Below are 72,089 nucleotides of genomic sequence, written 5' to 3' on the forward strand. Positions count from 1 at the left end.
TCCAAGCGACCCTATTTTGATAAGAGAAGTTATATACATTCTCATGTGTACATGACCTCCCCTTATATAACTAAACCGAGGGTTAAGTTCTCAAATTGTGAGTTATATTGACAAATTCTTTGGCCTATATTCAGGCCTAATAAAATTTATAGAGTCCGCGTAGTGCTAATGTATCAGATTATTGAATCAGCATTGAGTACCATCAGCCATGCATGACCGGACATAAGCCTATTAATAATATGCTGGGCACCGTAGATTAAGGAAAAGTAATGCACATCCATATTTGGTGTTCTATCAATCCATGTGAATGAGATATGGGGCCAAATTAGCTTAAGGATATATCTCCATATGCCTAGATCAATCCGCATCTACTGCTTAAACAGTTGGTATTGATCATAAAAGATTTAGAGGATCATCACACACAAACCCCCACTGGCCAAGAGAATCATAAATTTTTCACAAGACGAGCTCACCTCTCTTCAGCAGCACGACATTGACCTTGAGGTCCAGACCACCCTTGTTTTGTGAGAGTTTATGGTTCCCACCCCTCTCGTTCGAATGGCTTCTAGTAGCTCTCCCCTTTGGAGCTGATTGTGCACTTTCAGGATACTCGTTTGCTTGGTCAAGGCTTCTTCCAGGTGGACTTTCATTATTTAGAAGCTACTTCTCAGGCTTTGGCTCGCAGCCCCTTCCCTCTTGGTCCTAAGGAAGATTTTCTTCTTTCAGTACCATGTGGGCTTTGATCCAATGGTGGCGGAGGATCAGCGCCTTACCTCAGTCTCACTATGGTTCCCTGATCTTCCTCGGTCCTATTGGACACTTTTAGCTTCCATAGGGGCATCCTTTGGCCAAGTTCTAGAGGTACCAGTCCTTCCGAGCTCTCTCGCCTCAACTCTTTCGGGCCATTACCGCCACTCTTGATGGTGTACCCCGGGTCTTTGTGCTTGTTCCTGATCCATCAATTACTGATGATCATGTTATGCTTCAGAGACTTGACGGATCTCATTTCTACCAAAGGATGGAGATTGCAGGTAGACATGACTAGTGTCGGATTTTATCGTCGAACAGGGTCACATTGCTAGAGATTGTTATAGATCGAGGGGCCATGCTAGGAGGCAGCGTAGTCCTGCCCATCAAAGGCCTTCTGCAGATGCCAAGACTCCAGTTGCTCCTTTGCCACAATAGACCACACAACGTTGGGTTATAGTTAGGGATGGCAGGCACCCTCAGACCCCCATACCTGCCCCTTCACCCACACCCCTTGTGGAGCACCCTAACCCTTATGCAGCTCTTGCCTCATAGGATGTTGATCCTTCTTTGGAGGATGAGGCTTTGCAGGCACATGATCTGGATCCTTTACAAGAGGATGCTGCATTACAGTTACATGATGATTGTACCCTTGAGGATGATGTTGTGCATTCGCATTATCATGGTACCTCTCCAGTTCTAAGGACTAGCCCTGGATTTTCCCTAGAGTGGGAGAGAGAGGTAAGGTTTACATCGTCAGATTTTCCCTCCCTTACCTATGCGAGACGTACTTCCACCTCTACGAGATCTAGTCGTTCCTACTTTGAGTCCTTATGAGGATTGTCTCTTGCAACATTCAGGGTCTTGGGGGTTTTTTTCCGCGTCGACGAAAACAAATTGTAAAAACCCAGCTTCATTGTGCAGTCAGAGGTGGACCTATGGATGTATTTCTCTTGCAAGAGATAAACTAGATGCTAGCCAGTGTGGGAGATCAGGCAAGCTTCTCTTGGGACACACCTTTTGGTCATCGGCCGTTGGTACCAAGGGTGGTGTCTATATCTTTGTTTCAGCTTTGATCTTGCCTTACATCATTGGACATGGTGTCATTTTGCTTGCGAGAGCGCAGTGGATCCTTCTTATGCAAGGTACTACACGCATTGGTATTCTCAACCTCTATGCTCCTAACCATAGAGGTGACCATAGAGGTGAGAGGATTGCCTTTTGGAAATCTCTCACTACACTGATGCCTCTTGCCGACCATTGGATTATTGGTGGGGATTTTAACATGGTTGAGATGCGCGGATAAAAGAGGTGGACATGAGGGCTTGGTGCATCCTCTTGAAAGAGCGTCTTGGGAGAGGTTTATACTCTCCGTTCATGGTAGAGATTGTTGGCATGAGGATGACATTTTGAGGAGTCCATCCACTCTTCTTTATTCATGATCTAATAGGAGAAGAGATGCAGGATGTATCTATACACGGTTAGACAGATTTTATGTGGATGATTGGGTGCTTGACAGAGGTGGGCATACTTTTGTTGTTTGCTAAAGGCACCTCTAAATCGGATCATTACCCAATGGTTTTATGTATTACAGATCTGAATTGCCATGGATCAGTACCCCATGTACACATCCCTGATCATTTGTTTTCAGATGCTAAGCTATCGCATCGTATGCTTGATATTTGGAGATCTCATGATTTCTTACAGGCCTCTCGAAGCCTGGCCTCTACTCTCTGTGATATTAGTGACTTTTATCACTCATGTGATATTAGTGACTAAGAGGCGAGAGGCCTTGGATTTAGAAAGGGCTATTAGACGTAGATTGGCTGCCTTGTAGAAAGAGCACGAGAAACATCCTCATGCTCTTGCTTCTCTGCTCTTCCTTATGCTTGTGTAGCTACCATGGGTGTGAAAGCGAGGAATATGTGACTACCCAGGAGAATAAAACCGAGAAAGTGTGACAATGGATCGTAGGAGTATGATGACATAGAGCTCTCCGAAGAAGAGAGGGTTGTATCCATTGTAGCATATTAGAAAGCTCCTACACATGTTTTACTTATTCTTATTTTCTTCATGAATGAGAGAGACTAGAGAGTTATGGATGTTGGATGAGAGAGAAGATACTATGCACACTCACATAGACACACACGCGCACACAGCCAAATTGAGCTTTGAGAGAGAGAGAGAGAGAGAGAGAGAGAGAGAGAGAGAGAGAGAGCAAAAGCGAAGTTGGAAAGTACTCGATGATAATGATAAGGAATGAATGGAGTACAAGAGTATAAATAGCCCTAGCCCTAGGGCTAATATGGCTAACACACAAGAGTGTGTTCACATGGGGAAAAAACCCTTGCCACCAGTACAAGGTAAAAAGTGCCCGTGTGTAGGGGCTGTTCACACCAGGGACTTCTAAGTTAAAAAATGCCCCCTGAAGTAAATGGTGTGAATGTGTACAAAGTGTAGCAGAAACTGGGTAGACCCATCTGCCACACTGGCACAGAAATCAAGGCAATCTGCTTCACATGAAATCCTTCCCAACATTATAAAATGCACCTAAACGTGCTATGTCCGCATATAAAATTCCAAAATCCGCGTGACTGGGTATTCGTTTTGACTGTCATGAAAAATGACGGTATTAGAAGATTGTCTAATACCAAGAGCTGCCAATAGACGATGGAGCCAACATATGCCTTAATAGCTATGAAAGTTTCTGTACTTAGATTCACAACCTAAAGAAGTGGCTCTGATGTCAAAAACAGTTACCACTGCGTGACACCTTAGTGTCAAATCATCATGTCGAGTGACTGTGAGGCAAACAAGCTTAAACAAGACTGAGTGCTTCACTTCTTGCCAATGCCAAGTACTAGGGCAATGCTAAAGTATGTTCAACTGACACACTACATGCTGAAAAAAAAAAGATAATTATTATAGAAGGCATCCAATCAGTGTGCTATTAAGGGGCAACATCAAAAGCCAATACAGTAGGATCCCCCCCTCAATTAGTATGACTGAATACCTAAATAGTGCAAAAGCCCAATGTCTGAAACATCAAATGCATGCTATAATGTCACGAGCAAATGAATTGCTGAATCTGTTGGATGGTCAGTAAGTAACTGAAAACTGAACGCATGGCTAGAACCCAATTATCAACTCCTAAAGCAACAAAAGGAGGAAATGACTCTTGAGGTAATGCGAAAGCAACAAGGGCTATATCAACCAAACGAGATGCATGTCCAGAGGCAGTGCATGTCTGACTGGCTGTCATCAAGAAATCACAATGGCTGCATGCTCTATAATGCATGACCCATGGCAGTAGATCAAGATGGGAAATTAAGGCTGTTGAATCTAACTGACTGTCAGCAGGCTGGCAAAGGACTAATTCAGAGCCAAAATAGGCTTAGCTGAGTCAGCCAATAAATAGAGAACACGAGCACTATGAACAACAACAATGTATAAACTGTCAAGGTCCACTCAATGCCAATTAATCTGAAAAATAACTTGTGTCAATGGACAAGCCGACAAGGTGGAATCAGCAATGGAAATCAGCAATGGAAATGGGTTGATTTCGTAAACCCAATAAAAAATGTTGATCTAACAATCTGTTAATTTGGGGCAGCAGGGCATATGTCTAGCCAGAACATGAGAGTACAAAGCAACCTCTCAGTATGGAAAAATAAAGAAGCTATGTAATCCCACACAAATTGAGGTAGAGGAACCCTGAATTATGCATAGTGTCAAGGCAACCAAGCTGAAGACAATGTAATAGTTTGACTCCATTAGCATCCTTGTCAATGAGCTACAAAGGTGAGGGCAACTCAAACAAGGAGCTCGTTTAGCATAAGTAATACATCTCAACAAGTAAAACATCGCTGCATATAGGTATGTCTCCAAGACATAGCATAGTTGAGGGGTCAAATGCATAAGTGACCACATACATCACCAACAGCAATACACAGCTTGTGTCTCCCCTCAAATGTAACTGCCATAGAGGCAACTTAGGTGACAAGTGCTAGAAGGCATAATTGTTTGAGAACTGATCTCATCACCATGATCAATGTAAGGAAGAGCACCAACTGACAATCTTGATTTAGATTCAAGGTATCAACAATCAACATTTGATAAGGGTAGAGGCAAATCACTGCATGTGACTATTAAAGCATAGTCATCATGTGCGAAATTGGCTTCCTCTACATTGTTAGTTGTGGTGGAAGCAAGAACTTGCTAATTATTTTTCTCCTCTCTTTTTTTGCAGAGAAGTCCTCAATGACATGACCAAGTTTTCGACAATATTTGCATCTCTTCTTCTCAAATTTATCCCCTTTGAAATCAGAAGATTCGGAATGGGCTAGTGCCTTACCCTCACGTTTAGCACTAGAAAGCAGCCCGAAATTTCCCTTTGACATAGTGGTAGGCAGCAAAGACTTGATCGGAAGCAAGCATGTTATTCCGATTGGAACAAGACTTGATCAGAAGCAAGCATGTTATTCCGATTGGAACAAGACTTATCTTCTTGTAATAAATAGGAGAGCTACCAAAGGTATACAAATCTGCATTCCTCTTTGTAAGGAGGCAGAGAGTGGTAGCAAATCCTTGATATGATTCAGGTAGGCCATTGTAAACTATAGAGACAAGAGAACTATCAGGAAGAATGATTTCATCAATATTGATCAATTGCTCTCTTAGATCCTTGACACAGGTAAAAAATGCATCCATAGATTCACCCTCAGTCAGATGCTCCAAGTCAAGCTTTTTTCAAAGATAGGAAACTCAAGCTTTATTATAGATTTGATATAAAGAGGCAAGTATATCCCATGCACCCTTAGCATCTTTATCATCCATTCATGTACTTCTACAGAAGTACATGAACGGATGTGAGGAATATTCCATGACTAGAATGTATAGCAGCCAGAAAGAAAGTTGACCAATGTATAGAGGAGGCAGAAACCCCCTAGATCTATGGAAAGTGAGAAGTGCAAGAGCTTACCTAGGAGCTATGCGATGGTGAAGATGAAAGCATGTACGGTGGCAAAACTAAAGAAGGCCACCAATGTACACATGTTTCACCACTTCAAAGACTAATAGGGAGGAGCTATTGGCTCTATGACCAACCTTAGAAACCAGCTCTAAAAAACGCAACAGGAGCTAATGCTAACAAAAGGAAAGGCATCAAGGCCAATGACAAGAAGTCAAGGGGAGCAAGTGCGAAGGACAATGGCAGGGGTCGATGGTTGAATACGAACGTAGGCTCCAAAACCAAGACACTGAACTTGGCTCTGATACTAATGTTGGATGAGGGAGAAGATGCTCTGCACGCTTACACAAACACACACGCACACATGTCGAATCGAGCTCGAAGAACGAGAGAGATAGAGAGAGACACCAAAAGCGAACCTGGAAAGTACTCGATGATAATGATAAGTAATGAATGGAGTACAAGAGTACAAATAGCCCTAGCCCTAGGGATGATGTAGCTAACACACAAGAGTGTGTTCACGTGGGGAAAAAACCCTTGCCAACACAAGGTAAAATGTTCTCATGTGTAGGGTTGTCTGTTCACGACAAGGACTTCTAGGCTAACAATGGAGAGAGCTGGAGTGGGCCATAATAATAAAAATGTAATTATTCTATGTCATTAATCCCTCACATTACGCATGTTGTGTTTGGCTACTTACATCATCAAGCCTTTGATCAAAGAGACCCTCATTAACACCTATGTGATGATCAAAGAGACCCTCTCTAAGTTGTGATACTTTGCATTAATCTAACCAAGTTGTGACATTATGCATATGTTTTTATTCTATGTCATTAATCCCTCACATTACGCATGTTGTGTTTGGCTACTTACATCATCAAGCCTTTGATCAAAGAGACCCTCATTAACACCTATGTGATGATCAAAGAGACCCTCTCTAAGTTGTGATACTTTGCATTAATCTAACCAAGTTGTGACATTATGCATATGTTTTTAAGTGTAGCTTCTATTAAGGAAGGCATAAAGCCACCCATTCTTATACCATGCCCATCAACAATCCACCAATGACTTTTAGGTCTAGCCTTTGCTATTCAACTCCCCTATTTTTGTTTGCATTTTTTATTTGACGCCCCCATTTAACATCCATTCTTACATCATGGCCATCAACAATCCTTCAATTACTTTTAGGTCTAGCCTTTGATTTAACTACCTCACTTACATTTATGTTTTTCTTACATGATAATGATAATTTCTTTTATGTTTTTTTTGGCTTAATGTTTTTAATGTGTTCTCGTATCTTTATTGCTTGATAACAAAAATTAATCATTCTATGCCATTGTCTTTTTCTCACACAAGGTGAGAGTTTTGATATTGCCATTATGTTTTTCACACAAGGTAATATTTTTACTATTGCCTTGTTTTTCTTAATGCTTTGAGCCTATTTCTTGATTAATGTTTATCACTATTGGAATTAGGGTTGCAGGAAAGCACACAAAGCTTGGAGAAGAAGAAGCAAGAATGCACACAACACACAGTGTATTAGATTGTGTCAATGTACAAACGATAAGTTAGCCGGGCGTATATACAAGCCGGGGGAAAAAACCTCCTAAAGAGGGAAAAAGTGCCCCAGCGGTCCTAAGTGTGTTCACACACATCACTGTCTATATATATGGCAACAAATCCCCCTTGGGAGTGATGGTGTGAACGAGAGCTGGCACTCATGTATAGGGAAGTGCCATGCCCGAAGTAGATCAGTCCACAAAGGGGACCAAGCCCAAAGCTTTGTGGAAAGCTTCAAACTTCTCACGAGGAAGCGCCTTTGTGAAAAGATCGGCGAGATTGTCCTGTGTTGGCACATATGCCAAGCTGATCTCTCCTGCTGCTGAGAGTCTCTCCTTGACATAGTGATAATGCACCTCAATGTGCTTTGTGCGAGCATGAAAAATTGGGTTTCTCGCAACTGCAATGTGCTCTGACTGTCAGTGTAGATAGAGGTGGCAGACTCTTGTCCAACACCCAAGTCAGCCACCATAAGCCGTTTGAGCCACACACACTCAACCGTAGCTGTGAAAGCTGCCCTGTACTCAGCTTCGCAACTAGAAGTGGCCACAGTAGGTTGCTTCTTGCTCAACCAAGATATGCATGAGCTACCGAGCATGAAACAAAAACCACTTGTGGACACTCTTGTGTCATAGCAACCAGCCCAATCTGAGTCTGAAAAAGCATGTAAATCTGGCGGCAACGATCCCCCCTTGGGATAAAACAACCCAAGATGTATGGTGCTACTCAAGTAGCGAAAGATGCGTTTAACTGCCTTCCAATGCTGAGACCCTGGGCTATGCATAAACCTACTCACTTATGAGACTGCAAACTGAATGTCCGGCCTCGTAATGCATACATAAATGAGGCAACCAATAGCTGTCTGATAGAGTGTGACATCAAAGTGATCTCCAGCATCATGAAGACTCAACTTCAAACCTGTCTCCATTGGAGTAGCAATAGGCTTGCAGTCTTCAAGGCCAAATCTCCACCACAATGTTTCAATATACTTTGTCTGACACAAAACAATACCTCCATCACACTGCTTAAATTGTATCCCCAAATAATGATGCAAATGTCCCAAATCTGACATCTCAAAAGAGGCATTCAAATCAGCCTTAAAATCAGCAATATGACTCTCATTTGGTCCTGTGAGCAGCATGTCATCGACATAGAGAGCAATGATTAGATGTACATCATCCACACGTTTAACATACAAAGTGCTTTCTGTTGGACTATTTTGAAAACCATGTGCAGTCAAATATGCATGTATCTTTTCATACCAAGCTCGTGGAGCTTGCTTTAAACCATATAAAGCCTTTTTCAACTTGCACACTTTGTTTTCCTGCCCTCTTTGAACAAAACCATGAGGCTGCGATATATACACCTCCTCATGCAAATTTCCATTCAAGAACGCAGTCTTTATGTCCAACTGATGTACATTCCAACCATTATGAGCTGCCAATGCACAAATGCTACGAATGGTAGTCATACGACAAGTGGGAGCAAAGGTCTCATCAAAATCAATGCCCTTTTCTTGAGCATAACCCTTTGCAACAAGTCTAGCCTTATAGCGATCAACACTGCCATCTGGCTTTCGTTTCAACTTAAAAACACACTTACATCCAATGACCTTTTTACCAATAGGCAAATCACACAAAGACCACGTACCATTCTTCATTATAGCATCATATTCACTTTGCATTGCAGCCAACCAATTTTCTGATTTTTGTGCCTCATCAAATGAAAGAGGTTCTTCCTCTTCACACATACTAGACATAGCCAAAGCATAACAATCTGATGCATAAGAGGCATGCTGAAAACCTGAACGAGTATGACTAGACATAGGTGCATCAATTTTACTATCACACAAGGTTTGTACCAGCCATTTAGGCATACCTCTAGCCTGCTCATTTTCAGTCCTATCCTCATAAATTACATCCTGTAAATCTGCATCAGAAATAGGCTGATCTATGATGTCATTTGAAATCTGCATAAGCTGAATATTTGCCTCATTAGGACTGACATTTGAATTCCCACATGTAAACAAAGGCAACAACGTATCCAATACATCCCGTGAGCTCACACCTGTCTCTTTGGTACATGATAACAAAGGCTGCACACAGCATCTTCCACAAAAACAACATCTCGACTAATCAAGATACGCTTTGACTGCTGTGCGGATGATACAATCTGTAACCCTTGCTCTCAGCACTGTAACCAACAAAAATACATTTGACAGCCTTATCATCCAATTTTCTACGTTGTTGCACAGGCACTAAAGCATAGGCTAAGCAACCAAAGACACGCAAGTGACCAATAGAAGGCTTCCTGCCATGCCAAGCTTCGTATGGAGTAACAAACTGCAAGGCCTTAGTGGGATACCTGTTGAGTACATATGCAGCACACATGATAGCCTCAAGCCAAAACGCATGTGGCAAAGCTTGGCTCTTGACCATACATCGTGCCATCTCTATAAGTGACCTGTTTTTCCTCTCAGCAACACCATATTGCTGAGGGGGGGTATACGGAATTGTACATTGGTGTTTTATCCCATGACTAGCCAGAAATGCATCAAACTCTTTAGACATGTACTCCTCCCCTCGATCAGAACGGAGGGTGCCCACAGTACAATTGGATACGTTTTCAACCCCATAAGCAAAAACTGTTTGAAGCACAAAAACACTTCGGACTTTGCCTTCAGTGGATATACCCATGCATGCCTTGAGTAATCATCAATGAAAGTCACAAAGTACAAGTGTTTACCAAATGACGGAGTTTGCATAGGCCCACATACATCACCATGTACAAGTCGCAATTTGCGAGTGGCCCGCACAGAACCATCCTTTGGAAACGCAGAACGCTGCATTTTGCCCAAAATACAACCTTCACAAACATGTTTCAATGGTGCCTCAAGAGGGGGCAATGAAGCAACCATATCAAATTTCTACAAATGCAGCAAACTAGCAAAGTTCAGATGACCAAAACGAGCATGCCATAGTTTTGCATCTGAAACTGCCTTTTCATTAGAAACTGCATTTGCTGAATCTTCCACACACTTGTCATAAGAATTGAGCCTATACAGCCCACAAAACAAGGTGCCAGATACAATAATCGTATCACTAGAAGTCAAATCATGAACAGTACATCTGTCATCCACAAATTTGACTACAAGTCCAAGTCTAGCAAGCGCAGAGACATACAATAGATTCTTCTTTATCCTTGGCACATACAAAGCATCTGAAAGTGTGAAAGCGCTGCCATTTGTAGCAATAAGCATAATTTTACCAACGCCCTTCACTGGGTAAGAAGCATTATTGACACATGTGACAGTATTCCCATTAGGAACAACATCAAGACAAGTGAACATATCACGATGCGAGGTAATGTGCTTTGTAGCACCACTGTCAAAATACCATACATCAGAGTCAACAAAAACCGCCAAACATGCATCATGTACAGATGGGTCATACTGGCAATACACGCTAAATGCCCATTCTGTATCCTGCACAACATTTGCAGAATCTGCATTTGTAGAAGCATTCACTATTGTGGCTGCATTTGACTCTTTCTTCTTTGCCTCTTTAGTCTTTAGCTTAGGGCAATTCTTAATGACATGATCAGTTGCCTTACAATAGTTGCACCTGACCTACTAATAGGAGAAGAAACAGTGGAAGGGGCTGCCTTACCACTTCTTCTCTGCTGGGCAGCAACAAATGCCTAATCAACTGCACGCTGCCTAGCCCTGTTTTGCCTGGACTGCACTTCTTGTTGCAAGAGCTTGTTGACTAAACTATCATACTTGACAACATCAAGTATGTTCTCAGTAACAAGTCTCCACGTGGAAGCAAAAGTCTAATATGACTCAGGTAAAGCATCAAGAACAGTCTGCACAAGAGAATGATCAGGAATAATCTCACCTGTAGAAATCAACTGTTCCTTGAGATCTTTAATCTTAGCAAGAAAAACATTCATGTCATCATCTTCCTGCATAATCTTCGATTCTAGCTCTTTACGTAGGTAAGAGATTTTTGCCTCGTTACGACCTGCATACAAACCAGCTAGAATATCCCAAGCCTGTTTTGCTATTTTAGCTGAACGAATATGTGGAGTGATGTTACGTTTGATAGATAGTGCAATCAAGGCATGAGCCTGCGCATCTTTACCATCCTAACGAGCTTGTTCAGTAGTCGGTAAAACAGCAACAGCAGTAGAGCTGCTAGAACCTGCAACATCCTCAACAAATCCTACATCCACAGAACCTGGACGTACATCCATACCCTGCACAATGTTCCACACTCCTTTTGCAACCAAAACATGCTGCATCATGTATGCCCAAAGTGGATAGTTGCTGTCTCCATCCAAGCAGACAACATGCGAAATACATCATTGCTGTTATCAGCCATGGCCATTGACTGAAACTGATGCAAAAGCTACCTGTAATGAAGCAAGACTGAACAGAAAACAACTCGTGCTATGTAGCACGGTCCACAATAGAATACGTATGCCTGTTTTGCAAAAAATTGCACTGTCGAAATTTCTGCACAAAGTGACGAAAACACTTGTACATAACTTGTAATGCAAAAACGGAGCCCAAAATGACCTCAGATGCAATTTCTGAGAACGCATAGCCCTGCGGGCTGGTCTACAAAGTATAGGGACCTGCAAGCGCTCGTGAAAGCTCACCTCAATCAGAGAACGTGAGTCGAAGGGTGCTAGCGGCGTAGCCCTGGGAGCCGATGCCTGCTCAGATACCAATTGTTGGAATTAGGGTTGCAGGAAAGCACACAAAGCTTGGAGAAGAAGAAGCAAGAATGCACACAACACACAGTGTATTAGATTGTGTCAATGTACAAAAGATAAGTTAGCCCTAGAATAATGGGCGTATATACAAGCCGGGGGAAAAAACCTCCTAAAGAGAGAAAAAGTGCCCCGGCGGTCCTAAGTGTGTTCACACACATCACTGCCTATATATATGGCAACGATCACCTGTGTGCATACACATAAACAAACATATATCTACTTATAAATTTTCTTCTAATTTTCTTAGTTGCATTTTTTATAGTTTTCTTGTCTTATACCTTTCCATTTAACCATTAGCTAAAGGTCCTTTTTCACATTCTCGCCGTAAAGCTTATTTAACACTCTCATTTTAAATCTAATTTAACACTATGTTCTTCTTCTTCTTCTTCTTCTTCTTCTTCTTCTTCTTCTTCTCTCTCTCTCTCTCTCTCTCTCTCTCTCTCTCTCTCTCTCCCTCTCTTTCTCTCTCTTCCCTTCCCCCCATAATCTATATCTCTCTCTTCACTTCCCCCCTTCCCTTCTTCTTCTTCTTCTCTCTTTCTCTCTCTCTCTCTCACACACACACAAACACATTTCGTTCTAGTGACACTTTTTAAATATAATCTTTACACTTGCTTACTAACTTTTTTTCTTGCTTACTAATATAATCTTCTTCTTCGTATTCTCTCTCTCTCTCTCTCTCTCTCTCTCTCTCTCTCTCTCTCTCTCTCTCTCACACACACACACACACACACACACACACAAAATCACATTTCATTCTAGAAACACTTTTCAAATATAATCTTCATACACTTGCTTACTAACTTCTTTTCTTACCCCATTCTTGATTCTTTTGTTGAAGTAATTAACCATATTTTCTTTTTAGTACTTTTGTCATTTTGTTCAAGTACTTGTATGCTTTTAGGTTTTTTTATTCTAAAGTTTGAACTTTGAGTAATAGTGTAAGTTTAATCCATATTCACACTAAACATATGTAAATTTTATCCATACTCATGCTAAAGTTTATATTCACACAAGCTCACCTTCATAGACACACCTTTAGCTTTTTATGGCTAAACCATGCATGGTTCATGCAACTCTCTCAATAGACACACCCATGTACATATAAACTCTTATAGAACACACTGTTAGCTTTTAATGGCTAAACCATGCATGGTTCATGCAACTCTCTCAATGCTTATTTTCTTTAATGCTTATCAATTGTTTAATTTGCAAGGTTCCGTTGTGGAATCTCTTCAAGTTTATTTTGATAAGTTTCTTCTAAAGCTTCTTAGAGCTTAAAAGTTTAGAGTTAATGTTAAAATTCTAATCTCATTACTCATCATTGCCTATTTTTTTTGTTTTAATCTCTCAATATTTATTTTCTTTAATGCTTATTAATTGTTTAATTTGCAAGGGTTTGTTGGAATCTTTTCGACTTTATTTTGTAAATTTTCTTCTAAATCTCCTTATACTCGAAAATGTTAAAATTCAAAGCTCATTTCTCACTGCCTAATTTTTTTACTTCAATCTTACCTTTTTGCTATTCTTTTTTAAGGTTCAAAGATCCATTGTTTTATGACTCCATACTTTCTTTATTTTTTTTGGAAAAAGGGAAAATGAAGTATTCATAATAACCCATCCATAGAGAAGAGGGTATGTTATAATAAAGATTCAAATAATGAAGGGGACTTTCTAACAATGCTATAATTTCTTTGCTAAGTCTAAATAGATACTTCAGTTTCTCTTACATCTTTTCCAACTCCAAATTCTAAGCTTTAGTGACATGAATAATAAGTTTAGAGTCTTATTACACTGCCTTCCCACTTCTAATACATTTATTTGTTTGGTGTTGGATGGTGGCAGGCTATAGAGGCTCCACCTCTAAAGTTGATGCATGATCATTGTAGTTGCCCTACTCGACACCTTTCTTTGGATAATGAAACGGGAAAGTACACGGGACCTCGAGAAGCATCCCCACAAAAAAATATAGACGCAAGAGAAACACCAGATTGGGTCCCAACTGCCCCCCCAAGCATGTGCCAAAAGCATCCCTACTTGAGTATTTTAATAGTATTTTATTCCATCAAAAATAGATTACATGGCTATTTTAGCCCTAACCTTTCTTTTTATAAAAATTGGATATTAAAATATTTCATTAATCTCACTCGCATGATAGTCCTTCCAATTTAGGAGACAACCATCCTTAGTTGTAACTATCAACACACACGAGTGATCAAACATGTTAATCATTCCCACATTGGATTCACTAACAATGTCTTTTAAATAATTAATTGGATTCACTCCCAATGTCATCACATGTGTCGCACGTGTCTTAGAGTTGATCGGATTCACTTACAATCAAACTCCCAATGTCATCACATGTGTCGCACGTGTCTTAGAGTTGATCACTTACAATCAAACTCCCAATGTCATCACACGTGTCTTAGAGTTGACCGGATTCACTCACGATCATCAAACTCACATAATCTTTACACATGGGTCACATACATTTTTAGACTTGATCGGATTCACTTACAATCAAACTCCTACATTGGATTCACTCACACTGTTTTCATAAGTGTGGCATGACGTCTCACACATGTCACAGCTGGCTGGATTCACTCACAACCAACTAGGGTCACCCTTTAAAGAATCAGATTCACTCTCGATTCTTATACCACACTGGGTCACCCTCATCAAAAATTAATCAAAAGAGTTGATCGGATTCACTCACAATCAAACTCTCACATTCCTTACATGTGTCACACATGTCTGAGTTGGTCGGATTCACTCACAACCAACACTTAATTTTGATAAGTTATTCGTCTCACAGATAAATATCACCAAGTATCCATCACAGACATGTAAAAGAGACATTGCATCAAGGGCTTCTATGTGTAATAAATTCTAGTATCCCATACCATAAAAAATTATCCCACATAAATCTAGAGATAAGTATGCATCAGAATACCTCACATAGGATTAATCTCGTGTCCCATATTACAAGACTAATATATAGTGAAAAATTCATAAAGTAGAATTCAAGATGGATAGGCCAGTTCCTCCAAGAAGTTCTACTTTTAATGCATAAGAACTCTCCTTGAAATTTACAAAAAGTCTTAAATAAAATTTGTTGTAGAGATAATCAAGTGAATATGTTACCCTAAGAGTCACAGTAGTCGCCGTGGTAGTCTTAGTCTTTAGCATCATCGATCATATTAAATCCAAGTGAAATAACTTAAATAACAAATATTAAATAAGATTGATGATGCAAAATAAAATCCATAAGTAAGAGAGTTTTACCTTGATGTATTGTTGGCTACAAAATGAAAAAGTTAAGAGAAATAGAGAATTTAAAACAATTTGTGAATAATTGAAAACGTAATTATTTGGTAAAGATGAGGACTTATCTTGTGTAAGTCAAGATGATAATTGTTGGAAACTCAACATGGCTCCATGGTAAAGATCATCAGTATAACCTACACATCATGCTTACACCACACATAACAACATGCGTACACTCATGCATAAACTGAAGACTATTGTTTTCATGACTACGACATAAACTACTTAAGTAATGATCACAAAGCCTAGATTAATGTTAGTCCGGGTTAGGTGCATAATTTGAATCTACCCCTTTGTTATTGTCTCTTTAAGAGACATCCGTGAAGCGTGCTCTCTCTTGCCGTTGGGCGGGTCTGTGTGCCCTTGCTGGCTCGGGTACTTGTTGCCAGCGATGTTCATTGCAATAGGTAGTGTGGGGGTCTCCCGCTGGTGTTTTGTAGCCTTGGTCGTCTGGTGTGCTAGTGCCGTGTTCTGTCAGCGATGCGGCCTTGTCGTCGATGCACCGGTCACGTGCTTATTTATTGCTCTACCGTTACTACGTGGCCCATCCTCTTCGTTGTCGCTTTGACATGCTATCATCGCGCATTGGGCTTCGTGCCGTCGGTCTTCTTCACCTTCACACAAAGGACCTGATGGTCTAGAGCCGTGAGTGCCTCACACACACACACCTTTCTGACGGAGTCTACCTTGGGCTCTGATGCCATTGAAACAGGAAAGTACATGGGACCTTAAGAAGCATGCCCAGAGAAAAATACAGGCGTGAGAGAAACACCATATTGGGTCCCGACTGCCCCCCCAAGCGTGTGCCAAAAACATCCTCGCTTCTTGAGTATTTTTATAGTATTTTATTCCATCAAAAATAGATCACATGGCTATTTTAGCTCCAAGCTTGCTCTACAAGCTTTCTTTTTACAAAAATTGGATAATAAAATATTTCAAAAATCTCACTCCCGATAGATAATGTGAAATTACAGTTTTTACTATTATTTTTTTGTAGTGTTTCTTTAATCTCTCTCATGTTCCTTATCCCCCCTCCCTTCCCTGATTATTTTTTCATGGTTACTAGCAGGTTGTATTTTTGTTTTTACTAGTGGTTACTAGTTGGTAACATTTTTGTTACTGCTTTACTACTACTACTATGATTCACGCATGCAAGCACACACATGCACATATGCATGTATGTGCATGTGCACCCCCCCCACACACACAAAGCATGCCCTTCTAAACTGTTTCTTCCCTAGTGATGCTACCTTTCCATAGGATGTCAATTAAGTCATATAACCTTATTGAAAAGCACCCAAGAGGTAACGAGGGAGGTAACATCTGGTAGTGGCCCCAACAAAAATACTAAAAAAAGGGAAGGAATTTTACCTTTAAAAATCGTAAGTAACTTAACTAAGAGTTGAGATTCACCAAAAGAATGAGCACATTAATGCATTAGCACTACCTATTAACAATGCTAAAACATACATGGGTTTAGTTATTCATCTCATGAAGATAAAAAGGAGGCAAGCTTTATTTAGGATCAAAGGAATCATTATGCACCAACAACTAATTAAAGTTGGTATAATTACTTTATGATCAAATGATTATTTACTAAAATTTGCATACCATCCACCCAAAAATCTTTGTCGAGAGGCATGATTTAGTTATTTAACTCATGAAGATGAAAAAGAGGCAAGCTTTATTTAGGATGAAAGGAATCATTTTGTACCAATAAGTAATTAAAGCTGATATAATCACTTCATGAATAAACTAATTATTTACTAAAGTTTGCATACCATCCACCCCAAAATCTTTGTCAAAACAACTTTATGATGGAGATTTCTTAGTTGAATATGAACATGTGCGAGCACCATTGCATATCCATTTCCACAACCTATAAAATTTCATGCCTATAAATGCATTAACATTTTGGTTCTAAAGTTATTGCCATATGCTAATAACCTATTATTTCAACTTTCCTAATTTAGACACTAGCTCACCAACATTATTAATACTATGAAAATAATTATATTTTAATACCACACCTTTAGACTCAGTAATGCGATTAATTATAATACTAATTTAATACTAATTTCACATTGGAATTGGTTGGAGTAACAATTGTACTAAAAATTTCAAGTTTAAAATATAAGTTTTGTTCATGTTGACATGCGTGCAAATTTAAGGAAAGAATACTCTATAATTTTGGCTTGTCTACTCCTAGTAAACTAAAAAAAGTTAATGAATCGTTCATACTCCGTAGTATCCACAAATATGTACTGGAAAAATATTAATATTTTATGTGCAACAAAATAAACAAAACAAACCGTATTGATATAGATTGATCTTTGCAAAGCACAAAGGGCTTTTAGTATGTGTAGATTTCAAGTGATGCAAGAGAGAGAGAGAGAGAGAGAGAGAGAGAGAGAGAGAGAGAGAGAGATGCATGAAACAATAAAGAAGAAGAGGTGAAACCATTGAAGACATGGAACACATAGAGAGTATAACAGGGAGAGAGGAGAATAATAAATGTGGAAAGGCCCATTTTTGGAGACGTTGTCAGCAATATTACATATCACCTATGCATATAGCACTTATCTTGTTCGTAAAATGTTATAATTAGAAATTTACAAAGCCTACTAGCTTTGAAATTTTGTAGCTCTCCTAAACAGATTTGCCTCCATAGATATTTTTAATAGAACGTCAGAAATATTCATACGGAATTTTTAAAAATAGAACATGAGAAATATTCATATGGAAAAAATTACCATCTCCACCCTATTCAATTGCATTTGAGAGAGAGAGAGAGAGATTCCCTCTCGCTATGTACTAAAGTCCTTGATTGTGAGAGAAAGGTTAACTATATGTATGTATATTTAGTGCGAGAGTATACCCAGTGTGCCACTAGATATCATTGTTTTGCTTTTGCTAGAGTGAGAGCTACTTTCTATTAATTAGCGAGAGAGTTTATAGCAATAGCCTGATTATCATTTTGCGTCTTTGTGAATGTGATAGACGAAACTCAGTAGTTTTTATTGCTTGCAACAAACATTCCCAATATCATCTATTTCCTAGGGTTGAAAAAGCCTCAACACATTAGAGAAATCTATATAGCGACAAAAACTAATTAATGGATAACCATTTTTTTAACAAAGTTTTCATTTTAAACTAATTAATAGTTTAGTGTTTCATGGGGGGAGGGGAACTAGTTTGAATGTCACTGAAACAATGTATAAATGTTGTCATTTGTGCAAATCTGTATATTATATTAACAAGTTGAATGATGCTAACACTCTCCAGGCAATTCAATACCTTCAAGATGGAATCAGATGATCTGCAGTGCAGCAGACCTTGGTACATACTAGGAATTCCTAACATAAGATTGTATGCAAGTTTCCCTAACTGAGGAGGTGAAGATCAAGTTGCCCAAGTTACCAAAAGATGGTACCTAAAGGGAAAACATCCAATTTATACATTTGTGGCATTTGTGGAGAATCCCTTGGGAACTAGTCCTTTAATTAAGGTTTGGTCATGCAAATATGTGTTGGAAAAGCTCCCACCTAAGGGCTTCACCGCTGAGCCCATGATGATAGCTTGTATGCAGTTAGGTTATCATGTATCTTGGAGCCAATCTTCTTTTATTTGGGAGAATGAAAGATGGGATTTGCTCTACAATTTACTAAATTGTAATAAGTATGAGTTAGAGTAGCTTTGGGATCCAAGTACTTTTGGTGGAAGCTTTGTAAGAAAACTCTGTGCTGTAAATAGGAGCTTTCGTTATAATATAAATATTTTCCAAAAAAAGTAATTTTTATTTTAAACTATTTTTTAAAAATTCGCCTTAATGCCTCTACTCTCTGTAGACATTCATAACTCCCAGTCAATTAAAATGATCAGAAAAATGTATCCATAAATTATTATTATTTAAACATAAGGAAAAATTATATGGTACTACCCGTCCTCTGGACGGGGAGGGAGACGAAGATACGATGGAGGCGGCGGTTGGGGGTTCTCTTCGACAACGTGGTGGGCTTCGGAAGCAGCTCCGGCAAGACTCGAGTGTTGTATTGTTCCGAAACGGTGACAACAGGCCGGGCGAGTGCGACCGAGGCCCGAACAAAGGCGAACGCTCGAACAGTAACAGGAGAGAGGTCCATGTGCGCCATGTCTGCTTGCCCTTGTCGTCTGATATCCAACACAGTTGCTATAGACTCGCCACACAGCTGTCCACTCAGCTCGCCCACACAGAGTCACTAGCAATAGACTTCTTCTCTCTTTCATAGTCCCTCTCTGTCATTCTCACTCTCTGAGCTATTCGCCAATTGCCACTCAGATCGTTAGTCAGCAGTCAACCCCCACCAGCAACAATAGACTTCTTTCTCTTTCACAGTCTCTCTTTATATTCCGTCTCTCTGAGTTGTTGGCCCATAAACGTGCTCTTGCTGCACCCGAAGTCAACCTCCAGGCCTATCACGATGGGCTGCTCTGCAGATGCCATGCGGAAGACCTTTTGTGGCCTGTGTTGATTGTGCTGGCAGAGGGGGCTAGAGAACGAAGAAAGGAGGGACGACCCATAAAAACCTGGGCGTCAGGTTGGTGGAAGGAAAGCTGCGCATGCTAAGAAAGAAGGGTGAGCTTAGCATGCGCAGCAACACCTTTGGGATCTCTACTACAATGCCAACCTCCACCCGACCTTGAAACATCGTCGCCATCATTGGCCCTTGATAAGCCAGTTGCTATTGCCGACCAAAACGAGATGCCACCCGTCAAGCACGTTCTTTGGCACCCCATAGCCATCTTGCAAATAGTGGCCCCGCTCCCTTATCGCGTCCACGTGATTCAGCGTCGTTGCGCGAGCGCAAAGCCTCACCCCCGCTTTCAGATTCTTGTCCACCCGACCTCCACCGCTCCGCTCTCCAACCTCAACCTTAACGGCACCTCCTTTTGCTCTTGGCGGCAGCACAGCTATGCCATGCTTACTGTTGCACTACTCACTACCCTGACCTCCCCCATGGAGAGGCCTATGTCCGCCTTGTACATCATAGGGGCATCGTTGGTCCCATCACCCACAGCCACCACCTCCCCATGGACTGCAGGGTTTCCACTAGCAAAAAGTTTGTCGGTGGGCGACGCCCGCACTACCATTGCCAGTCTAGGCAACTTTTACCTTTGCTCGCATTCCGTCCAGCTCAAGGAGAGCCATTCCTGGCACTCGGAAAATGGGTGACAGTTTAGGCCGAGCGGCCCACAACCACCACCCCAATGTTGTTAGGATCGCCGGAGAAGTAGCCTATTGCATTTCGTTCCAAACGGCTCTCTCTCTCTCTCAAAACGGCATTTGAAAGTTGAAGAAGATGCAATTATATTCTCTGGTTTACTACCCCTGAGCCGTGACGATTATTGCCCTTGCGGCAGGGCTAAAAAACTGGCCACCTAAGAAGAAGGAAAAGTCAACTCTCTTCTTCTCCTGTTATATTATGTAAGATTGCACCATCGGGTACATAAAAACAAGCCGAAATGAAGAAGGACATGGATACCCCACCATAAATTCATAGCGTTCATATTGCAAAGTTGTTAAATACTATTTAGCTCATTATAATCAATTGCTTGAGTTATGTTATAGGGTTATTACAGTGACATCGATATTACTTCATATCCCTAATATACAGGACGAATAGTTCTTCTTGATCTTTCCTCTTCGTCGAGCCAGGCAGCATCAAGCAGAGCTTTGCCGGAGTCTCGGCAGTAAGCTGTGCAACAACGCTTGACAACGGTATCATTGAAATCTCTCTCTCTCTCTCTCTCTCTCTCTCTCTCTCTCTCTCTTTGGTCGTGAATGTGATCAATGATAAGTGCTAGGATGACTATCACCAGTTTCGTTCAGAAATCCCTCGCTTTTATAAAGATTAATCGTCTGCTAGATTTGTTCAATTCTTCTCGGATTTTGCTCATTTGAAGGTTACATTTCACCTAGTTTTGGTGTACTTAGGCTGTGGTTAAAGGCTCCTGCGGTTTCCAACTTCTCTTCTATGGCATCTGTGCAACACCCTCCTTTCAAATTTGGCGGAAAATTTCTTAATATAGTCTCTGCATTATATATAGCTTGTGCAATTGCTAGGACTTATTTCCAGCGCAATATCTGTTGTCACTTAGACAGGCAATCCAGGATCTTCATTCCGTTCTGAAAAAGCGTGTTTTGGAAATTTTGTCTTGTGTAAACTGCAAACTGGGGGTTGGAAGTAAAAAAAAAGGGGGGGGGGGGTATGTGAAAATTAAATTGGGAAATAGGGGCCATGGTTTCTTTAATTCGATAAGGTGAATACATAGGAACATTTAGCTGCGATGATGCCAACTGAGTAGAATCAGAGGAAGTCAGAGACTGGAGAATGAGGAGGAGTGGGAAAACTTTCCTTAAGTTTTTCTCGTTTCTACTGATTTTCTTTACGATTTATGGGTTTTTTAAATGCTAAACAGGTTTTGTAATTTTAGGGTTGTCAGTTTCGAATTTTAAGTGTTCACTGTGCCATGTTTGTTTCTACTTAGGTTATAAGGCTGTAGGAACTATTTGATGGAGTTTTGGTCTTATGGGAATTGCAATATTAAGTTTTTTTGGCCAAATGTAGGTTCTACCAGTGAAAGGGTGCTTCAAGTTAGACCAAAGTCCATATTCTTCAAAGGCAGCTTGCAAGCACTACCATAGTTGTAACAGCAAGTTGCGGTGAAGGCGAACATGATGAGAGATGCTCTCGCTCAGGGAAAAGAACATGCCACAGCTTAGCATAGCATGATACACTACTCCATCTGAAGGAGGTGGTGAGGGATTGTAGACGTGCTCATCAACCCTTGTATGCAAATTTTGAAGCTTTGTGGTTGGGGAGAAGCATACTGCTATCACAAATGGATTCTGTGGCACCAAGCAGGTAAAATAGTTTTGTAAATATGGATGGTCCTTCCATGAAAGTGTAATGGGAAAATGAAGGTGCTTGAAAAGCATAGAACTGACCCTGGTGAGGAGGACAAAAACACTAAATGGGAGGAAAATGTTGGACCAAATTTTTACATGATTGACAAGACAGGTCATGAAACCAGACGAATGAGGCCTACAAAACGAGTACCGGATGTGATCATAATTGAGGACGATGATGAAAGTGGTGAAGCTGAAAATCATGACACCTCCAATTTGGCTGGTTTTTGTGACAATGTTGATGATAGTTATGTTGGCTCTAGGAAGTTTCAGAGCTGCTCCAACAGGCCATCTGGGTGGCAAAGTGCTGATGGCTTCAGTGCAGGTCATTCAGAGTTTTCAGATAATTCTGATGAAGATGATTGCTTTGTTATGAATAAGGAGCCCATGGAGCCTGGGCCAAGTCGGTTGTCCTGGTGTTTGCATCAAAGGGTAACTAAGGGTGAGAAGAGGCCTGCTCATAACATGTTCAACCTAAACATAATGAGGAAATCTTCAAGCAGCTCTTCTGATTGTGAAATTATTGAGGATTTGGATGGAAAGGTTCGGCAAGATTGGGAGAAAGCTGCTCTTAAAAAGCGGCTGGGAGATGCATTCAATGGAGGTAGGTACAGAGCAGAAAGTGAAGAGAGCACAAGTGCTTCAAATCCAGCTGGTAATGCAGCAAGGCAAAGCTTATATGGGAAAACAAAAGGTCAAGCCCAACAGAATGAAATGAACAAACAAGCGCAGTCAGAGCTTCGACAGTCTGATCCTTCAAATTTGCTCTTTCCGAAGGAGAGGCCAGCTACTCTTTTTGACCACCAGGATTCGAATCATGATTGTCCTGATGCAAGATCAGAAGATGTCTCAGATTTAGCTGGTGAAGGGATTTCTGTATCAGAAACTGCATCTATCAGTTCAGGCAATGATGCAGTGTCTGTTGAGGAGAGGACAAGCAATTCACATCTAAGCACTGTCCCAATAGGATCTAGCGGTGATTATGTAAGTGGGCTGCTACCAACAGAGGAGGGTTTTCTTCTGTCGGAAAGGGGGGATGATTATCTTCAACAGCAACAAGTTGCAGCAGAAGCAGGCCTGAAATCATCATCTGATGATTTATTTGTTGACAGAGAGAGAATAAAAGAAACCAAAGAGTTTCGACATGCAGAGGAGGAAGAGTGGGCTCGGCGGCAGCAAGAACTGCAAAGACAGGTTTGATTTTGATAAGAGTTGTTAGCTGCACTTCAAATCTCGTTCTGTGTTTTTTTTTTGGTTGGGGGGGGGGGGGGGGGGAGAGGATGTTAGAAGTCATCTCCTGTCTATACATACACACCAGGGCCTCTATTGTGGGTGTGCCTGCCCGTATTAGGTGTTTTCTCATTTTTCCCCACTCTCCATATTTTTTCCCATTTTTCCCTATTTTTCCATGGCTTGGGTGTCTGCCCTATGATGGCAGCATGTCCCAGTAGCTGGCCGACTGCATGGGTTCACCCTCTGGAGCAGGCAGACTGATGTGATCTGGTCGTGGACCCCCGACTTCATTCTGCTGGCCGATTGGTGTTGCAGTTGGGTGCCTGCTGTCGGCTGTCCCTTCTACTGGCCGACTTCTCTCTTGGAGCCATATAAAATGGCCCCATAGCCCCCATGCCATTGTATCAGTTTGTATATAGAGTAGAGTTACGCGCCTCTCTCTCTCTCTCTCTCTCTCTCTCTTTTATTTTTTCTGCACTTGCTCTTGTGTTCTCAGATTTTGTCTGCATCTCCGCTGCATATTCTGACATAGTATCAGAGCTCTAGGCTCTTGATAGATCTTGGGAATTTTGTGAGCAAGAGGGGGACTGTTGTGTTGCTGATTGGTGGACTGTTCGGGAAGAAGAGAAGCAAGTGGAAGGCGGGCTGATTTGCTGGACAGCCACTTGCAGGTGTAAGTTTTTATTTCCAACCTAGCCACCCTTTTCAGTTACATCCCCGCAATGGCAGATTTACTTGAGATGGCCGAGAAGCATGTGAAGATCCCTACGCTCCCCACGTTCCCTGTAGACCGTTAGTTGGACGGGAACAATTATGGCATATGGAAGGTTATGATGGAATCTGTTTTGGAGTCATACGACCTTGCTGATTTCATCGTTGTTGGGGTTCCACGGCCGGAGGTAGAGGAAGGGGAGTTACCGTCGATTCGAAAGGACTGTGAGGCACAGGCATAGTTATGGGATCGTGTCAATGCCAGGGTCCGTTCATTTATCTTCCTCAACTGCACACTGTAAGTAATCAATCATATAAAGCATAGCCAGAGGTATATGGCAGCATTTGGCTTCTCTTTATAAGAGGGTATTGCCCATGAAGAGGATTTCCTTGGAAGTACAGATGCGGGTTATGAACCCTGCAAAGTCATCGACAATGCGGGAGCACATTAACAAGCTGCAGGCTCTTCAGCACGAAGTTCTTCAGGTTGGGAAGGAGATATCATCAGAGGATATGGCCATCACGTTTCTGTCACATTTGCCCTCTCAGTACTCAGCATTCTACTCGTCTTTGATTACCAGTGGCAGGCTCAGCACCATCACGTGGGAGGAGCTTGTGCCCAACGTCTTGGACCAAGAGGAAAGATTCACGAACCCTCCACAGGACGGAGGTTCGGAGGCCTTAATTGGCCAACGGTCGAAAGGCCGTAACAAGGTCAAAGGGATGGCTTCATCGGAGAAGTCTTCTGAGAAGAAGTCCGACTCAGACCGCGAGAAACTGAAGGCAGAGAGGACTTGTAATGATTGGACTTGTAATGATTGTGGCGAGAAAGGCCACTATTGGAGGCAGTGTCCCAAGCGGAACACCGAGAAGGGTGAAGAATTTTCAGCAGCAATCGTGAAGACTCCAGCATTTGTGCACTTGGAGGTGATGGACACCGATGTTTCATTTTTTTCGGGCAAGGAGGAGGTTGGAGTACTCACCGCTACGGATACTTGGCAGTGGATTCTAGACAATGGTGTTTCGAGGCACATGACTCCTTCCCGTTCAGATTTACAAGATCTCTGTAGGTATTCTGGTCACATTCTTACTGGGGATACATCCACTATCCTAGTTCACAGTGAGGGCAGGTTGGAGATAGTTCCTGATGGCAGAGGAGGGAAGCATTCCTCCCAGGTGTTGTATGTTCCATCAGTTGGTTTTCATCTGTTGTTAGTGCATCAGGTTTGCAAGACTGGCGTACGGGTGGAGTTTGATGAGCATTTTGTTGCTCTCCGGGACAAGGCAACAGGCCAGGTAGTTTGGGAAGGCGGAGTGGAGAATGGAGTTTACAAACTTTCAGCACTCTCTCTCGTAGGTCCTCAGTTTTGTGTTGAGTGGTAGTCTGGTAATGGCCACTTAAGTGTGGGTACGTTGCAAGTGCAGGCTTTCCGAGACCAGATGGAGGATAGCTTGCCAGTTGATGGCAGCAGTTGGCAGGAACTTTCTAGTACAGATGTCGGTAGTTCTTGTGTTTGTCAGTAGTCAGAGGAAACTTTACAAGTAACTTATGCTCTGATGTCTCGTAGTATTCGAGACAAAGAAACTCCTGTAGATGAGGAAGTTCTTTCCACGGGGACCTCTTGGAAAGCTAGGCAGGTGGCAGTTGATTACTTGCAGAAGGAGGTGGATGTTGCACATTCTCCAGGTTTTGTGGTTCCGGATTCAGAGGGGGTTGGTTACAGGTTTCCGAAGGCCTTGAGTGGTCTTCAGCAGGTTTCCAGGACTTGGCATCCCACCGTAATAGTTGTTGATCCTTGTGAGCAGTATGGTGTCTCTCTGACTTGGAAGCAGAATGGTTCAGTGATTTGGTTGATGTATATCAGATTGGACGGGAGCTTCCTGATGAGGCTGTTGAGCTCATGTTGGCAGATGACTCTTTGGGAGGCAGGATTGCATATCTTGTGGTTTCTGCAGCATGCGAAGGATCTTGGATTCTTTTACGCAGGAGGGGGGTTGACGGATGGAGTCCGACTCCACGGGTGGAGTGACTCAGATTGGGGACGAGATCCAGACACGAGGAGATCTACTTTAGGTGACAGTTTACCCTCGGCTCAGGAGCAGTTTTATGGAGTAGTAATAGGCAGCTATCTCTTGCCTTGTCGACAGAGGCAGAGTACCGGGCTGCTTGTGGTGCTGCTTGCTAGGTGGTGAAGTTGCAGAGGTTACTTGGCAGGATTGGGTTTTCACTGGTGGAATCCTTGGTCATCTAGAGGCACTTTGTTCGTGAAAAGATCGTTGCTGATGACATCTTGCTAGAGTTCTGTTCGACGGAGGACAGTGTGGTGGACCTTTTCACGAAGTTGCTATCTCGAGCGTTGCTCCGGCAGCACTCCAGCTCCCTGGGGATGGTTCCACAGCCCGGAGTTGAGAGGAGGTGTTAGAAGTCATCTCTAATGCGTGACTGTGTAATGCAAATATGGGAAAATGCCCAGCGTCGTGTGTGAGCGCAAGGTGCAAATGATTTATTAGACATATCAAAATTAGAAGATTTTGATCATATGCACAGAATCCGCACAATTCTTGGCAACATGCGCGTAGCCTACAGAGATTTGAAAGAGTCAGTGCCCTCTTCAGTGTTGAGATATCGAGCTCGTCTAGTGAGGCGGTGGACACTGATGACCCACCTGGGGGATAGGCCCCACACTTACACCACTGGCATGGTTGGTGAGATCTTGGGTGATATGCGGCCAGTGGGATGACAGGCTGTGTGACAGCCATTCTAGAGACTGGCATAGTTATAGCGCCAGCTCATTTAGTCGGGTTCACACTATAGAGAACTCGTGTATGTATTAGTTGAGTACCTTTCATATTATGTATACTCTTATTCTTGTATATGGTGTGTTGAGTGTTGAGTAGAGAAGAAGAAGATTTTCAGCCTCTCACCTTGTGTGTTCTTTATTAGGGTTTTGTGAGTGTGTGTGTGCTTGCAAGAGCTCAAGCTCTCTTCCCCCTACATCTTTTCATGGTATCAGAGCCTGGTTCGTGCTAAGGGCTGAGCTGCAAGCAAGAGAACCACAGGAAGCGGTACGAGGATAAGAGCTTCAACTACTCTTCCCTAGTTGTGTTGGTGACTACACCCTTGTCGGGAGCTCTACGGGAGGCACCGGCAACGATCTCTGATTGAGGAGCTTTCTTCGCGGGAGTAAAGCTATAGGGCAACTATATTGTCCTATCGGACTACGTTTTCAGGGCCGAAAACGCGTTTCGGGCACGTCTGGGCCTTCGTTTTTCAGAAAGCAAGCGATTTCGATCACTACGGGTAAGTCATCGATTCTCTGCAGAACTCTGTTTTAAAAACTGCAGGAAGACAGATTGACTGTGCAGACACTGGGTGCTGCAAAGAGGTCTACAGTTGCCATTGGGTGTATGTATGCATATTGAAGTCACTGGTTGTGACATTTGAGAGTACTATAGTACCGCTGTGCAGAAAATATAGCAATTTGTGCAGAAAAACCAGAGTGCAGTTTCTGGTAAAATTGCGTGTTTGGCAAGATGTCAAATGATGGGATAACTCAGATTGTGCTGAGAAGCTTGATAAGAATAACTTCCATGCTTGGAGGTTCAGGTTGACAAATTTCTTGATGGGAAAAGGCTATTGGGACTACATAGAAGGTGAGCATGAAGAGGCACCGGAGATACCGGATATAAATCCGACTGCTGCAGATGTGAAAGAGTTTAAAGACTGGAACCAAGGAGCCAGGAAGGTTATGTATTGGCTATCCATTAGTATACAGGACACCATGATTGGGCACATTCAGGATGCCAAGTCCCCCAAGGAAGCGTGGGACACCTTGGTAAAGCTCTATGAAACAAATACCAAGGCACGTAAGATACAGTTGAAGAATGAACTTCATACTGTGGAGAAAAAGAGCATGTCTGTGAATGACTATGCGCTGAAGATAGAGAGTATTGTGGAATCCCTTGCATCTATTGGTGTGTCAGTAGGTGATGATGACAAGGTGGAAGTCTGTCTACGTGGTCTCGGGCCACAATACAAGGCGTTCAAGACGTCCATTCAGACTCGGGAAAACATTCCCAACTTTACAGATTTGGTGTCTATGCTGATTATCGAAGAGAAGAGCTTGGGTGAAGACCAACAGTCTTCACAAAGCAAAAAGAGTTCAGAGCAACAGGCTTTCTACACGAGTTCAAGAAGAGGACGAGGTAGAGGAGGCCGTGGATGCGGTCAAGGAGGTGGCCGAACAGGTAATCAGAATTATGGTGGCCAGCAGCAGCAGCAGCAGCAACAACAATAGTCCTGGAATCAACAACAACAACAACACGCAGGTGGAAGAGGCAAATTCAGAGACAGGGGGAGTCAAAGAGGCCGTGGAAATTGGCAAAGGCAATATAATGATGCACGTGAATGCTATTATTGTGGTAAGCCTGGACATGTGCAGGCAGAATGTTGTAAGAAGCAGGCTGACATGCAAAATGGGAAAGTGCAGCAAAACAACTATGCATCCTCAAGCAGAAATAATGAGGATAATGAAAGGTTGTTTGTTATGCAGCATGTCGTGAATGCCATGTCTGAAAATGTTGATGCAGCACAAAAAGATAATGTATGGTATGTGGATTCAGGCGCTTCGAACCACATGACGAGTCATGGGGAGTGGTTCAAGGAGATGAAAAACCCGGAAAGACCAGGTTTTGTGGAAACAGGGGATGGCACTGCTCATCCATGTTGGAGATGTGTCATTGTCTATGTAGGATGGCAAAGTGAAGTACCTTGCAGATGTACTTCACGTTCCGAACATAACAAAGAATCTGGTTTCAGTTGGCCAGATGATTGAGCAGGGTTTGCAGGTTCGGTTTAACCGTGATGGGTGTTATGTTGAAGATTTTAAAGACAAGTGCAGGTTGGTTGCAAAAGGCAACAGAGTGGGCATAATGTTTACATTGAATGTAGACATGCCTGAAATGAGTGCTGCGATGTTTGCAAATGGTTCAGGAATTGTTGCAGACACAGACATTTGGCATAAAAGGATTGGACATGTAAATGTGCAGAGATTGAAGTCTATGCAGACAAAAGGAATTGTGACCGGGCTGCCAAAATTTAAAGTGGAAGGTATGCACAAAATATGTGAAGCATGCCAATTTGGGAAGCAAACAAAGCATGTGTTTCCACATAACAGATATGTGAGCAGAAATGCACTAGATGTTGTGCATTCAGATGTATGGGGTCCTACGAAGACCATATCTATGGGAGACTGCAGGTATTATGTGACTTTCATTGATGACCACACGAGGAAAGTGTGGGTATATTTCATGAAGGAGAAGAGTGAGGTGTTCACTCACTTTCAAAATTTCAGAGTTTTGGTTGAAAAGCTGCCCCTTCTACTGGCCGACTGCTCTCTTGGGGGGATATAAAAATGGCCCCATAGCCCCCATGCCATTGTATCAGTTTTCGAGATTTTCTTTGTGTATATAGAGCAGAGTTATACGCCTCTCTCTCTCTCTCTCCATTGCCATATTTTTTCTGCACTTGCTCTTGTGTTCTCAGATTTTGTCTTCATCTCCACTGCATATTCTGACAGAGGAGAGGATACAATGCCTAGGGTGTAGCATAAGCCAATAATACTTCAAGTCTTCAATCATGCTTGATATCTTTTGTTTTTGTTGCCTGATAAAGAACTCGAATTTAGTCCTTATTATGTCTTTAGATTATCTTCAACTGTTAATAAGGTTTGAATTACTTACCAGTGGGCTATGTTCACTCTGTTGCTGTCTTCTCAAGTATTTAACATTACACTCAAGTGTTTAACAAGTCTACCGTGGTTATCGACTATGTAAAGCCCTTTTTGCCTGGCTGCCTGGTGCCATTATGATCAGGCACAGGAAGCTCAACGCCAACGGAAGAAAAGGAAGGTTGAAGCTGAACGCAGAATGGAGATGGAGAGCAGGCAGAAACAGAGACTTGAGGAGATTAGGCAGATTCAACGGAAGGTAACTCTTTATGCCTCTGTACAGTTAGCTTTATTTTTCATGAGAATAGGTGTGCTTTGGTCTTGAACTTGAATGTCTTTTTTTCTGAAGAATGCAGTGACCTTTTGATGTCGAGCTTTTCCAAATTTTTTATCATTTACAATCCTTGAGATCACAAGGAGTTTGATTAAGAAGGTTAAGCTTTGCTCTACTTGGATGTTTGCTTATATCTTTGTTTGGGTTGTAAGTAGTTTTGTGCTTTTGTCAGAGTGATGCTGAGGGACAGCGGTAGGTTTTTTGGGTTGATCTGAGCAAGGCAGTGTGGCAGCATGGAGTCCTCTTGATTTCAAGAAGATGTTTTTGCTATTTGATGCATCATTAATGCATTTGTGGGGCCACTAATTCTTCTCTGAAAGTCTCTCTCTGAATGTTGCACGTTGTTGATGTGGTATATAACAATTTTCTTGCAATGGAGTTCATGTTCCTGTTGTTGTGATATTTTTTCCATGTCCGCATCACAGCTTACCATTGTACTAACTGTTGGCATTCTAAATCCTTTGGTATCAAGGTTCATAAGTGACTCCCTTGTGCAATGTATATTTTCTCCAATGCGAGTTTGTAAAGTTTGACCTTTTTTTGGGGGGGGGGGGGGGGGGGCTCTGGCTTGCTCAGGAGGAACAAAACCTTGGTTACAAAGAACATGTACGTGGTCGTATATGGTCTGAGCTGGAGGACGCTGCTGCTAGTTGCATAGATATGGCTACTTTGTTGCGGAACTTAGGGATCGAAGTTGATGGAGGAGTCTTTCCATCCATCCAACAGGTATTTCATCCTGCAACTGCTAATTTGAAAAGTTGCATTGTTTTCTTGGCTGTTTACTTCCTCTTCTCTCCTATGTTGAGTGGTTGTTATAACAATAGTATTTTCTTGTTTTCTGATGGAGGAAGTTTCACATAACAATTTAAATGGTGTTTCTAGCTATGTTTTTCTCTTTTGGTCCTGGTCAGACATACAATCTTGTTTTTTGTGGCTTCTTGTTTTGAAGTGGTGAGATTTCAGTTAGACTAATTAAATAGTGCATCATCACTTACTTCTGGCCCATTTGATACCTTTCGTCTGCATTTCACATGAGTTTGGTATGTTGAGAATTGCTTCTTGTGTAAGTGGGCACGTGTTCCATCCGCCGTTAGAAGTTATTTGTGAGGCATGGGCTATTTATGGCTCCTGGTTTATAGGAGGCCTATATAAGTGACTTTTGGAGTCATCTTGAGAGAGAGCTCCTTACTTGAGGCCTGGGAGACTACTCTGTGTGTACACTGGAGAGGTGTGTCCCGGTGGTATGGGATGCCAAGGCTTTGCACGTGCAGAGCCATGTCTCTGATGCTTGTAACCTCTGTGCTCGGGGGTGAGCCTGATTGGCTCTTTGGTTGGGCAGTGAGCTAGATGCCAGTTTCTTTATGTTTCCTTTGATTTGCTTAACTGCAGGTGTCTGCTAGATGAGGGTCTTACATCGGTATCAGAGCAAGACCTGCTAGTACACGAAGCAGGAGGAACTCTGAAAGGAGAGGAGAAAATCTGTCGCCAAGGTCTTTTGGATTCAGGCCAAGAGGCTTGCTTTCTAGTCTTGCAAGGTCTAAGGTGGTATGGGACACTAGGGCGGAGGGCGAAAAGGAACCTGGCATGAAAGGAGAGGTTGGCATGGTTGGGTATGCTGGAACAGAGCTCTACTGCTGCGTATCCATGAAAAAGCAGGTGCTTTTGCTGTGTACATGTTGAGTTTTCATGGTGCTTTTCATGTCTTTGATGCACGTAGATAAGGGAAGGATTTGAACCTGAGAAGGGGGTAGTGCTGTCCAAAAGAGTCCACAGAGGGCTGGTTTTGCCTATGGCAAGTTGAATTTGGTCTGCAACCTCCATGGGAGGGGCACACATTGAAGTTCAAATTTGCAAAGGCTATATTGCAGCCCATGCTGATTGTTTGCTGTGGAACAGCTGAACCATGCCTTTCAGGTCACAAATCGATTGGGAGAATGCAAGAATGAAGGTTTACACTCAAACTGGAGTACATGAAAGAAGGTTTACACTCAAATTTGCAAAGGCTATATTGCAGCCCATGCTGATTGTTTGCAGTGGAACAGCTGAACAATTCCTTTCAGGTGACAAATCGATTGGGAGAATGCAAGAAAGAAGGTTTGCACTCAAACCGGAGTGTACACGGTTGCACTTATCACATCACATGCACCATCTCATGAGGGAGAAGGTCACCATGAAAGCTTGTTTGAGCAAGGAGGTCATTAGTAAAATGATTAGTGATTATCAGTTATTGCCAATTAAGATTATAATTGTTTTATAATCTTGCCTCTTTTCAGACTTATTCTCTTGGCCCCCATACTTGGCCCGCCCTTGGCCCCTTTGGTCCATTATTTACAAGGCTTGACAACCTTTACAAGGCATGTGAATCCGCTACATTACAAACCATCCCCACTCAAAATGGTTTTGTCCTCAAAACCAAAATAGATGCCAAATCTAATCCAATGAGTGAGGTCTCTGTCAAGGATCCATATCATGCGTGATTCACCTCCAATAAGGAGGCTCAAATCTGGAATTTCGGCTCAAGAGTGCATACTTGAGCATTATAGCCTTAAATCCACATGTAATACCCTCAAATGAGCCTACCAATCATAGCACATGGCTTCCATGAAGTGTATATTCCAAATACACGCAAAATCGGCATCCCCAAGGCCTCATAATAGTAAATAACAAGAAATTACAGCAAGCATATCTAGTGTTATTCAACTCATGTAACCCCATCGAATGCATCCAAAAGGCCTTCAAAACCTTCCAACATGAAGGCGGGTTAAAGTGCAAGAGGCCTACACTCGATAGGCCAATAAAGATTGAAGGGATGTGAAGTTCGTGGAAGGAGATTGGGTATATCTTCAAGTAATGAAGCAACGGCTGAACAGGTGGGCAAGCGATGCCCAAAGTTATCTTTTAGAAGCTTCGGACCATTTCCTTTCTTGAGAAAGATCAATGAGGTGTCGATGAAGTTGAAGTTACCTCCGAGCTGGAACACATACCATGTGTTCCATGTCAGTTGGCTCAAACCATAGGAAGGCCCAATCCCTTTAGAGATTAAAGACAAAGCAGACATTATTGACGAATCTGAAGTGATGGTTCCTGAGTAAATCATTCTGCACTGCTTCAAGGTGAAGACAAAGATAGTTCCTCACAAAGTTTCAAGACCAAGGGACACATGAAGTAGTTTGTCTTGACAAAGAATTTTTCGATGACTATTTGCCGTATTGACGGACAATCTGGAGGCTATGCAACTTCCGTCAAGTTAAGCATAAGGGGATGTCATGCGCATCTTGCACTTGGATGCCACGTGGACACAGCAGGTGCAGGACTTGGAGTGGAAATTGGTCCCTTGTGAGCCCTAGTCCGAGACGAGTCAGCCAAGGTTCTGAAAGAGTGCACAGAGCGGAAGCAAGATGACCACTAGAGTGTGCTGAACTGAGAGTGCAAGGGAGAGAGAGAGAGATGAAGTTAATAAGCTGAATATACTGCGGTGAAAGCAATCCCGAGCAAGAGACTAACTTAGTCTCATAAGTGAAGGATACAAAAGGTGAGAGTGTGTCAACACATGAACCACACATCAATGATTGAAAGGGGAGAGGCCAGCCCACCTATAAAGATGTAAGATGAAGATGGGGCTGGCCGATTGGACCATATGAGGTGGTTGACTCGAGCAAGCTCACCCGACCTGGGAAAAAATCCAAGAAAAAGGGAAAAAATCGGAGAAAAATACGGGTGGCCAACCCACAACCAAGGGCCAAGGGGCTGCAAACTTGAAAATACAAGCCAACCAGCTTCCACACCTCTGTTGAAAAAACGCTGATGAGAAGATACCTTTAGGTTGAAAGCGATGAATCCTAGGTGAAGGTAGAGCAACCAGCAGCAATTGTCCAGAAAATGCAGAAACCAGAGGGCTGTGAATTTGAAAAACGCCGAGGTGAAGGGGCTGTAGACAGGTCATAATCTGGGGCACTGTTGGATTATATCATCTTCAGAGGGTCTACATCATCTTTTTCATGCTTGTATTGGCCATTTATGAGGCCCTGCATTGGCATATCTTAGCAGAGATTATTCAGCATTTTTCTACCATTTTTTTGGTATTTTTAGGCATTTTATGTAGCATTTAATGCTACAGCCATGCTGTCAGCCTGCTACAACTGTCCGACCAGCATCCTGAGGTAGTATATAAGGGTTGGCTCCCTTTCCCTTAGTCCATCTCATTTTTCAGCATTCAGTTGAGGTCATTAGTAGCTGCTACTGCTTCTCACCATTGTACAGCACCTACGGGCTTCCCTCGTGCTCAGATTTCAGCAATAAACATCAGTTTCCAGCATTTACAGGTCTTGTACCTGGGCCTACATCTTTGTTTTATATTTTTCACTTTCTTGCATGGTATCAGAGAAAAACGTTGACCTGTGAGAGAAAGAAAGCTGTGTTTTATGTTTGGGAGCAGAGGCTTCGACAGTTTGCTGCGTTTTCTACAGATTTTAGCGTAGAAGCAAAGATTGCTGAAGCCCTTTTCTAGGTGCTGAGGACAGGGAACTACATCTTGGAGAGATCTTCTTCCTCTCCTTTCAGTTTCCCACCCTCCCTCCCTTTCTTCTTGCTGTGTACAGCCTGAGAGGAGAACTTGTTGATTTTTTTTCATCCCCTTTCCTTCAGAGAAGGTTTCTTGTCAGAGGACATGGCTTCACGAGATTTCTCTACTGCTGCTCCCGTCACCAATTGGCCGACCATTTGGTCCATCTCCAGATTTGTGTCCAGGCCGGTGTCTCATGTAAAGGAGCCAGTATTTTGCATAACATGGACGGGAGCCAGACTGGTGCCATTCGTGTTAGTAGGATGGTGTCGTATGGATGGGAGCCAAACTGGTGCCACCCGTGTATGACCTGGACTGTGTTCTATCCATGGGATTGTCACGCCATGGAAGAGCGAGTATTTGTGCCGTGTCGTGCCTATGGGACTGTCACTCCATAGGGAGGCTCGTGCCTGGATCTGTCTCTTACTTATGGGACTGTCACTCCATAGGAAGACCGGGATTTATGTTTGCTGTCGTGCCGTCATTGTGCCCGAGAGAAATGTTTAGTACTTGTTCCATGAAACGGGAGATATGTCCATGATACTGTTTGCACATGCATTCATGTTTTGCATGCCTGGAACTGTCTTCGCGTGACTTGTATTCTTGTGTTTGCTTGTTTGACGTGCCACTTACTGAGCAGCGACGCCTGCCAGTGAGTCGTGAAGTTTGCTCTGTCTTGTGACGAGTTTTGTTATGTGTGAACAGGTGGTAAGTGTAATGCATTTGATTATTTTATAGCATTCTTTTTAACCTTTGTTTTTATAAGGTTGCAGGTTCACTCATTAATGAGTGGGCACCCTCCCAAATAATTCTTGGTGTCCTTGGTAGGGTGGGCACCCATTATGGGCACCCACGTATGGGTCATGGTGGGGAGGGAACCTCCTCTTGTTTATAGGCGGCTGTGCATGACCACCTTCGGTCATCTGTCCGCCAGGCGACCTCTCCAACGTTTACCCACAGACGGTTGCGCCTAGGCGATCCTCTTTTCTCTTGCTTTGCCACGTGACTGCGCCCAGACTGCGTCTCTTTCGCTTGCCCACAGGCGGTGGCTGCGTAGGCCTCTCTCTTTCGCTTGCCCTCAGGCGGCTGCACACAGTCAGTTGCACATAATAATTCTTTCTATTTGTTATGATTCTTGGTGCTAAGCTTCATTATGGCTGAGTCTGTCCTGTATATTCGGAGCTCTGACAGAAACTCAGTACACAGATGTTTGTATGAATGTATGCTGTGTGTGTGCGTGGGGGATGTGTCTGTGGGAGCATATATTGATACCAAGTTCTACACGCACTATTGAGCACTGATGATGTTAGTGGGGATGTCGTAGTATCTAGTCCATACTCTGCATGATGGAGTTGATGGTTTATTGTCTTGTGGATGACTACCATGAGGTTATAAATTGCACTTTCTTATAAGGTGAATTTGGGCATGTTCCTAGATTCATCTAGGTATATACACCTTTCTGATTACCCGAAATTTGTCCAAAGCCCCCGTAATCATTAAGTATGAGCTAGGGATTCCGAACTTTTCTCTCATAAGCCACATTCAGGCTAAACGAGAAATACGGAAATGCACAATGATTTATATCCAGACTGCCCAAACAGTGGTCAGTGCTTCCAAGAAGTATCAAGCTCCCAATGATTAGTTTATAAGATTTTCCTTCGGGACAATCTCCCTCCCCAGCCTCTCTCCGTCTAGATTGGAGGACCACAAGGTTGATCTCCTTCTAGGCTCGGATTCCCCCAGTAAGTTTCCATACCGCCTGGCTAGCTCCATCATCAATAAAAACTGTGACTCTAATACGTGCTAGTGTCACCATTTGCCACCCCGATCTTGTTTGTTAGGAAAAAGAATGGTTCTTCTCGATTGTGTGTGGATTATCGTGCACTCAATAAGCTAACAATAAAAAGTAAGTTCCTTATGCCTCGGTTGACTACATTTTAGAGAGGCTGAATGGAGCCAAGGTGTTCTTGAAATTAGATTTGAAAAGTGGGTACCACCAGGTTCGGATTGTTGAGGGGGACATTCCTAAGACAGCCTTTGTACGGAACGGGCCCACTATGAATTTGTGGTCACGTCTTTTGGCCTGACGAATGTCCGAGGCAAATTCAACCGCATGATGATGCGGATATTCAAGGACTTGATTGGCAAGTGTGTTCAAATTTTTGGACGACATACTTGTATTTTCAGCTACAGAAGAGTAGCATGATATTGATGTGGAGAAGGTTTTGAAGTTGTTGGAAAGCAACGAACTCTATGTTAATGAGAAGAAGTAGGAGTTTTATGTGTTCTAGGTTCACTACCTTAGATACATTATCAGTGCCGAGGGCATCCGACTTGACCTGGCCAAAGTGGTCGAGATAGTCAAGTGGGTGATATTGTAAATAGCTTATGATATTCGGTCGTTTGTGGACATTTGCCAGGCATATTTCATCCACGTTGACAAGTTCTTTGACCTCTCGGCAGATCTTATAGATCTACTGAAGGTGGGCAAGACTTTGAGGTTCACTCTGACCATCAGGAATTGCGTTGGATTGAGACAATGCCAAGTGTAGTGGAGTGATCGTCAGCACCGCTGGAGCCAAATTTTCGAGCAATTTGGTGGCATGATTGAGTGTCTTCGAGGAAAGACCAATCAAGGGGTCGATACTTTGAGCAGGAAGGGAATAATGACTACGGTTTAGACCACTAGACTAGATCTTGTTGGTACGGGACTAGATGATATGCACACGCACGTAGATTTCGAGGAATTTGGTACGTAATGGGAACATGCATTGGACGCCACATGACCATACCACTTTTTGATACGGGATGGTTGGCTTTTCTACAAAGCCCGCCTTTGTGTCATGAAGTTGTTCAGGGCAGCTTTCTCCATGATGTCCATGATGCCATCACCGGTGGTCATAGGGGCTTGATTGATTTTGGAGAAGATAGAAAGGCAATATTATTGGCCAAAGATGAGGGGAGACGTGTTCACTCATGTGCAAGAATGTGAGGTTTGTCAGAAAGTGAAAGCTTCTCGTGGAAAGAAGATAGGGTTGTTACAGCCTTTACCCATTCCCGAAGGACCTTTTCAAGACATTTCAATGGATTTTGTGACGAACTTGCCTCTTGGTCCGAGTAAGCATAATACTTAGTGTTTGACAATTGTTGATCGTTTTAGCAAATTTGTTATGCTTATTCCATGTAGGGCCAAAGTTACCACCGAGGACGTTGACCACTTCTTCATTCGGCATTGGTACCCAATTGGTGGGATTCCTAGGACCATAGTGTCGGATTGTGATGCCAAGTTTACGAGCTATTTTTGGAGGGCTTATTTGCCTTTAGTTCAAGTAGTCTTGAATGATTCGTTTTCTTGAGCTATTGGCAGGACTTATTATGAAGCAGTGTTTGGAAGACCATTCTAGTCGCTATTGACCACAACCTCATTTTCAGTCATTGAAGCTTATAGGTTTCCGGAGTCTTACCATCACAAAATCTTGGAATCAGTCAAAGACAGGCTGGCTAAAGTGTAGGAGGCTTGGCACACTCGATAGGCCAATAAAGATAGAAGGGATGTGAGATTGGCTATATCTTCGGATAATGAAGCAACAGCTCAAACAAGTGGGCAAGCGATATATCTTTTAGAAGCTTTGGACCATTTTCTATCCAGAGAAAGATCAACAAGGTGTCGATGAAGTTGAAGTTACCTCCGAGCTGAACCATGCACGACGATGCATTCCATGTCAGTTGGCTCAAACCATATGCAGGTCCAATCCCCTACAAAGATTAAAGACGAAGCGGAACTAGACATTATTGACAAAGCTAAAGTGATGGTTCCCCAGTAGATCCTTCTGCACTGCTTCAAGCATGCTCCTTGCTGAAGACAAAGACAGTTCCTCACAAAGTTTCAAGGCCGAGGGACACACGCAGCGGTTTGGCTTGACAAAGAATTTCTTGACGACTATTAGGCTTTATTGACGGACTATTGGAGGCTATGCAGCTTCCGTAAAGTTAAGCAGAAGGGGATGTCACGTGCACGGTGCATCCCGCACTTGGATACTACGTGGATATATCTGTACAGCAAGTGTAGGACTTGGAGTGGAAACTGGTCCCTTGTGAGCCCCAATCCGGGACGAGTCAGCCAAGGTAAGCGTCCAAGGTTAGGTGTACAGGTCCAGTACATGTACTTGGTTAGGTGTGCAAGTCCATGAAGCAGTTCCAGCCCGTACTGTGAGTCACCCTCTGGAATGATGACAGGTGTTCCAGGTGTTTGGTTTGTAACCAGATACCAGGCATCTGTGTAGTTGCATGTAGTTGAAAGGGGCAGCGCTTTGGGCTACCCTAGAAAAGGGTTTGTAACTCTTGTCTATGAAGGGAGTATCCCTTGTGGGCCACCTTAGGGGCCAAGAGGCCCATGGCCAATGCCCAACAGCCAAGACTATGGCTGGGAATGCTGTCGTCCAGGCCTAGAGGGGCCTGGGCAGCAAGGCGGCCAGCCCTTGCTTGGCCAGCGTGTCAGCCAGCTCAATGGCCTGGGCAGCCCCTATGGCTTGGCCAGACTGCTGGCTAGCCCATGGGCAGCCAGCCCAGCAAGGAGAGCAGCCTGCGAGGCTGGACAGCACAGCAAAAGGGTGGCCATGGCATGGAAAAGAAGGCGCATCTTTTATGCATTAATTTCAGGTCGTGGAGATGGCATCAACAGGCCGACTCCTATTTATCACCCACCGACCAGCATAAAAGGCACTATAAAAGTATGTCAACAAACAAGTTCACGTGCATAATCCAGTAGTTCCAGTCGTCCCCGACCTGCAGGACACACATACACAACAAACAGGCATGAAAACATGGCATCCACACGTGTACCAAGCATGCCAAAAGGTAATGCACATGCACCGTGTGACTTGGACAATCTCCCTTTCTCTATTACTTGTACCCCCGGCTATTCCAAGTCCACATTGGGTTAATTCAAGCTAGGCTTCAAGTGGAAATTTCCAAGTGGTGAATGTCCAGTTGGTGACAGATCGGCGAAGTAGACAGGTTGGATTGGTCAGGCAGCCAGCCAACCAGCAATTAGAGGTGCTGATGTTCCTATAGGCCGACTCCTATTTATCACCCACCGACCAGCATGAAAGGCACTATAAAAGCATGTCAACAAACAAGTTCACGTGCACAATCCAGTAGTTCCAGTCGTCCCCGACCTGCAGGACACACATACACAACAAACAGGCATGAAAACACGGCATCCACACGTGTACCAAGCATGCCAAAATGTAATGCACATGCACCGTGTGACTTGGATAATCTCTCTTTCTCTATTACTTGTACCCCCGGCTATTCCAAGTCCACATGGGGTTAATTCAAGCTAGGCTTCAAGTGGAAATTTCCAAGTGGTGAATGTCCAGTTGGTGACAGATCGGCGAAGTCTAGACAGGTTGGGCTGGTCAGGCAGCCAGCCGACCAGCAATTAGAGGTGCTGATGTTCCTATAATACCCCCCCCCGCCCCCCCCGGGTCTTTTTCTTTCCTCTCCGCTTCTGAAGAATCACCTCCTCAGTAGGTGAGTAGCCCTGTAAGCTCACATGAACGTGGGGTTCAGCAGAAGAAAGCCAGTGTTTGGGAAAAGGGTAGCGTTTTCATCAATTAGAGTAGGTTACTGGAGAGCTTGCGTTTTTGTGAGTTTTCAGTCTTGCGCTGTCATTATCTCTATGTTAAACGCTCACATCTAGCCAATAGTCTTACAAGTTGGAGGATATTTCATGCTATACATGTTCTCTTAGTCAGCCTGTAAGACTGTCGATAGATGTGGAGTAAATCTGAGCAGCACTTCGATTCTTAGTAACACCACTGGATAGGCTCAAGTGCAAGAGTCTGCCCATCAGCACTTGAAGCGAGTGATTTACACTGGACTAAAATTAGAGTCTCTCTTGTTGGACATGCCTCTGCTGTTAAACAGGTTGGGGGGAGTGAGAGCTAGGGATGTATTGTCAGAGGCCTGCCCTGTTGAGATTTTAATGCCACCATGTTTAGCCATGGGGACAGGCAATTTGTGGGACAGCTGGATCTAGCAGACAGATGTGTCTTTGCAGAAGTCATTTTGGTATTGCAGGACTTCAGTGGACATGGTGTAGAGGTTCATAAGGATAGTAAAACACTAGAGAGAAACTCATGCAGCCTAGTAGTGGGCTAGGTGGAGAAGTTGTCTAGAGTGTAGGAAGCAGTCCGGGCTCTGGGCTTTGTTTATGATTAGATAGGTTTGCGGAATGCTCCACTTAGACTTTCATCAGTTGTGTGGGGTGACCATGTTGAGAATGAGCCCTGTTCCATGGAGCAATTGGCATCACCACATTGAGAATGGCCCCATTCCTTGGAGTACCTACAGTGGCCATAGTTGCAATCATCCTTACATAAATTCAAACATTTGGAAGTATGAAAATGTATGATATATCATCCTTGGAGCACCTATGGTGGCCATAGTTGCAATCATCCTTACCATAATTGAAAGGCTTGGAAGTATGAAAATGCAAGACATATACTGACCTCGATGCTCGTGTGGGACATGGTGGTGGCCATCTTCTTTCCCAATGGAACTCTTATGGGCCTGAGCTCACTGTTTGCATCATGTGGACAGGTCAGTCCATAGGTGTGGGCCAAAAGGTGAGCGAAAATTTCAATGCAGGTCTGTGGGTGATTGGCTCTATCCACACATACCCCACTGCTCACATACTTCTGGGCGTGCACAGTTTCTAATGTTTGTGTAGTGTGGAGTTAGTGATCTTGACTGTGAAGTTAGTGATCTTGACTGTGCTTTTGTTTCAGAGTAGACAAAAGTAAAATGTGAGACTTCCTGTCTGGCAGGTGAATGCTGCTTACAAAAAAGCTCTTCTCCGTTTCCACCCAGATCGTGTTGCAGCATCGGCTAAAAGTGATCCTCTGCATCAAGTGGAAGCAGAGGAAACATTCAAATTGATATCAAAGATGAAAAACACTTTGCAGCCAGTTGCACTCAGCTACTATTAAGGTATATCCTTTAGTCAAGCAAGGTTTTTGGCAATCCAAACAGTTTTTTTTTGGGCTGGAAACTTGAAGTTCAGTTATTGACTGCATCAATAAATAAGAACTTGTAAAGAACAGTATTGGACCAGGTGGAAATTTTGAGCAGTCCATCTATACAGGATTTGTAACTATTTGAGCACAAGGTTTGGTGTTTGTAGACTGCAAAAAGTTTTGAGTACATGAGAAGTTCGTGCATAAAATCTGTCCTTGGGAGAGGTGAGGGTTTTATTGCTGTTGGCATTGTGTCTCCACCTGATTTTTAGAAGCGACCTCCAGGTTTTCATGAGCTGGTATGTCAAAGCATGTTGTGTGTTTTGTAAATCTTTCTTTTGACATGCAACATGTGAACTGGATGGTTGGTTATGATGAGTCATAAGGGTAAATCTATATTTTCTGAACGATTAACTTCCCATTTGCTTATATTTGAGCTGCAAAAATAAACCATTTATTGGATCAAATCTGAACAGACTTGCATATTATGCATTTATAACCCTTATAGCGCATGGCTTACTTTAAATGCGCTCACATGCGTTATAAACCGACATGCAATAGAATCTATTTTCCTCAGTTCCCACTTGTTTTGAATTGGTTTTTCTCCGACATGCAGCTCAACTCTGATATGGAGACGGGCCAGAATTGGTATTCTTTAATGGCTTTGCCTTTTTTTTTTCTTCTTCTTCTTCTTCTTCTTCTTCTTCTTGGGTGCTTTTTTTTTTTGTTTTTGTGTGTGTGTGTGTGTGTGGGAGGGGGGGGGGGGGCGGCGGTTTTGATCAACGGTTCAAAATAACTCTTAAAGCTTTGAAAGGTGATGTAAGACATGATGCAAATGATGTGGCCAAACGTGGGAATGGTTTTGATGGCATAGCAAAACAAGCAAGACAAACCTCATAAAAGGCTAAAAAACAAGGCAGTTTTGGAAGGGGGCAACTTCATAGGATTCTCTACCAGCCCATAAGGTTCAGTCCATGTCAGCCCAAAATTAGCAAAAATCAGCGCGCTAGGTGAGGTTCAGTCCATGTCAGCCCAAAATCAACCAAAGTCAGCGCGCTAGGTAAAAACAGGGCCATATCTTCACATACGCATACAGCACTTGATGCAGCACATCACATGTATTTGAGATCCAAATGAAGTTCACAACATGGTTAAGAGGTCCATTTAGGCAAACAATCATCAATAGGTTATGTAACATGGTTAAGAGATCCATTTAGGCAAACAATCATCAATAGGTTATGTAAGGGAAATTACATATATCAGACAATTGTAATTCTTGAGAAAATTTTAATTAATCCATGCTTTTTGTATGCAATGCAAATGGGAAGTAGTTTTTTTTTCTTTCAAGTTGTGTTATTGAAAAAGTATGGACTACTTGTACTACTTATCCATGTCCACAAGAGAATCAATAAGTAAGAATCTACTCGTTCACAAAAGCCTAGATGAATAGAATCTCGATGTCTACCAGAGTTGATAGGTTCTTAGAGAGAAATCTACAAGAGACAGGGTTCAATTTAATTTACTAAGGGAACTTTACTATGGCTTCATTCAATGAAAACCCTCTCCCATTTTCAAACTTTTCAAACATCCCACAGCCTCAACTTGAACACTTACACAATTAAAAACCTATGCCAAAGATAGCAACTGGTAAATTGTAACATCCTCCATTATAAAGTTGTGTGAAAGAGCAAAAGCACTGACGAATTGTAAAGCTAATGCAATTTGCCTGTGCATCTTTTCTTTTTGTTGGATGCGAAAGAGATTCAATCACACATGCCGCAAGAGTAGGCCTCCCATTTGAGAGGCAAGGGTATTGCTTTTCTGCGAAAGATTCAATCACATGCCCACTAGGCATGCGCTTTCAAAGCATTCAATTTGAAAGTGCAGAGGCTAGTCTAAATTCAATCATGAACATTCCACGCGTTCTTCTCAGAAAGATGTTTTTGAATACTGTGCACTCTCAATTTGGTGCAAAGAATTGGAAAAGATGTAAGTGCGTGGAATGTTCCTTGGCTGAATTTAAAATTCAAGTCAAGATAGCTAGCTCTCCATACTTTTGTTTGTGATGCGGTTGTAGCACATAAACGCTTGCGCTGGTTGCTTAGTCAAGCCAAAATTATAACAATTTTGTTGAAGTGCATAAGCGTAAATAAAAAAGCTTAAACTTTTTTTTTTTTTGGTTCTTTTATCCTCTTTAAGGAAAGCATAGACCGCTCTGGTTAGTTGAGAGAGAAGGAGAGAAATTTTGTCAACCCTTCATTATAGATTCCTTGCTTTAGCCACACCACTAATCCAAAATGTGAGAGGGGTGTTCTTGCTCACTAATTGCTTCTAAAATCCGTACAAACACATATGAATTCCAAGATTAATATTTAAGCTTGAAACGTGGGTTTCTTGATTACAAGGGTGGATTTTCTTCATGCGAGTGTCATCTTCTCCTTGCCTTGATTCAATCCTTGATCCCACAGAGCAAAAAAATCAGCGAAGCCTTCAATCGTTTGCCCAAAGATCTTGACCTCTTTGCCTTGATAAACCTTTGGATATGAGTGAGCTTTTTTCTGTACCCTTGCTATGTACCCTTGCTTTGATACCACTGTCAGGACCTCTTGTACACTTTGGAGAGAAGAAATCAAATTGCCCACATATTATAGTTGAAAAAAAGCTTAGACTTCACTCAAATCATTAAGATAAGCTTAACATACTCCTCTCTTGGATTAGGGTATTCTTGTCACTTTTTGGGAAGGGGTCCCTCATAATTTGGTTCCATTTATATCATGCCTCCACAACTTTCTTAGCCATTTCTAGGAGCTCCATCCATTCTATTCATCCACGATCAATCTGTCACTACTTTGTGTCCCTTGTTCCTAGTCCAAAGTGATTTGAATATAGGAGGTTTTGGAACGTCTTCATTCCTAATGTATCTTGGATCATCATCTTTTGGATTCTTGGTTTATTTACACCTCTCGTTCTTATGGGCTTGCAACACTCTTTGGGCTTTCTCCCTAAGTTCCTTTGTTCTATCCATGAGAATCAGCTCATCAGGGTTTCTCATTCCCCTTTCTTCTCCTAAGGTAATTTGAGTGAAGGGATTTGGTGTTATGGGCTACCACACCTCCAAGAGGGAACTCTACACACATTCACCTATTGGACAAGCAGTAGAACACAACCGTTGTGGGGTACTTACCAATGCTTCGAGCTCGTGTCTCTTGAGGTCTCCAAGCTCGCTTGTATGCTCCAAACTCCAAGCTCCACCTCCACACTGTCACCGTAGGGCCGCTCACACAATCGCACAGGCCAATCACACTCTCTCTCACTCTCTCATACAAGCATAAACACATAAGCATGAAAGAGGCACAATGCTAAAATGCTCTCACTTCTCACTCTCTCATAAAGTACAAAGGAAGAGCTCTCAATAGCACAAAGGGGATTGTGTCCTTTTCATTATGAGAAAATACCTTACATACAATTGAGGATCATGGTGTTAATTCGAATGGAATTAACATTCCCCCCTTCCTGATGTAGGTTATGTCCTCAGAACCTGTTACCAAGGTCGGAAGACCTGGTCACCGAACTCATGTCGGTAGAAATTGCGACGGGATTGGAGTTTTCGGAGTGTGTGGTGGAAAGCCGAATGGGACTTCCAGAATCCTGTGTCGATCATGTCTTCAAATGTTAGGTGCATATATGCTGGAAGACATCTTATACGGCGGTAATACAGCATGATACCCTTGTCTGATGGCCCTTGGCTCATGTCGAACTATAGGTGCTGAGCCTCAAATCCATCATAAGGTTCTTTAGGTTAGTCTATGAGAGCCACCAATAATTTCATGAACCTTACACTGGCTACGATTTGCAGGATTTGGGATTTTTCGCCAAGCCCTAATCCAATTTAGTAGTTGCTGTCTTTGTGCTGGAATATTGGCAAATGTTGCTGGATTGAATATAGGAAAGTTGTAGCAGATATGAGAATCCCTGTCTTTGGCATCTTTAAACTCCAGCGGTGTCCATCTCCTCTTGATACGCATGTAGAGTGGATCCACTCTAGTGTTGGTGGCGCACTCATGTATTCAGGTAGCACTGTTAAGAATTCCTTTCTCCATGCAAGTTGCACTCCAAAATCTGGCAGTTGTGGTGCTTCCTCATTTGTGTGGATGGTGGTGTATCCTCCTCTGGTGTGCACCGGATATGTCGCCGCCTCCATCTTCTGTAACTATAACTGATCATGAAAGTGACCAAGCGAATTTCCAACAAGTCGAAGAGATGGGGGTTCACAAGCCTTGTGTGTTTGGTGACATTTGCCCACAATGTTCCCTCTCCTGCTAATGGAAGTAATTCTTCTAATTGTGGACGGGTGGCATGGAGAGGGTACGGTACATAGTGTTGCCGTGTGGGTGTGACTGCAGAATATGCCTCTTGAAGAATCTTCCTAGTAGGATCGAACGGAGTAATCTGCATTAGCACCTTGAACATAAGCTTTGGCTTTAACAGTGGATTGCCTTGTTGTATAAACTCTTCATATTCTGCAGTTGTCAAGGAATCCAAAACATTATTGTCAGTGTAAGGCACAACATTATCAACTGGTGGCAGATTACGTACCTCTTGAGGTTGCCGTATTGGAGTTGGGATAGGTGCCAATATCTCTTCGGGGGCGAGAGTGTTAGTGGGAAAATCTAATTCTGGTGGAGAGAAGGAAGAGCATATACATTCAGCTTGGGAAGAGGTAGTAGGTGGAGCGCTAGGATAAGGGTTAAGAAGCCTACTTGCGATATTAGAACATATAGGGTAAGTGTTGTTGAAAAAGGAAGATGGACCCTCATCTTCGCCTTGACCTGAACTAGGGGGTGGGTGGGTGGCTAGGTTTATGTGCTTTGAAAAAGTTTTGAATTTTAGGGATTTCTTCGTTATCAATATATGGGTAATTTATGTGAGTGGCATCAAAATTATAGCTGACGTTGGTGAGCATAGCCTCTAAATGCTTGTGCATATTAGTATACAGCTTGAGTATGGCCACTGGGTGATATAAGGTAGACTCACAAAGATTTAAATATTGGTGAGTATTATATACTTCTAGCCACTCGTGGCATTGATAAGTGTTAGCCACCAGGACCTCATAGTTGGCTGGTGTCGCTGGTATGCCATCTGGACAAGTTTGTCGACATTGTTGTCCAGGATGTCTGAATTTTGTAATACACGACACCAACTATGGAGGTTGAGAACTATGTGACGCAAGGGATAAAAGAAGATATCTTGTGGGTTAGTTAGTATAAGATCTCCCCTTAAAATGCCCATAATGACTGTTGGGTTAGCATCTCGTTCAGTATTTTGTTTGATAAGGGTCAATTCAACTTAGCTAATATCTTCAGCTAAGTTGATGTCATATTGAAGTAATGAGAGTGTTAGTGTAGATAAAAACAAGGTAAGAGTTTGAGAAGGGGCCCGAGGAGTTACTGGCAACTCCCAATTCCGAGGCGCGCTCAAGGAGGGCACGCAAATCATCTGTGGGCTCCGGCCTTTGACTCCTTTCTTGTGTGGCCAGTTGGTGGGCGAGTTCTTGCATGCGGATATCAACATTGCTGAGCTGGTTGGAAATGGCTGTCTCTATGATCATCCACTCAGCATCCAGTTCTCGAATCTTCTTGTTGCCACTTCTTGTGCTCTTCTGGCAGTAGCTTCTCTTTGATGGGCCTCAGTAATTTGAGTTACTTGTTGTGCTACCAGTCTTTGTGTATCATGTAATTGTGTTTGTAGTTGTGATATTGTCTCTAGGCTTCTTTGAGCCTATGTTTGGTTGGTGATGATTATCTCATTAAGAGCCTTGATTTTTTTCGCATGCACTTTGTTAGCCTACTCTTGTTCCTGTTGTAGTCCTTGTACTCTTTATTGTTCTTCTTTGAGGTTGGCTGTGAGGAGCTCTATTTGTTGTCGAAGCATATCCTCATTACGCTTTGCGCCCTCCTGGTACTCTTGCATTTCCTTGGCATGCCTAGTTGCTAGGTTCTGTGTGTGAGTTATCTCCTTTTGTAGTTGCTCCTTTGCTTGCTCCAGCCTTGCATTCAAGTCAACATTCTCATTGATTTTTTGTACAATGGTTTGACTCAAAACTAAGTTATTGCTCTCCAATGCACTGTATCTTATTTCCTGTTCTTCTGCAGCCTTTAAGCTTTTCATGATTACTTCTCTATGTGTTTCTTTTGCTGCCACCAAATTATCTTTTACACTTTGTACTTGCGCATTGGCTTTTTTCAGCTGCTTCCATAGGCTAGCATTCTGGTTGTGCAGCATGTGTGTTGTTAATAAATGGCAACGCCATACCTTCTGTTCCTGTTCCCAATTGGTACTAGTGGGCAGCACCTATTTCTGTGAGGGGATCATGGAGTAGTGCGTCGAGGCCTTCCAATGTATCCTGGGGAGGAACTCTTGAGAATCCACATCTTTTGACAGAGCCAAGATGCGACAGTGGCTCATCGTCATCCAACCTACTTCGTTTGCTTGGATTGGATGTATCTGGTGAATGCAGCCTCTTACTAGATTCTGTTGGCTTCTCCAATTCTAGTGGTGCAACTGATGCTTCCTCGTGTTCTGGTCCTTCCAAGGTATGACCCTTTTGTATTTGTTCTTCAGCTCCTTCTGTTGGTATACCCTCGAGTTGTGAATCCTTGAGTGAATCCTTGAGCGGGGAGAGGTCTTTGAATATTAGTTGTGCAGGGCTCGTTGGAGGGGAGAGCTATTGGTGTTGTTCTTGCACAGTAGGGCTTTGTAGTTTTTCTTGGAGAGCCTCTTGGTATGTCTTGATCTCCAATGCCACAGCTGCTTCCAATTGTAGAGACTCGGTGGTGACATCCACTAGTAGCCCTCTCATCCACTAGTAGCCCTCTCATCCTTTTGTCAGTCTTCTTTTTTTTATCCTTCTTTATTGACTTTATGAGCTATTGTGTCTCCATTAACACTGCTTGTCCTTCTTCCACCCCTTCCAGTAGATTCTTTTTTTGATCCTTCTTTATTGACTTTATGAGCTATTGTGTCTCCATTAACACTGCTTGTCCTTCTTCCACCCCTTCCAGTAGATTCTTTTTTTGATCCTTCTTTATTGACTTTATGAGCTATTGTGTCTCCATTAACACTGCTTGTCCTTCTTCCACCCCTTCCAGTAGATTCTTTTTTTGATCCTTCTTTATTGACTTTATGAGCTATTGTGTCTCCATTAACATTGCTTGTCCTTCTTCCACCCCTTCCAGTAGATTCTGTAGGTTGACTGGGGATTAGGGCTAGCGGCAGGCTTTCCTCTGGTTCAGGCCTCTGTGCCACATGGTTAAGTATTTGTGTTAATAGGTATGGGTTGCTGACCTTGGACTGATGTGCCTTGAGGTAATTTTACATTTCTTTATGCATGAAAAAGGCCCAATCGTCCTCCTTCTCTTCATGAGCTTTTGCTATCCTATTAAGGCTGACCCTGTTATACCTATCAACTAGTTTGATCTGCATCATTAACCACATTGCTCTGCAGGCTTTTTCCGTGGTTTCATCCTTGATGTTCTCGTACTCTGCCCCATTGGAGCTATAAGAATCTCTCTTTAACATCTCCTTGATGGGCATTATATCTGTTGTGTGTCTGTGGGCCTTCACTGCCGCGCGGGGAGCTGTAGACTTTCTCTGATGATGAGGTCTTCTGTAACTAGGAGTTCTTCCATGGTGCCATCTGCCTTTGTAATTTTGCCTCTTTTTGTCTACTTGTCATAAGTACGGAGATACTTTGCGCAGCAGAGATCGGTGTCGATCACTTTGGGATAGCACTATAGCCATTCTGTCGAGGTTGACTTTTTTTAGCTTTTCTTTTACTTCCGCATCCTCCAATAGGTGGAGGCACTCCTTACTGTGGTAGTGCAGAGTGATTTTTCCATGTGGTGGAGTGACCTCTTTTCTGGATGAAGGACTGGGCATAAGGGCCCAAGAAGTTGGTCCTCAGCTTGCTGGCACTCTAGGACCGTGTGGCACTGCTAGCTTGTGTTGGAGGTGGTTGCTCCTGGGACTCAGATTCTGAAATAGACATCTGTGTAACCAGACATGGTCAGTTGAATGACTAGTGGGAGCTATTTTTATTTATTTATTTATTTATTTTTGTTAATTAGTGGTAGTATGTGAGGAAAAGGTTCGTGAGTGTCTTCTCGTGAAGTAGCAGTCGTGAACTTGAAGGCGTGAAAGTCTTTTCGTGAAAATGCAGGCGCGTGAAAGACTTCATGTGAAGTTTAGGGCCGTGAAAGTGTGATGTGAAAGAGTAGGTGTGAAATTGAAGTCATGAAAGTGTGGTCGTGAAACAACAGACGTGAATGTCCCACGTGAAGTTTGGGGACGTGAAGATCTTGCATGAAATAGTAGACGTGAATGTCCCACGTGAAGTTTGGGGACGTGAAGATCTTGCATGAAACAACAGACGTGAATGTCCCACGTGAAGTTTGGGGACGTGAAGATCTTGCGTGAAATAACAGACATGAATGTCCCATGTGAAGTTTGGGGACGTGAAGATCTTGCGTGAAACAGCAGACGTGAATGTCCCACGTGAAGTTTGGGGACGTGAAGATCTTGCGTGAGACAGCAGACGTGAATGTCTCACGTGAAGTTTGGTGACGTGAAGATCTTGCATGAAATAGCAGACGTGACAAACTTTTCGTGAAAATACAGGCTTGTCTTTTTCGTTTTCTACAAATATGTATGGATGTAGAATTTACTTAGAAAGATGGTCATTTTACGGTTTTTTCATTTTATTGATAATGCATGTCAATCTTTGATTAATCCATGAACATGCATTATAAAGCAAAAGATTTATTCTCAACACATGTCCATTTCGGATCACAAAATATATACATACAAATGAAAGAAAAAGGAAAAAAAACAAAAGAAACAGCTCCCAGCTTGATAAGTCGGGTAGGCGATGTCGGGAGCAAGAAGGCAAATGTGCGCAAGCAATTGACGGAGGAAAACACGAAATCATCGAGTGTAAAGTGACGAAATCAAGGAAGAAAATTGATTTTATAGCGTAGCCGTCGAACAGGGCAGCTACATTAAATGAATAATCCACATGTTATTTTGTGATTGGTGCCACAGTACTTACTGTTTCATGGTGTGAACTTCTTCGCAATCTTTCACAACGTGAAACACTAAAAATGGTTCACGTCATGAAACAGTTTGAGGCACTTCACGGCGTGAAACACTAAAAATGGTTCACGTCATGAAAAAGTTTGAGGCACTTCACGATGTGAAACACTAAAAATGGTTTACGTCGTGAAACAGTTTGGGATACTTCACGGTGTGAAACATTTTTTTGCAGTTTCACGTAAAGTTTATAAAATCAAATTTTTAACTTTTGTGCTCAAACACTCCCACATGCACATGATGACGCATTGCTTTTCTTTTTTTTTTCTTTTAATTTTACCATGGAAACCAAAGGTTTTCCGTAGCACTTTTAGGCATTTTTTGATGAAATCTTTTTAATTCTAATTGGGAGGTTTTTAGTGTTCCTTCCACCCAATTAAATATTTTTGTTGCGATGTCTGGTTGTGTATTGCTTATACTTGGGACACCCTTGCTTTTTCCTTCACATATCTTGTTCAATTCTGTATTCACTGTAGGTATTGTTGTTGCTTGAGTCATTTTCAACTCAGGTTGCTGAATTTTCACACAAGTGCAGGTCAGGGGTTTGCCCTTTTGGGGAGTTGAATGCTGAAAGCGCTCACCCTCTTTAGTATATTGATTCGAACCTGTTGTGGCGTTTGTCATAGATTTTCTTTTGGGTAGCCATATTGTTGTATTGTCTTGATAGTAGCTTTGTGCTCGCAGTAGGTCCTTTTGGATCCATTGTTGACGACAGTCATGAGGCTTCGACAAGTGCTTGACCTTTTGCCACTTTATCGGTGGTGGCAATGGTTGACTTTTGAACTGGGTTCTCTCATGAGAACGTTCATCATTCATTGGTTCTTTCCTCGCAAGTTGACCCTTGGGGTGAATCTTGGGTACCCAGTTATATCTACTCTTGTATGTTGGGTTTTGTGTAGGCAATTTCAACACAATGGGTGTAGATTTTGTTTTCTGAGGTACTGCTTCTGCAGCGATTTATTTGCCTTGATTTGTTGAGGTCCATAATGGTATGGACATGACCCTTTCACTGATGGTTAGCGATGTTGTTCTATCTTCATATTGGATATTGCACTTGTTGGCACAGATCCAGGATCGTCCTAAGATCAGCTCCTCTTCCATTGTACCTGCAGGCATTACAAACACCTTTCCAACCAAGGGATTATTATTGATGGAAATGTTAACATTTAAATACCCAACAACCTTTGTGGTTGTTAAGTGCACATTACGAACTTTTGCATCCATGTGTTTAATGTTTGGTCTCCCTAAGGCTATCTAAGTATCATATGAGATTAGGTTGTGGCTCCAACCTTGTATCTATCAATGCAACACTCGTTGCAATGCCCTTGTTTGTTGTGAGTCACAACTTGAGTCTTGCCGGTTCAATGTTTAGATCCTCTTCGTCCACAAGGGTTATGGACGCCATGTTGACATGAATCAGGTCCTTCTTTATTTTAGCTTTTGCTTGCCTAGCTTTAGCCTCGTTTTGCGCTTGCTGAATCTTTTCTTTTGCTAATTATTTCTGTTGTTTTAAGAGGTGTTCTTGGAAGAGCATCTCCTGGGTTAATGGTCCAAAGTATTTTTTTAGTTTACTCCCATTGACATAGCCCTCCATTTGGATGTCGTCAATTGTCAATATTCGGATAGACCCTTGAGGTGTGATTTCTGATATGCGGAATGGTCCCAGACCTTGGTATTTCAGTTTCTTTTTCCTAGCGCTTCCCACACCATACATGAGGACAAGGTCCCCCTTTTTTAACTCTTTTTGCTTGAGGTTTCTATCAAACCAATGTTTTCTGCGCAACTTTTCAACCATAAGTCCGTGTGATGCTATCAATCGGGTCTCATCCAGTTTTTCCAAGTCAATTAGCCTTTCAGTTAATGCATTTTTAGTTAGACGTTCTTGTATAGCAATTCTTAAGCTTGGGACTAGGTATTCCATGGGCATAACTGCTTCAACACAATAAGCTAGACGAAAAGTAGTATATCCTATTGCCACCTTATATGATGTGCGGTAGGCCCAAAGGGTTGCTGTAAGCTTATGCTCCCAATCTATTCGATTTGCTTCCACAGTTTTCGTCAGGATGGTACACAAAATCTTATTGGTACTTTTTGCTTGACCATTTGCTTGTGGGTAGTATGATGACGATTTACGATGGATTACCAAGAATCCTACTACAAGCAATTGATTAATCACCTCATTAATGAAATGCGAGCCGCGATCACTCACCAATTCCAATGGGCAACCGAATCGTGATATGATTTGCTCATATACAAATTTCGCTAGTTGTTCGCGCACAGCTTTCTTTGAAGTTCTAGCTTCTGCCCACTTTGTGAAATAATCCATGGCTATGATTATGTAGCGGGCTTGTGATATGGATGAGCCGCTGGACTAATCGGCCCCACAAAATCTATTCCCCATTTCTCAAATGGTTGCCTGATAATGATGGGGGTTAGTGGCATCTTGTCACTTTTCTGTGGGACAGCAAAACGTTGGCATTCTTCGCATCTTTTGACGAACTCTACGGCGTCCCCGAATAACATAGGCCACTAGAGTCCAGCTTGGAGAACCTTTTGAGTTGTAATCTCTCCAGCAAAATGCTCGCCTGCTATCCCAGAATGAGACTCTTCTAGTATAGTCATGAATTCATCCTCTATTACTCACTGCCTAAGCACATTGTCTTTGCCCAGTTTATACAATTCTCCGGCAATTAATTGATATGGTGCCACAAGCTTGATAAGCCTCCGCATCTTATCTTTGTTTAAGGGTAGTGATGCATACATCTCCGTATCCTCCTCATCCTTGGTCTCCCCCTCTGTGGGCTGGCATATCTATAGGGATGTGGTTCGCTCCGTTTTGTGACCAAGTCGTTACCGAACAATTGCCCTTCCATGGGGTGTGCCTTCCATGCTCTCAGATTAATCTTCAATATTTGTGAGTCCCTGCGTACATATACATGATCCAAGGCCCAATCATGCACCAACTTGGATTCCCTCATGAAGGGGGGGTGTCCCAATATTATGTCATATGTATCAAGTTGGCGTAGGAAGTCCATGACCACAAATGTATGCAATAGTGGAATGTGAAGAGTTTGAACTTCGCATTTTCCAAGAGCCCAATGGGTCTCGAAGATGTTCCATCAGCCACCTTGACGATTAGATCTGCTCTTTTTAGATCCGGTTTCCCCCAATTTTCCTAGCTATGTTTGGTAATGATGCTGACACCTGCCCCACCATCCAGGATTGCCAATGCCTTGTATCCATTATGATGAATCGGGATGGTAGCATTCGTGTCGTCACTCTCATAGTAGTGTCCCAGGTGGTTAACTGGTATCTTAACTACTCGCGTTTCCTTTGTATGCCTCAAGGGTCTAAATGCCAAGGGTGGCAGAGCATCCTCAATATTATCAGCTGGCCTTAGACCTCCTTCGACCCATTCTTTTATATCTGTCCATAAGGTGGGTGAATTGCGTAACAATTGACCCAAGGGCATCTGGACATGTGTCGATAATATTTCAGCTAGGCTTCCTATATCCCTGGGTTACTTGGATATAGAGTGTTCTTCCCATCGAGGTGTCTCATATTCTTCCATGGGGAAGGAGTGACTGGAAAACCCCAACTCATTTTCCTCAAACATTCTAGTCATTGTGTTTGTTTGGGAGTCTTCTTCAGTTCCCTCCAGAATCAGGGTGGGTAGGTTCAAAGTCCTATTATTGCGGGGTGGTTCATCTTGTAGATAGATGGTATCCCTTACTCGATTGGCCCTTTGCTTAGTTTCATGAATTTGTTGGTACTTTTCAACTAAAGCTTTGGCATCTTCTAACTTCCTTATTTCTTCATCGCCAACCATTAGGGTAGTCACCAACCCAATTTGGAGTTACTCGTTGTTCTGGTCTAATCCTTCCAGATTGATCCCTTGACCCCCCTCTTCCTTTGATTGTGTGGATCCGGTGTCAATTGTATCTTCTTCAGATCCGTCTTGGATTGTAACCCGTGTGTCTCCCTTTCTAATTCCTTCACTCTTCTCCTGCGACCCGATCTAGAAATAGTAGCATCCGCGTGGTTCCTTCCTTTGTCACCTGATTGAGCTTGAGCTCGTGTTAGGACATTGAGTGGTGTGATCTTCCCAGATTGTACACTAATGGTACGAATGGTGGCCTGATTGGCAGTTGAAGCGGAACCACTTGCTCGGTAGGGACAATCTTTGATCAGATGATCGATTCCACACTTAGTGCAAGTGAGCAGCACTGGCATGTCATTGGGCGTGGTCACCACTTATTGTGGCTGGTGTGTATGAATCACGTTCTTCATTGGGCATTCGACGACAACTCGATGTAGCCCATCACAACCATAGCAGTGTAAAGATCCTCTTCTCAGATTTGAGTTGATTTCCTTGCCCTTCCACTATATCTTGGTTTGAAACACAGGTACTGGTGTGTTATTTTGTAGGACATAATACTCTGGCATGACCTCACCCATATCCTCATAGTATTCCCCACTAAATTCTAGTTCCTGCACTAGTTCAACATTTTCTGATGGCTCTTCAATCACTACTTGATTGATCTTGGCCTGTGGTGGTTGTGGCGATAGAACTGGTGGTGGCAAGGGCAAAGCGTCTTGTACCCGGAACTTGTACTCGGAACATCCCCCTAGGTAAGTAAGAAGAGTTGGGTTGTTGTACAACAGTGACAGTGGTTTGTACAGGTGGTGCCGACAAGGCCAATGGGGCTCTATTTGTTTGCAATTGTGCTATATTTTGAAACCTTAGAAATCTACACGATGATGTGTCATGATTGCCCAATTTTACACAATGCGCACAATATAGTAATGGTCTTGCCCTTAAGTGTGGACATTCAGTGGTGGTATGATTTAGTCTGCACATGGAACACCACACCAGTTCCCTGTGGGGGTAAAGGTGACTATGTCCATGGCCTCACATCTCTCTTTCTTCCCTTACCTTTAATTTCTCCAATATGGCATTGTTGAGCTCATCCACAGTCTTATGTCCGACTTGCTTGCTTCGAGTTCCAATTTCTTGATGACTCGAGACATGCAAAGTCGTGGTTGCTGCCGATGTTCTAACATCCTCAGGTTGTGGCAATTCTAACATGTTATCTTCGTATTCGATTGCCAATTTTTGTAGCATGCATCAAGGGTAGTTGGCCGGGCTAGTACCAAGTAATCATGCATTTTATGGTCTCTAACCCCTCTCCTGAAACAAGGTAACAACTGATCATTTGTCAACCTTTCTTGAAGTTTGCATCTTGAATTTAAGTGCTTCAGAGAGACATAGTCTCTCATTGACTCATCTTCCTTTTGTTTGTTGTTGTTATGTAGTTGTGCCAGAGGACTCCATTTGTCGCTACTATGGGAAAAACTGGGCACAAAAATATTTTTTAACCTAGTGAAGTTAACCTTGTCCTCAGGCTTAAGGGTTCCAAACTACTGATGAGCTTTTCCTTCTAAGGTCAACGAAAAAGCATGTATCATGGTCACATCACTAACCGGTCCGCAGGTTTCATATGTAGATTCAAAAATCTCTACATGTTGGATAGGATCTCCATCTCCAGAGAATTTTTGGACAAGTTTTGAGATGATATGGGGTTTCATTTGGGAAGGTCGGGGCTCTAGAGTAGAACCTAACTCCTTGACCATCCCCCTACCAATCTCAGTTGTAATATTTAACAAGTCTGCCCTTGTGGCTCCATTAAGGTCCATGGCTGGATCGTTTCTAGGTCTCTAGGGAATTGCTCCCCCCCTTCCTAGACCTTGTCCCCTACCCATATTGGCTCTTCTTGGTATCTCAGGTTCGTGGACTTGTCCGGTTGTGGTACCCTGGTGGGATTCCCCAATAGTAGCCTCTGTGCATCTTTGTGTAATTAAGAACTCCATATCTTGTAAGAATGTAGGGCGATTGATCATTAGCTCTATGTCCTTCTTGGTATAGAGCCGGTCCTCAACTTCTACAACCAAGTTAGCTATGTTACCCTCTTCTTCTCTGGTTGTAAACCCTTCCTCCATTCTGGATTCCTCATTGATGGGTTCCAGGTTTGGAATATCCCCATCGCTTCTACCTGTAGCAATTTCAGATCCCTTTCCTTGTAATTGGAGATGGTTAACACTATCTGTCTCCTTTCTCTCAGCTCTTGCCCTATGAGTATCAAGCTCTTGTTTCCTTAAGCTCAATTCTCGAAGTTGTCGTTCCACCTCACTTCGTTGGAGGTCCAATTCCATTTCCTCGGTGGTGGGAAAAAATATTTGACCTATCCTAACTGCACTTTCCATATCTCGTCTAATTCGAGGGGTGCCTGTATTTAACAGCCTAGAATTCAATGTCTGGAATGGCCTTTCTTGTCTTGGATCGAGTCCAGCGCTAGTTGATGGACCCATGCTCGCCTTGCACTTCTTCATCATGATTGGTTTGGAGACCAAACAATCCCCGAGCTATATCAATGATCCCACTGGACTTGGTTGGAGAGTGTGATTTGTGACCTTCCCCAAACTCACCACCCAGTGTATCTCAGCCCTTCTTCCATGGATTCCTCACTACTGGTTTCTGTGGTGGTCAGGTTTCTCAAGACACTCAAGTGTGTGCTTGCGGATTGTCCCGATCCTACACTTCTTTGGTAGGAAGTTCTTGGATGATTTGATGCACTATCATCAGGCGTAAGATCGTCTCTGATGAGTTTTCTAGATCTTAAGTGCATGTATGTATGATTTGATAAGCTATTAGCCAACCCAAATTGATTCAATTCCTGGTTCTATCGCTTTGTTCAGGAGAGGCATGAATTCGCAGAGAATATTTCACGTCATGAAATAGCAAGACAGTTCACGTCGTGAAAAAATGGTTCACGTCGTGAAACTGCATAAAAAATGGTTTACATGGTGAAACTGCAGAAAAAATGGTTTACGTCATGAAACTGCAGAAAAAATGGTTTACGTCGTGAAAAAATGGTTCACGTCGTGAAACTGCATAAAAAACGATTTAGGTCGTGAAACTGCAAAAAAAATGGTTCATGTCGTGAATTGTTTTCCTGCACTTTCATGTGCTCAACAATTTCCCTCCTTAAGATTAAATTCCTACTTTAGCTGACCCTCACAGCCTTAGTTTTGTCAATCTGTTGGTTTTGGTGTTCACGTGAAACAGTAGGATTTAGTTCACATCATGAACAAAAAGTGTTTCACGCTGTGAACTGCTTCAAAAATGGTTCACGTCGTGAAACAAAAAATGTTTCACGCCGCCGTGAACTGCTTCGAAAATGGTTCATGTCGTGAAAGTCTACTGCACTTTCACATGATCTAATTTTTGGCAGATTGAATCGTGGTTTCACAGGTGTCGGGATAAGGGTTTCTATTTTTGGAATGTAATCCCGTGATTTTTGGTGAAAATCTCGGCATTGATTTTGTCAGCGACTCGCGATGTGAAATTGCAGGAAAATGGTTCATGTCGTAAACAACTTCATGCACTTTCACGTGGAGTTTTTCGCATCGGCAATTTGTAGTCTTGGGTGCATAATACTTATCCAAATGATGAAAATTAGATTGTGCCAATGCTAGGAATGAAATGCAAGTTCCTGGCTCAATCAATGGTCCCTTATGTTTTTTATTTTTTGAATTTTTTGAAAAAAGAAGAAAACAACACCCAGCTTGCTTCTTTACGTTGGTGTTTTTTGTGGTGCTAACATCAAACTTATCAAGAGTAACCAATGAATCCTTTCCTAAACTACTTTCCACAACATTTACAGCATCAAAACTATAATTTTTTCTCAACCGCACACACCTCATCCTTCCATTTTCCACACAATGCGTTACCAAAATGCAAAGGCTACCACACCTCCAAGAGGGAACTCTACACACATTCACCTATTGGACAAGCAGTAGAACACAAAATGTTATGGGCTACCACACCTCCAAGAGGGAACTCTACACACATTCACCTATTGGACAAGCAGTAGAACACATTTACCAAAATGTTATGGGCTACCACACCTCCAAGAGGGAACTCTACACACATTCACCTATTGGACAAGCAGTAGAACACAACCGTCGTGGGATACTTACCAATGCTCCACCTTCACACTGTCACCATGGAGTCGCTCACACCATCGCATAGGCCAATCACACTCTCTCTCACTCTCTTATACAAGCATAAACACACAAGCATGAAAGAGGCACAATGCTAGAATGCTCTCACTCCTCACTCTCTCACAAAGTACAAGGGAAGAGCTCTCAATAGCACAAAGGGGATTGTGTCCTTTTCATTATGAGAAAATACCTTATATACAATTGGCCCTTATTCACACTTGGGCACCCAAAACTTACTAACTAGGCCTTGGGTGGCCAATCTCTCATAATGTACAACCTTTATAGTGCCTTTACATGACACTTATTAATGTCCTCAATTGAGGATCATGGTGTTAATCCGAATGGAATTAACATTTGGTTGAGTCGGCATAGGGCGGGTGAGATACCCACCAGGAGGATTATCAGAGGAGATCCCCATCGGAGTGAATTGGTAAAGCTGAGTTACTGAGATATTCTTAGAGCATCTCATCCTAAACGCTAGCTCTAAATCTTCCATGGTTTTTCTTTGGGAATCATCTAACCCATATATGCATGATCATCAACACATGCATGGAAAATCTCATCATGATAAAATCCTCTCTCATATGCATCAAGATCCACATCTTTCAAGTCCCCATAGTCAAATAATAGACCATCATATGTCGTTCGATCCGGACTCAAGAATCGATCATACAACGCATTACCATAGACCTTCCATGAATCACTCAATGCATAATCATGTAAAGCATAATCATCATATGTATCATCAATACATGAGTCATCATTCCTTATGTCAACAACAATTGCATGCACATCTAAAACATCCTCAATGATCGTGTCTTCATGATTTCGTGGCATCATATCATAAGCTGAAAATGTATCAGTCAAAGCACTTATAAAAGTGATCCAAGCATTTCCATTTTTAACTTGTGTATTCTCATTGACCCACTGACACATTGGTGATGGCTAGTCGAGACAGAACCGGCATCGAGATATCCTCATTTACTTGCTGTTGTTGTCCACGAATTACAGCAAGTGTCTCATCCACTTCAACACCTACAATGTGTGCATAAATACCCACATAGTCATACTCTATGTAATGACCAAATGTGTGAGTGAATGGAAGTCCTCTTTTGCATTTTCTCAAGCCAAAATCTTGCAACGTTGAGTGCAAAGTATATTTTCTATCCCCACTCAAAGTAAGAGGAAGACCAAGTGTAGGTACTAGCAATTCACATATATTATCCTTGTTTATCTTGGCTTCACTTGTAGAGGTTTCAACATCAATCATTGCACATTTTCTCCTTCCAATCACTCCCTTTGAAGAAAATAGTGTTTGGACTATGTGCCTCATCATGTGCACCAACTTGATACATAGGTATATCAAACTCATTTGTCCCACCTTGTTGCATAGGCATCCTCAATGCACTTGTCTCCTCTTGGTGCATCAATGGTGGAAGAGAATTCTTCTTCCTAAAAATAGAACCACAACTCCGATCAGTTGCAAATTATCTTGAAGGCTATGCATTTCATTTGCATATGAAGTGTTAATAAGAGATGCATAAGCTTGTGGTTTGACTATCATAGCTTGAGACCTTTGTCTCCTCTTATATCAAAATAATCTTGCCTAGAGGAGATCCAAGTGCTTATTTCTCCTCCACCATTAGGCATTGACAATGCATAGCTCCTTGCTTGCAGTGCATTGATATCCTCTTTCCTCATCAATTGAATTCGTAAGATCACTCTCAATTGAGTTTCAACCACCATCGCTAAGAGTGACTTCATAGGAAAAATCATGGCCAACTTAAGTCTTATAGGCATAAGCATCAAAATTCACATCAAAATCCACACCTCCCATATGCCCTTGATGATCACTAGTGGCTAGAATTGAGGATAGCATGTAAGAATTGACAAATTGAGCATGTATTCTTTCTTAATAAAACAAGGTAATTCTATCGAACTATCATGAACTTCCCTTTTCCTTTTGGTGAATGAAATATGCTCCCAATCATGCTCAACTGCATCCTCATCAACATGCAACTCTTCTTCAAACATAGAAGATTGATTTTCATTGGAATGTGAAGATACTCTTTTGGGTTTTCCAAGGTTTGGTTCCAAGTGTTTAAACTAAGATGTATGTTGCTTTCCATGTAGTTGAGAGGGACCATCTTGGAAAGATATAAGCCTCATTTCCTTCATGAGAGATCTTCTAGTTTGGAAAGATGTAAGCCTCATTTCCTTCATGAGAGGTCTTCTAGCCTCCACCATGAAGCCACTTGTAGCATTCTTTGTAAGATTTTCATGAGTAACCTTTGTAAAAGCCTCTTACATATGTTGCTTACCTTCTTTTCGTTCTTCAAAAGAGATCCCATGAGAGGGTTGCTTGTGTCCATGACCATCATCATGCTTAAGTTGACCCATTGGTTGGGCTAACTTTTCTTTCATCAATCCAATTCTTGTAGCCATAGTGTCAAATTTTGCACTCATTTCCATCAACATTTGGATAAGAGTGTCATTTGAAACGGTATGAGGATTGGGGGTATGCTTGTGGGTCCTTCCAACATTCACTTCTTCTTCAACCTCTCCTGAAGATTGTCCCAAAATTTTCCTCTAGTACCTCTGTGTTACCATGTTCCACCATCTCTTCACCCTCTATATCCTCGGAGTTAAATGGATTCTTCCTCGGCCTTCCTTTAGGATTGGGTGCCATGAAAATTCACTGTTTTGGAAAATCTCCCTAGTAAGCAAATTGGTTTTCTCTGTCATCTCAACTAAGCATGTACCAAAACATCTGAGCTCTACAAAATACCTACAAACAACCCACTAAACACTTGCCACTTGACTCCTAGTCAAGCTAATGCACATACAATCACTGTTTCAACACTATGTTTGCACTACTGCTCTACCAGACTACATACACCTATTTTGGGCTTCCAAATGAAATTCAAATGGAATGCAACTTTGTATAGGTGTTGTCCACTATGTAAGGTAACTGCACACCAACTTTGAAGCAAAGTTTAAGGTGGAAAGTGGATCTTGGTATTTTTTTGCACAATATAACTCTCAAAATATAATTGAATGATGCAAGTTGATTGGTGAGTCAATGCATGATTCCTCTCTGGGCAATGCGTCATTTAATTGAGGAAAACATAATTCGATAGAGAGTGAGTTTAATTCCTTATTTTTTTGAAATTTATATGTTTTTTTTTGTTTTTATGCAAACATAGAAGTTGAAGAGTAGGCCCTATACTATAGAATGGGTCACTCAATGCATGCTAATTACTAATGAATAAAGATTAATGATCTAATTAAGCCTTTTATGAAAGAGATCTTGAGGAAAGAAAATTGAACAAAAGAACTAAAAATCAAAGGAAAAGAGAGTTAAACACTTACTTTGTGGCTTGATTCTTGATGCTCCAAGGTTTCTCTTCACCTCCCATGTTCTAGATGAACTAAAATAAAAGCAAAAAAGCAAAAAAAGTTATCCATCAACAAATGATGGATTTGCACTCCAACCGGGCAAGACACCAAATGCAAAGTATAGCAAGGAAGTCCTAAGCTAGGATGCCTCCCTGGCAATAGTAGTGCAAAGTATAGCATGGAAGAATGGAAAGAATGCAAAGATCATAGGTGGTTGTACCTTTAACCGTTCTTGTTAGAGCAACCCTCTAGTGGAGAAGCTAGGGTCCTCAACCTTGCCTCTTTTGGTGTCACCACAAAGGAGCAATACACAAGGGTAAGGAGCAAAGAGGGATAAAACTATTATCTCAACCTCAATGCCTTTATGAGTGTAAGAATGAGAGAGAGAATGAGATTAGGAAAGAGAGGGAGGAGAGAAGCAAGCATCACCACTCATACACACATACAATCCACTAGCAAGCAAGTAATAATCAAAGAGAAAGAAGGCAAGCATACAAGCAAGCCTCACCACAAGAGCACAAAGCTAGACTCAGATCCCATGATTATGTGTTCATTAGTCAGATTGACTTATACACAAGCATCATATTTATAGTGTCCAACTGCCAACAAGTAATGTTCGAGACCTAAATGTTAGAATAAGCTAATTTCATAGACTATGTAAATATTACCATCGTTATACACATCATAAGCTTGCTATTCCGATGATCATTTGGCATTACACAAGTCGTAAGCTTGGAGATATCCCAAAATCTATTACATGGAGTGCTTAGCGTGGATACAAAAAGAGATGACCCAGTAGGTGATGTTGCACATCTAGAGCAATGTTAACCATTGTGGTTAACATGTATGTATCATATATGAGTCATAATTTTACATTTCGTTTTAGATATTTTTAGAGTAATTGCATAAAGTTTTTGTGTGTGTGTGTGTGTGTGTGTGTGTGTGTGTGTGGAATATGCCTAAATGATAAGATGGAAAACTTTGTTTTGTAAATTTTTTGTGGTTGATATATTTTCTGAACTTGTAGCTTGTGTTGAGAGTATTTTTCTAGAAGGAACTTCTTTGGGATATTATAGTTACAAAGAAAAAACCACAAAACTAGCATTGTTTTTATAAGAAATGATAATTTGTTCAAAATGTAACTCATGCTGCTCTCTCTCTCTCTCTCTCTCTCTCTCTCTCTCTCTCTCTCTCTCTCTCTCTCTCTCTCTCTCTCTCTCTCCACACACGTACACACCAAGCATGCATGTGCACACACACAAAAATATACCTCCTCTCTGTTTACACACACTAAACACAAAAATGCAAAAGCATACATGAGTGCACTTGCCCACACACACAAAATCATGGAGAGAGAGAGAGAGAGAGAGAGAGAGAGAGAGAGAGAGAGAGAGAGAGAGATACACAAAAGTTGTCTTTAAGATTGTATCAGAACCCAAAAAAAGTATTTTAGCTTTTAATAAAAAATTCTATTGTAACAAAATTAATTTAAAAAATATAACTATTTCTCATATAATTACATTTCATTATACATAAAAACTATGGCATTTATCGAGTTTATGATTGCATTTATGTAATTAAAGATAGATGATATGTATAAATGAGACATGCTTCTCCAAGTAAAGAATTCTTTTAACACAAGACCATTCCCAAACTAAGTTTCTCCATTCTCCATGTAATCTTGGTACATATAAGTCTATTCTTTAGATGCTATTAAAAAAAATGTATAATGAGAGTTGTATTGACACTCCGAAGAGAGAAGATTACATCATCATGCCATGCACATGATTGAGCTAATGTCTCTTCAACCTCCTAAGCAGACTACCTACTATAGCTTTCTGATTACGACTACTGTTTGTCTCAACTAGCTTGCAAGCTTCTACCAGAAGTGCCTGCACCCTGAACTTGGGATTGACCTGCCTCCATTCTTTCCCTTGAAAAAGAACTTTATTCCTTGCATCCCAAATTATTGTGATCAGCATTGCTCTTATAGTGTCCCATACAAACTTTAATGCAAGGTTCACTATTCCTTTCACTCCCAATAGCTCTTGTCTCCAAGTTATCTTATCCTATATGTTGGCAGACTTTAACAAATTCTCCAAAGCTTTCCATATTGCTTGTGCGCTCTGGCATTCACATAGTACATGATAACAACTTTCCACCTTGGTTCTACATTTCTAGCAATAATCATTTACACCAAAGATTTTTCAAAATAGATGCTTTGTGAGAAATTTTTGATGCAAGGTCCCCACAGTATTAGATTCAATCTGGCAGATGTGGTAGCTTTCCATACTTGCATAGGTAGTTTTTTGTAGGTCTTGAGGTCTAATCTCATACCTCTTCTGTTCTATTTTACCTTAATTTTCTCCACCCACTTTGGGTTACTTAATCTCACTTTGTGTTTACACATGTCGAGCCTTCTATCGGCTATAGTCCAATCCCTAAGTCTAGCTTCTCTTTGAGCTATAGGGAATTTTCGTAGCTCTCCTTAACCTTACTCAAGGTACTGGCCAAAAATTGCTTTTCTTTTGCATTAAGTCTCACATCTTGCTGAATTTCTTGATTGCTAATCCAATTCAATTTCCTGTGATTCCATACATCTGCCCAAGTCTTATATCCCTTTTTAGATAACTTGTGAGCCATTCTGTTGTTCAACGCTATGGGGGTCATGTGATCCTCAAATGAGTTTCCTAGGCGCCAAATACTCAGAGAAAGAGAACCATCGGCTCTGCAATTCCCCTGCCACATAGCTTTTCTTAGAACTTCTCTCCATGATTGCAGCAGCCTATTAGCCATCATAAAGCCATTGATTTTGACTTTTCCCCTAGACATTAGCTTGTTTGTCCAATTAGCATTATTCCAATTCTTCTTGTTCACAGTAGCTTCTTGTATGCACTGCCTCATTAATTTTGCCAAAGGCCGGTCCCCCTCCAACTTTGTAATCCATTTTGTTGTCAATTCTTGTGCCTTAATTGAAACACTAGGTATGCCCCATCGTCCTTGCTGCTTAGGGAAACAAATCTGATCCCATGAAACTATGTGCAATGATTCTTACTATATAAAGAACATCTCTTTGATGAATGAAAATTTTAATCCCAAAAGAAGAAGAAGAAGAAGCTATAGTTGGTAACGTTGTATTTCTAGTGATTTTAGAGCCATCTTAGATGGTGGAGTTAACAGCGATGCAACTAGTATATGAGAAATAGGAGGCAGCATGTTTCAAGTTTATCAGACAAGGCGAACTTGCGTGGTGGTTTGTTTGTGAGAGCATGATGACCAGGGCCATAAAACATTTACATATGCAATTCAGATTACTCTCGGCATACAAAATTCAATATATCCAAGGTGGATACGAGTCGACCATTCAAGGTGGATCTGTGTTTCAACTGCAATATCTGTTTGGTCATGTGTGGAAAAACATTGTCAGCGTCCTAAAAAGGCCCGCCGGCTTGCATATCAGAATGTGCACATCTGTACTACAGATGTGGCAGTCTCTTTGGGGATAGTGTTTGAAAAACGCTTGAGCGAGTGGGTGACTGCACTCTGGATTTGAAATGAGTGCCAAGTATAAAAGATAAAGGACACACACACACACACCCGAAAAAACCTCCTATAATAAACAAGGATAAATTACCCAACTTGGTCCTAAGTGTGTTCATACACATCACTACCATATATATGGCTCTAAATCTTCCCTAGAGTGATGACACTGACATGTACATAGACACGTATGATCAATCCCAAAAAGACAACAAGCCCAAAGCTTGGCAAAAAGCTTCAAATTTTTCACAAGGAAGAGCCGTCTCATGAACAAAGCTACCATGTTGTCATGTGTAAACACATCTCTCGTGCAGAGAGGCTCTCCCTAACATAATGATAATACACCTCAATGTGCTTACTACAAGCATGAAACACAAGGTTCGTCATAATTGTCCAGTCAGACTGTTTAGTAAAGCTACAAGTGGAGGGTAGTTGTCCAGCACTCAAATCAACCAAAGGGCATATGAGCCAAACACACTCAATTGTCGCTATAAAAGCTACCTTGTACTTAGATTCATAGCTTGAAGTGGCCATTGTGGCTTGCTTCTTGTTGAGCCATGATATGCATGAACCACCAAGAGGGAAGGGACAACCACTAGTGGAGCCCAATTCGAATCACTAAAGGCATGTAGTTGTGGTTGACCCCCCCTTACAGAATAATCCAAGGTACTGAGTGCCCTGTAAAGTAGTGGAATACCCACTTGACAACTTTCTAATGCCTAATGCCTGGTACCTGGTACCTAGGCTGTGCATAAATCTACTCAATTGAGACACCCCATACTGAATATCAATCCTCGTATTGCAAGATAGATCAAGCATCCAACAACCCACTGATATAATGTCTGATGAAAAGGCTTCCCAGAATCTTGAATGCTATGAAGCCTGGCAACTATAGCAACTGGTGTAGCCATAGGCTTACAATCCTCAAGATTAAACCTTTCTAGTAGTCTCTGTATAGACTTTGACTATATCATGACAATCCCATCATCATGCTGTTAAAATTAAATGCCCAAATAGTAATGCAACTGGAGTAAATTTGACATCTCAAAAGAAGCATGTAATTCAACCTTAAAGGCTGAAATCTTCTTAACATTGGGGCCAGTAGCATGTCATCAATGTAAAAAAACAAATGACTAGCAAATCCTCTCTTGTCTTTTTGATAGAGAGGCTCTATGCAAGACTGTTACAAAACCCATGTGCAACCAAGTATGCATGTATCTTCTCATACCATGCTTAAGGCCATACAAAGCCTTCTTTAACTTGCACACTTTGGCATCCTGACCCTTATGAACAAAACCACGAGGCTGAGATACATACACCTCATGAAAATGAGCATTCAAGAAGGTGGTTTTGATGTCCAACTACTGCACATTCCAACCATGATGTGCTACCATAGCAATAATACACCTAATGGTGGTCATACGAGAAGTGGGAGGAAAGGTCTCATCATACTCTATGCCCTTCTGCTAAACATAACCCTTTGCAACAAGCCTCGCTTTGTAGCGATCAACAGTACCATTTGCCTTGCACTTGAGTTTATAAACCCACTTTGTAGTAATGGCTTTCTTGCCATGAGTCAAATGTGCCAAATACCAAGAGTCATTCTTCAAGATTGAGTCATCCTCATCCTACATGGTATGCATATCATCTTCCTCTCCCTCCTCAAAGGAAACAGGTTCCTCGTCATTGCATGTGCTGGCAATAAGAGGAAGATCCACATAATAACTAGATGCATAATGAGAACCTGCACATGTCCTGCTAGGCAAAGGAGCTGCCAATCCGCTATCACATAATATATCTTCTGGAACTTTGTGCCATGGCTTATATCACTTGGATTCTTTGTGCCAGGGCATAGGATGCTTGTTTGGTTACCTCTCATACTCTTGCCATGCACGAGGCAGAGTTATGGCATGCAAGGTTTGGGCATGTCAATTATGGTAGTTTGATGATGTTACAAAGGCATCAAATGGTAAAAAATCTTCCTCATGTGGAGTTTCCACGAAGACATGTATGTGAAGGATGTGTTTTGGGCAAGATGCACAGAAATGCCTTCCTGATAGATGGATCCGTAAGGGTTGTCAAAAAACAATGATGTGTGTGGTCCTAAGACTGGATGACAAGGTTGTAAAATGTATTTTTGTGGGCTATAGTAATGGCAGTAAAGGCTACCGTCTCTTCAATCCTTCTACTAAAAAATACAAAGATGGTAACCTTTACTGCCACTACCATAGCCCACAAAAAGGCCATACTTGTGGGCTATAGTAGTACGAGGCCATACTTGTAGCCAAAGGCTATGCCCATCAGAAAGACATGGATTATGATGAAACTTTTATCCCCAGTTCTCGTATGACCACTATTTGTTGTGTTGTTGCATTTGTTGTAGCATGCAATAGGTTGATCGTTGTAATGTGCAACAAAGCCTTCTTTATACCTATGAGATTATGCAATTCCACTTTACTTTGAGAGAGAAGAGAAGATACCCCCACTGAAGGGGGTTCCCTGCAAGCAAGAGTATTTGCTTATATTTCTTTGGAGAACTTTGTATAATGAGTATGAGAGATGACTGAGGACTTCCCAACGCAAGGAGGAAGTAGACAAAACGTAGACTAAACCATATGTTGTTCAAGATCCTTTGAATAACTTTTCGATGACCACTATGCAAACCAAGAATTGAGGGATGCACATATGCTAGTTGAATGCTAAAAAATCTCTTCGTAGAGGCCTTGGGGCTGTGGCACAATAAAGTGTTGATTTGCTGAATGTATGCACAAGGCCGGAGGCTCTAGGCACATGCACTACTCTTGACTACTTGCATTGCAGAGGCCTTGGGGCTATACCACAATAAATTATTGATTTGCTGAATGTATGCCAAGGCCGGAGGCTCTAGGCACACGTCACTTCTCATTCTGGCTAACTGTAGCATACCTGACTGCTACTGAGCAAGGCTTTTACATTGGATGACTCATGCTTGTAAGCCTGCTATATACTAGCTGACTAATGAATGGAGGCATCCATAGGCAACCAACTAGCTGCCTTTGCTCTCCATGCTAACTGTTCTGCTGAATGTGCTAGCTAACATGCCAAGTAAAGGGTGGCAAGGGGTTCTTAGACCCACATGCAAGGCATCCCCCATGATGGGGTGCCTTATGGGTTGGCCAATAGGCTCGCCCATGTGCATATGCCCTAAAATGTCTGCTAATGCAATGCCTAATTCTAAGGTTGACCTCCACATGAACTATCTCATGAATTCTCCAAGTGGGTAAGAGGACTGACACATGCAAGCTCTCTATGGCTTTGGAGACTTACCTATGTAGCTTGTGCCTAAGATGTCCCAGACTCGGGCTAGGGCATACGATAAAATATTCCTAAAATGGTATTCCTACTATATAAATGTTGCACTGATGTAGAGGCAGTGTGTCACATAGCACTCCAATGCAGGGTGCATGTGACAGTCCCTCCTGCGTAGCTTGGTGGTAGGTTATTGGCTTCCAAGTAGTCCATCAAGAGTTGGAGGTACTTTGGAAATAACTCTTCATCGAGCCATACGGCTTCATGGATACCATGGTCCCTCAACTTCGTGTAGAATTGTCTTTGTCTTTGATTGGATCCATGCTTCCATCTTTGGAGGAGAATTTGTTCAACCTCAATAACTTCGGCTTTGTCTACCACGTCTGATTGTTCCTCATCTGCAATATCCTGCAACATTGAACCATTTGGGATAATGTTTTCCCACTTCCTTTTATCACTGCTTCATTATCCGGAGATATACCCAATGCCCTTCTTTAAAGTTGACATCTCGCCTTGACTAGTTAGCTTTCCTGGTGTATGCTTCTTATGCTTTGGCAAGGCGCTCCTTCATAGACTCAATGATCTCTTAAAAAGTTTCGGTGCTCTTGTTGGCCTCAAAGGAAGGTGACACCATTCTTATAAGAAGTGACTACAAATGGTAGCCAAATGTTGCCTCATATGGAGTTCGACCAATGATAGATGAATAAGTGTCATTTAGAATGGTCTTAACCAAAGGAAGATAATGCTCCCATTTTGACTACCTATCATGGCAATGCGATTTGAGAACATCAAATGCCAGCTGATTATGGATTTCTATCTGGTTGTTTGTTTGCGGATGGATTGACTAGACAGTTGCAACTTGGCCCCAAAGTTGTCGAATAATGCTCTCCAAAAATTTGAAGTAAACTTGGGATCCATGTCTAATGTTATTGTCCTTGGCAATCCACCTATGGGGTACCAATGGGCGAATGAATAGGCGAGAAATGTCTTCAACTCTGGCTGTTTGCTTGCACGAGATCAACATGTAAAACTTACTGAATCGGTCCACAATGGTCATGCACTGTGTGTTCCAAGATCTAAGTGTAGCGGGGGAAGAGGTCCAACAAAGTACATACTAATGACTTGGAAAGGGCCTTCGAAAACCTGTAAAGGTTGTAGCAACCTTGCCTGTTTTGTATGAGGAACCTTTACTTTCTGGCATATCTAGCATGCTTGGACATGTTAATAGACATCCCTTCTCATCTTAGGCCAATAGAATGATTGCTCAAGCTTCTTCAATGTACTGTTGATACCTCAATGGCCTTTGACAAGAGAGTCATGGGGGTTATCATGAAGAAGTGCCTTGTTGCTTTTCCCTTAGTATATGCACAACCGGTTCTTGTAAAATAACTAGCCATCATGAATGGTATAGTGACCTGGTTCTGACTGAAGGGCCAATCAATAATGAGTCCTGAATTCTAAGGAATCCTCATATTGTGCATTCATACTATCAAGATCTTTTCCTGTATTTCAAGCACAATGAACTCCTACAAATTTTGGATTGTGCCTTTACGACTTAGAGCATTGGAAACACGTTTATTCTTGCCAAGAATATATTCAAGTATACGTCCAAACTGTTGGAAGTTCTGACTCCATTTGGCTTGTCTATCACTCCATCCACCATTGGGCGCTAGGCATGGTTTGCCTAGTGCCTGATGATATGTCTTAACTATGAACTTAAATGGTTTGCAACCATTTAAGTGCCTGATTGATGATTTGTCTTAACTATGGACTCTCTCCCGTAAAGTACCTTAAGGTTTCCAATGCTTAAGAGCTGTCATCACTCCCAATAACTCTTTGTCATACAGACAATAATTCTTTTCTATGTCATTTAATTTTTGGCTATAATAAGACCTTGAGCGTCCTTCCTGTTGGAGAAAAACTCTGATGGCTAAATTGGTGGCATCGGTTCGAAAGGATCATCCCATGAAGCTAATTTGAGAACCGAAGACTTGGAGGAAACTTTTTTCACTTGCATGGAATGCCTCAAGTGCTTTGCCCATAATGGACATGTCCTATCGATGCATCTTCACGCCCTTGAGCAAATCTCTAAGAGGTGCTGCAAGGTCGGAAAACTTTTCCATATGTGAACTGTATGCTTAATAGAGATCTACAAAAGAGCGGATCTCCTGAGCATTTGTGAAAACATCCCATTTGAAATTGTCCTTATCTTTTCCAGGGTCGAGGCTTATCTCATCTACATTGATACCATATCCCAAATAATGAATTTTTTCTACTTCAAATTCTCTCTTTTTTGCATTGATGTAGAGCTCATTGTCTAGCAAAAGTTGCAAGACCTTTTTGACATCTTGCTCATGCTGCTCTCTGCAGTAGCAAAAAAGATGAGCATATGATCTAAAAAGATGAACACACACTTTCCTATAAGCTCCACAAGCACTCTCGAGACATCATTTTGTTAAATGTCACTGGTGCATTGGTGAGGTTGTGCCCTATAGTCCATGCATAATTGTCTTTCTTTTGCACAAACAAGATAGGTGTAGAAAAAGGTGAGGATGAGGGCCAGTAAATCTAGCTCGAAGTAACTGGGAAAGCTGCTGCTCTAGTTTACCCACCGATGCCTTAGAAAGGTGATAGAGGAACATACTGGGCAGTTATGTCCCGAGGGCCAACTCAATGTAATGATCCTTAAGGCGACTGTGGGTGGGAGTTGCACAAGATGTCATCCTT

General features: G+C 42.1%; 1 protein-coding gene across 1 annotated transcript; it reads left to right on the forward strand.

Annotated features, from left to right (window-relative positions):
* Positions 1 to 20,634: 20,634 nt before the first annotated feature.
* On the forward strand, positions 20,635 to 42,148 carry LOC147623070 (uncharacterized). Its single transcript, XM_086821120.1, has 5 exons — positions 20,635 to 21,143; positions 21,994 to 23,528; positions 30,153 to 30,266; positions 30,918 to 31,067; positions 41,736 to 42,148. Exons 2-5 carry the CDS (start codon positions 22,344 to 22,346, stop codon positions 41,895 to 41,897), a joined length of 1,611 nt encoding a protein of 536 aa, XP_086677246.1. The 5' UTR covers positions 20,635 to 21,143; positions 21,994 to 22,343; the 3' UTR covers positions 41,898 to 42,148.
* The last annotated feature ends 29,941 nt before the right edge of the window (positions 42,149 to 72,089 follow it).

Source organism: Cibotium barometz, chromosome 27 (assembly GCF_041138505.1).
Source record: "Cibotium barometz isolate CiBa-2024 chromosome 27, ASM4113850v1, whole genome shotgun sequence".
Lineage (NCBI taxonomy): Eukaryota > Viridiplantae > Streptophyta > Polypodiopsida > Cyatheales > Cibotiaceae > Cibotium > Cibotium barometz.

Coding starts and splice junctions, on each gene's coding strand:
- LOC147623070 (XM_086821120.1), top strand. CDS start 22,344: ATGAAGGTGCTTGAAAAGCATAGAACTGACCCTGGTGAGGAGGACAAA. Junction 23,529..30,152: donor AGCAAGAACTGCAAAGACAG/GTTTGATTTTGA, acceptor CATTATGATCAG/GCACAGGAAGCTCAACGCCA. Junction 30,267..30,917: donor TTAGGCAGATTCAACGGAAG/GTAACTCTTTAT, acceptor TGGCTTGCTCAG/GAGGAACAAAACCTTGGTTA.